At 45.6% G+C, this 63,633-nt stretch overlaps 4 protein-coding genes across 7 annotated transcripts; 2 read left to right on the plus strand and 2 right to left on the minus strand.

Annotated features, from left to right (window-relative positions):
- Window positions 1-888: 888 nt before the first annotated feature.
- PTTG1 (PTTG1 regulator of sister chromatid separation, securin) lies at window positions 889-5,547 on the minus strand. Of its 2 annotated transcripts, none has more exons than XM_071443151.1 (6): window positions 5,373-5,547; window positions 4,530-4,633; window positions 4,053-4,231; window positions 3,280-3,358; window positions 2,694-2,843; window positions 889-1,743 (listed from the first exon to the last, which is right to left on the minus strand). In XM_071443151.1, exons 2-6 carry the CDS (start codon window positions 4,609-4,611, stop codon window positions 1,664-1,666), a joined length of 570 nt encoding a protein of 189 aa, XP_071299252.1. In that variant the 5' UTR covers window positions 4,612-4,633; window positions 5,373-5,547; the 3' UTR covers window positions 889-1,663. The 2 variants fall into 2 exon arrangements, with proteins under 2 accessions (XP_071299252.1, XP_071299253.1); XM_071443152.1 differs by having other exon boundaries at window positions 5,355-5,547.
- A 23-nt stretch (window positions 5,548-5,570) lies between these two features.
- SLU7 (SLU7 homolog, splicing factor) lies at window positions 5,571-16,394 on the plus strand. 3 transcript variants are annotated; one of them, XM_071443148.1, is made up of 16 exons: window positions 5,571-5,653; window positions 6,051-6,227; window positions 6,832-6,985; window positions 7,199-7,279; window positions 8,027-8,191; window positions 8,334-8,399; window positions 9,740-9,787; window positions 10,288-10,419; window positions 10,694-10,791; window positions 12,193-12,260; window positions 12,453-12,592; window positions 13,358-13,519; window positions 13,931-14,035; window positions 14,211-14,285; window positions 14,520-14,624; window positions 15,540-16,394. In XM_071443148.1, the coding sequence occupies exons 2-16, from the start codon at window positions 6,064-6,066 to the stop codon at window positions 15,717-15,719; spliced, it is 1,743 nt and encodes a 580-aa protein (XP_071299249.1). In that variant the 5' UTR covers window positions 5,571-5,653; window positions 6,051-6,063; the 3' UTR covers window positions 15,720-16,394. The 3 variants fall into 3 exon arrangements, with proteins under 3 accessions (XP_071299249.1, XP_071299251.1, XP_071299250.1); XM_071443149.1 differs by lacking the exon at window positions 5,571-5,653 and adding an exon at window positions 5,676-5,864; XM_071443150.1 differs by lacking the exon at window positions 9,740-9,787.
- Window positions 16,395-26,031: 9,637 nt separating this feature from the next.
- Window positions 26,032-43,942, plus strand: LOC139597639 (protein Shroom1-like). Its single transcript, XM_071443153.1, has 7 exons — window positions 26,032-26,164; window positions 35,631-38,411; window positions 39,154-39,224; window positions 39,918-40,499; window positions 40,894-41,044; window positions 42,150-42,422; window positions 43,348-43,942. The coding sequence occupies exons 2-7, from the start codon at window positions 35,736-35,738 to the stop codon at window positions 43,600-43,602; spliced, it is 4,008 nt and encodes a 1,335-aa protein (XP_071299254.1). The 5' UTR covers window positions 26,032-26,164; window positions 35,631-35,735; the 3' UTR covers window positions 43,603-43,942.
- Window positions 43,943-51,427: 7,485 nt separating this feature from the next.
- On the minus strand, window positions 51,428-54,976 carry SOWAHA (sosondowah ankyrin repeat domain family member A). Its single transcript, XM_071443154.1, has one exon. It carries the CDS (start codon window positions 54,959-54,961, stop codon window positions 53,213-53,215), a length of 1,749 nt encoding a protein of 582 aa, XP_071299255.1. The 5' UTR covers window positions 54,962-54,976; the 3' UTR covers window positions 51,428-53,212.
- Between the last annotated feature and the right edge of the window lie 8,657 nt (window positions 54,977-63,633).

Below are 63,633 nucleotides of genomic sequence, written 5' to 3' on the forward strand. Positions count from 1 at the left end.
AGCAGTTTTTAGTAAGATCACTGTTGTGGAACTAAGTACTCAAACAACATTTTGAGCTCAAGTTGCTCAAGTCAGTACTCCTGATAAAATCCCAAGAGAAAATATAACTTAGTAAGTATGAAGAGCTATGTGGGTCATAGCAACATTATAGCAGTTAAAGAAGTTGATTGTTTTTAGCCACCAGTAGAAGTCAGTGTTAACACCTACCTGAAGCAATACAAAATTCCCAGTGCTCCTGTGCCAGCACTTCATGGGCTGACACCCAGCAGGCTTGCAGCTCTGAGGCCATGAGCTTACATTTTCCAAAGAGAAGACAGTACCTTGTGACTGATGGGAACCTTGGAGTCACCAAGAGCAGGAAACTCCACCCACAGATGGAGTCTCACCACAGCTTTGTCCCAGGAATGTGCATTTCCCTTTAATCTCAGTCAGAGTTGAAAAGTAAATGAGGAAAATAAAAGCCAGCTGAAACAAGTGGAACTTTCCAATGAATGTTCATAAAATTAGGCTTTGTAAAAGCAAAAGCTTCAACCTGCATTAGTCAGAAATCCTAATGAGAGCAAAAAGCCCGAGATGAGTTTCACTGTAGCAAACAATTTACTTAATCCTACCACTACCATCTTCTTTTCTACACCACATCCCTATGCAGACAGACCACCAACATTCCCAAGCCTGACTCACCCCATCTTTCTGCAAACCCACTCCACCAGCCCCACAAATAAGTATTTTAGCTCCAAGATTAAAGTCTATCAGTACCAAGAGGCCTGTGAATCTGAAATGATTTAATCATTACCTTTGTAAACATTACGCAAATACTTGTTCAGTTCACTATGAAATTCTGCAAGCATGTTTTAAATTTTTTAATGTGCATGTGTACACACACATGTGGACATGGTACAAAAGGCTTATTTATTTGATTGTACAAAAAGATCTAGGTTCTTGATCATAGTGAGTATTTCAAAGTAACAAAAAAATCTCATTTCACCCCGATAAACTTCCATAACATAAACGAAGTACTAGTGCCACTCTCCCAGTGTGGTGTCTATACATACAAACAGTTACTACCTAAATTCATATAATAATACCTAAAGTCATAGCCATACTGTGACTCATACCTCTGCTCCCTGGGGCCTCACACACCAATGTTTTTACCTGTGTGCTGCCTACCAACAGGCCATGTGATGGCCCTGTGTAACCACATTCAGTGCCTCAGTTACAGGCACTTTCCTGCAATAAGTATCTACAGCTGCATAAGAACCCAACACACACCACCTCAGCTGCTGTGAAGGGCAAACAGGTTGAAAGTGAAAACATCAGAAGAATAACAGCTCTAGTGCTTGCTTTACACTAGATACACAAATTGGTTCAAACCATTGCATGTTTGATGGATCAAGAAGGACTTCAACCTGTCACACACACTCCAACCTGCAGGTACCAGCTCCTAGATGAGGTGACAACAGTGCTTCAGAGCCTTGCTTAGGAGTTATCCAGGCTCTGCTTTACCTGCTTGTCAGAATCTCCTCCTCAAAGCTCTATTTTGCTACCTACATGTTGGGCTCACTGTAGGAAAAGGAAAAGTACAATAGTATATAGGTTAAACTAGACTTTATTTAAATACAGAACTATATGAAATTGGACCTCAAAAGAAATTTCAGAGCACACATTAATCATCATACAGTGGAGGTGGCATGTCAATGATCTCATCCAGGGTAGCAAGGAAGTCAGCAGTTGATTGTAGCAAGTCTGAAATTTAGAAATAAATCAAATCAGTTTCTCAAACTCAGAATGCACTCAAACTCAGAATGCACAAACAAACAAGCTCCCAGCAGCTCTGCATAAACCTGTTGAATAAGCAAGGGAAATATTGCTTCATTGTATAAGTCAGTGCCACCAAACTGATCAGTTTGCAATGCACCACAAAAGATTGCTCAGTGCTTTTCACTGGGTAGAGTTAATTTTCCTCACAGCCACTGGTATGGGCTGTGTTTTGCATTTGTGCTGGAAGCAGTGTTGATAACTCAGGGATGGTTTAGTTGTGTGAGCACTGCTCAGCAACAGTCAAGGCATTTTCTGCTCCCCACCCCACCAGCGAGGAGGAGGCTGGGAGTGCTCAAGCACCTGGAAGGGAGCACAGCCAGAACAGCTGATCCCAAGGGGCCCAGGGGATATCCCAGACCATATGGTGCCATGCTCAGCAGACAAAGCTGGGGGGAGAAGAAAGGAGAGACATTTGGAGTTAGGGCACTTGTCTTCCCAAGCCACCATTGCATGAGATGAAGCCTTGCTGTTGTGAGGATGTTGAAGGGAACTGAATGAATTCCTTGTCTTGCTTTTCTTAAATGCATGGCTTTTGCTTTAATTATCAAAACTACTTTTATCTCAAAGCATGAGGTTTTCTCACATTCTCTCTTCTGATTTCTTCCCCATCCCACAGCAGGGGAGCAAGTTGTGTGGTGCTTGGCTGCAGCTGGGTTAAGCCACAAGTCAGTGACACCACTCTGAGACAATTGCCTGACCTGGCAGCCTTGGCCAGGTACACTGAGCTTGGCTACACAGCAGAAGCTGTTTGACACTGGTGCACTGCTCTGGTGGCTCAGCCAGCAGCAGCAATTCACTGCTGCAGCCAGCTGGCTTTTTGCTCTAACCACTGATGAGCATTGTGTGTACTGGAAGTCTGCAAAGTTTCCACTTACTGGATTCCCATGAAATCTCTTCAGTCTTCACTGGGGAAGAAGCCATGTTCACACATCTGTCATATGTCCTCTCAAATACCATGAGGGGAACACCACACAGGTTGATATTGCTGAGTTTGTATTCTTCAGGAAGATCAAAACTCTCAAAGTCTGTTTAAGAAAGACTGTTAAGTGTGCAGTAGCCTGGGAAGCTGCAAACTCTTCTAGACTACATTAAATAGGAGCCAATCTAAAACACCACAACAGTCTCCTCTTATGGAGTATTTACTTGCAGTTACACCTTTCAGTTGTCCATGAAACCCCATACACCAACCCTGATGGAAACACTAGGCTGCCTAATGGAACTGCTAATGTACAGCAGTTAGTAACTTCAGCAAGCAAAGCAAAGCATCAACACAGCAGTCTTTGGCACAGCAGTTTGCACACATGAAGAGGAAAGTTAAGGACACACTTTGAAGGACTGAAAATGAAATGGGCTGGCCTAAGAACAACTTTAGAAGTTTCATCTTCAACTCTTATATCCTAGAGCAGTAGGAATCATTAAAGCCTTATTACTAATTTTAATGATTACATCAATAGTTCTTACCTTGAGGATCCAAAGGAAACATATTTTCTATTTCTGGCCAATCTTCTTCAGCCACTGTATGGCAGCTTTCTAATCCAGTCTTGTTGTTAGGCATAAAAAGAGGAAGTAACATTATTTGAGCTGCTGTAGAATATCTGTAGTGGCTTTCTTGTGCTGTTCAGGTCTACAGACAAGCATACCTGTCATACTTTTCTCACTCAGGCCTAAATTCTGATGCCTTCCACACAAATAAGATGAAGATGGGCAAATGTTTCAGCTGAGTTTATGCAGTGCAGTACTCTATGTGACTGCACTAGAACAGGTAACTCTTAAGATGTAATTAAGACAAACTCAGACTATTTTCTCTAGAACCATCTACATAGGTGCCCTGCTTTTAGGCAGGATAGAGTTCTTTTTCTTCCTAGCAATTCTTATGAGCCCATGTTTTGGATTCATGATGAAATGTATATAATAGCTCTTTCAGCTATTGCCAAGCAGTGTTTGCACAGTCCAGGCCTTCTCTGCTCCTCACAACCCCAGCAGTGAGGAGGCTGGGGGGGCACAGCCAGAACAGCTGACCCAGCTGGGATAGCCCATATTGAGCATCCATGGCATCTCAGCAAGGAAAATTGGTGGGAAAGCAGGGCTACCACTGCTCTGGGACTGGCAAGGCATTAGTCAACTGCTGGCAAGGAATTGGTTTTGTTTTTCTTTTAGATTTTTCATTATCAGCAAATCACAGCAGGTAAATTATGGATTTCCCCTCCTCCCCAGCATAAGTGTGTTGTACTCACTTTGTTCACAGTGCAGGGCTGATTCTTCTGTTTTAGCTTATCCATCTTGCTCATGACTCCTTCAGTTTTATTCACATTTCCAAGAGCCTTTCTGACAGAGCAAGTTGTGACTGGAGAAGTACTGATTGCTTTTTTAGGAAGTGGAGTGTTAACTTGTTTTCTTTCAGCTAAGACTTTTGCTGGAATGGGGGGGAAGAAAAAAAGCAATCAGCAACCCTAAAGTTTGCCTAAGTAAGTGGACATGCTGGCAAAGTAGCTATCATGGAAATTACTTTTCACTATCTATAACTCATAAGCCACATTTATGACAAAAGCACAGAGTTATCTTCAATTTTATACCAACTGATGAGCTTGGAAGAATGGGTTGGGTAAGTGGATTTATGAATAGAAAACTATTACCATTAAAAGCACTGAAAAAAATATGTGATTTATGCCCTTCACTTGATCCCTTACTGGCTCAGGGCAGCAAATACGCACAAGATCCTGAAGGGAGCTTCAGCTGACTCTTGGGAGCATGAAGTTCACTGTTCTCCTGATCAACAAAGATCAGAGTTGCCATCTTCAGATGGATGAGGGCTACCCTGTAGAGTCCAGAGAGGAAAAAGGGAAAGAAAACACTTTTTATCATTTGTCTCATCACAACACACTTTTTAAGCAAGCCCCATTAAAAATAACAGAGCTGTCACATACTGGTCTCTGGACAAGGGAACAAACCCCTACTTCCCACCATTATACAGCAGGTCAGGTAAAACCCCTCAGGTTTGAAGGCACTTTTAGTGCTCGTTGCTGCCATTACGCAGGTGAACATGCAATTCCTCATTACAGAGGAGTGCAGGAAAATTCAGAATCACAGTTAGTGAGGCTGGAACAGATCTCTAAATAATCGAGTCCAACCTAAACACCACCATAGCACCAAGTGCCGCATCCAGCCTTTCTTTAAAGGCCTCCAGGGACAGTGACTCCACCACCCCCCGGGCAGCCCTTTCTAATGTGTAACCACCCTTTCTGTCTGGAATTCTTCCTAATGGCCAGCTTAAATCCCCCCAGCACAGCTTGATGCCATTTCCTTTTGTCCGGCTGCTGGTTGTCTGAGAGAAAACACCAATCTCCCCCTGGCTGAACGTGCTTTCAGGTGATTATAACGAGCGATAAAGCCCCCCTGAGCCTCCTCTTCTCCAGGCTGAGCACGGCCCCGGCCCGTCCTCATCACAGCTGCGCCCCAAACCCTTCCCAGCCTTACTGCTTTTCTCTGTACAGCCTGAAGCACAAAGCCAGATACAAAGTCCCAGTCTCCGGCCCTACCCCGAACCCTCAGCTCACCCAGAAAGCGACAGCACAGGAAAGCCCAGAGCTACAAAAGCTGAGCGGCTCTCAAACACCTCAGTGCACCCTGACAGCCAACGGCGCCGATTTTTAAACCGGCCCCGAGCCGCCCATTGGCCGCTTCGACCCACGCGCGGCAGCCGATTGGCTGAGCCCGCGGCCGCACACGAGCTCCGGGCGGGGCGGGCAGGGCAGGGCAGGGCACGGCACGGGAGGCGGCTCCGCCCCGGAAGTGTGCGTGCCGCGGGGCATTGTGGGACGGCGCTACGGCCTGGCAGGTAAACAGGGAGGGGGAGCGGGCCGGGATCCGGAAGTGGGACCGGGATCTGGGATTTGGCTTCGGCACCGGCTTCGGCACCGGCTTCGGCTTCTGGCAGGGTGGTTTCTGTAGGCTCCGAGCAAGTGCTGGCCTAGCGCTGCTTCCCCGCGGTCGTTCTCTCGCGTCTCTTCCGCGGTAGGCGCAGGCCCAGCTGCCCGGTTAGCAGTGAGGTAATTCTGTGCTTTCGGTGCTGGGGCTTGTTTGTCAGGACAGCGGTATGTCGGGAACGCGTAATCCGGAGTTAGCTCGTTTCACTGGGTGACACACAGTCACGTTGAAGAGCTGTGATGTCAGAGAGTATTGATCTGTAAGGCTTTTCTTTTGCTTTCTAATTTTTTTTTTTTTTTTTTGCTAAGGAAAAAAGCCAAAATGGCCTCAGGTGCGGTAGCGAACGCCCCTCCTGCCGGAGGGGCAACTGATGTGAGCCTGGAGGAACCAAAAAAAATGACGAGGGAAGATTGGAGGAAAAAGAAAGAATTAGAAGAACAGAGAAAACTGGGGAATGCACCTGCTGAAGTGGATGAAGAAGGAAAGTAAGTTTTAGTAAAGCTGTGGAGGTTCTAAAGCTGCTGAGGAAAAATGTCTTTTTGTGTTGTGGTTACAGAGCAATTGTGAGGGTAACTCATGGTTCCAGTGTGAGTTACTATAGAAGTAAATAGCTAAACTTTGTGTTTTATTATTCCAGTCATGAGATACTTTCTGGAAAAATGTAGGTTCGGTGTTTATTTTCTGTCAGCTGCTGACGGATCTGCTGAAAAGTCTAAGCCATGAAGCTAATAACACATGGTATTTTAAAAGTGAGCAAAACACAGTACAGGGATCTTTTACAGCGTACCTCATCTCTTGCCTCTACCTTGCTTTCACAGGGCTTGTTGCTTCTAAGAAATGTTGCTGTTTTTTTTGCTCAGTAACATTACACAGAATAAGCCATTTGGTTTGGAGTCAAGTTTAGGTGAATTAGGTGACAACAGAGTCTGTGTTTATCAAACTGAGAATTTATTTTGTAGTGTGTTGTTCCAACTTCATTGATTATCATCACTCCTAAAGCATTTGAACTTTAATGTGTGGGTTGTTTGTTAGACTCAGTTGTTTTGGGTTTTTCCTTGCCACATGTTCATTGCACAACATCTTTTACAGAGATATCAACCCTCATATTCCTCAGTACATCTCCTCAGTGCCATGGTACATAGATCCTTCTAAGAGACCCACACTAAAGCATCAGAGACCTCAGCCAGAGAAGCAGAAGCAGTACAACTCCTCTGGAGATTGGTACAAACGAGGAGTTCAGGAGGTATGCAGGGTGCTTTTCCCTGAAATAAGGGTTTGGGCTGATTACACGGGGAGATGTCTGGCTGTGTGCTTTTGAGGGGGGCAGGAATTTTTATCCAGCAGGCAGAACCTGTTTGGGCTTTGGGGGAGGCTCACACTCCTGAGTGGTGTTGCAAGCATGAAGTTGTTGTGGGAGCTGTCCCAGGGCTGACACTGACGTTGTGTTTGCCCCCAGCACGCCGTGGCCACGCGGTACCGCAAGGGAGCCTGCGAGAACTGCGGGGCCCTGACACACAAGAAGAAGGATTGCATGGAGGTGAGGGCTGCATGGGGGTAAGGGCAGGGCTGCAGGGGGTGGGGGCTGCATGGGGGTAAGGGCAGGGCTGCAGGGAGGTGGGGGCTGCATGGGGGTAAGGGCAGGGCTGCAGGGAGGTGAGGGCTGCATGGGGGTAAGGGCAGGGCTGCGTGGAGGTAATGGCTGCATGGAGGTAAAGGCTGCACGAAGGTAACCCCCCTTTTGGCCCTGCCTTAATGGCCTTGAATGCCACAGGAGTTTCATCTCTGTGAAAAACAGCTGGCTGTAGATGAAATACTGGGCTTGGAAAAGCTGTTTTGGAAAATGTTACAAGTAATGAGAGACAGCCTAGAAATTTCTAAAGAAATTATTAATGAACAGGGAAAGTGATAGAATTCAGTGTGTCATCCATCAATTCTGCTTGTCATGAGATCTGTGCTCTAATAATAGGTGAAAATGTTATTTTCTTGCTAATTGCATTAACTCAGGTGCTGCTGTGTCTGTCTTCCTGCTTCATCTCAAGTAGAAGCCACCCCCAGAAACTGTTTTAATTGCTTCCTTAATTGTAGAAAATAGGAATTTATGGAGTTTGAAGTCAGTTGTGCTACATAAAAGAGCAGAACTACTTGCATTTATTTACAACCCACAGCCTTACAGTGCTGAATTTAACTTGCTTTAGAGGAGCTTAATTGATAGCATTTTTTAAAGGATATGTGAGTGAGTAACCTGATGGACTGATCTAACCATCTTTTTTTTTTTTTCTTTCAGAGACCCAGGAAAGTTGGAGCAAAATACACAGGCATGAACATTGCCCCAGATGAGCATGTGCAGCCCCAGCTGATGTTTGACTACGATGGGAAGCGAGACAGATGGAATGGGTATAACCCAGAGGAGCACATGAAAATTGTGGAGGAGTACTCCAAGGTTGATTTGGTACGTGGGGGCTGTGGTTTATTGGGGACAGAGTTATGTTTGGTGTGGCTGGGCTGGGAGGAGGGACACTTGTAGTGTGCTCTGCTGATATTAGAGCTGGTGCTAAGAAATATTTAAACAAATGCATTTTTGTGCTGCACAGGCCAAACGTACCCTGAAAGCCCAGAAGCTTCAGGAGGAGTTGGCATCAGGGAAGCTGGAGCAAGTGGTAAGTAAACTTAGCTAATCTATTTTTGCTTAGGCTGAATGAATACAAAACAGATTATTTCTGCTTTCTAACTCTTTCACTCTCTACACAAGGTCTGCTATTGGGTTTTATGCCCTTCAGTAATTTAAAGGTTTTCCTAGCACCACCATGTTCTGTGTCACACTCGAGAACTTGAAGCATCTTCTTTCAAATGAAAATTGCTTTGTGTTCCCCTTACAGACAGAAATTCTGTGTGACTGTTATTGTTGCTGAAATTATTTACATGGAATTTTGGAGCAGAAGAGCTTGTTTTCCATGCAGTAACTTTTTTTCCTATACCAAAATGCTTTTCTCCTATTTAAAGATTGGTATGGTCTGACTAGTGCTGAGGTGATGACTGTGCATTGATTTAGTAATGTTTAAATAAATTGGGATAGGAAGGTGTTTCCCGAAGAAGAAGCAAATTGGTTTAAGTTAAAAATCACTGCACAGTGACTTATGAAATGGGCAAAAAACCAGAGACTGCTACTGGTCAAGTCCTGACCTAAAGCCTCCTTGCAGAGGCTCCCCCGTGGGTTGTCACTAGATGGCATAGTGAGCTCCATCTGCCGCCCAGCCCAGACTACGGTGCTTTTTACAGACCTCCCCAACAGAGGAGATTCTTTCTCTTTTCATGCCCATTCTATGAAGCAAACACTGTTGGCTTCTGTGTATTTACTGCTTGTAAGTGGCACTGTAAGAAGCAAAGTGTGTTTAAATTTAAGAACCATCTCTGAGGGAGAGGACTGAGACTGGTTTGCATAGTCAGTGCTGCTCTGTGTTCCAGGGCTCACAGCTGTTCCCAGCTTCACTGCTGCAAGTATTCTTCAGTTAAAGACTAAGCAGGTTAAAAAAATAAAACCTGGCTGTGTTTGTTGAACTTAAATTCTGCCTAAGCGCTTAGTATTCCTGTAAATCCTGACTAAATTCTTGAATACATATCTCCTGAGTTCCTTTTTAAGCTTTCAGAGTTGCAACTTGGTTGTATTTACGTGATATGAAACGTTACAATCTAAATCCTCAGTGTTCAAAGGTGTAACAAGCTCTAAATAACAGCAACAGTTTTAGAATTTGCTGTTCTTGCTAAGAATTGGAAATTTTCTTGGGGATACTGTGAAAAGTTCTCCAAGATGTGTCTATCACAGAGACAGCTAAGAGCATTCTACTAGAATGTTATGTAGCAGTGTTTCTGTTTGGGGCCAATGTAAATTGTATTTTGTATCCAGCATGAAGCTCTGCTTTGATTGCCCTTTGTATCCCTGCTGCCTTGCTTTTTTCTACTATCTTGTCTTCTCTGCTGATGTGCTCTTTGTTTGCTGCAGAACTCCCCAAGACACCAGTGGGGAGAAGAGGAATCAAATTCACAGACAGTAAGATGATTACCCACTGCATCACACCATGGGCAAGGAAAGAGCCTGTAGCTAGTGGAGCAGTAAAACAAGGGTGGCACAAGGGTTTGAATGTTGTGTCCATGCCACTGCCTACCTCTTCTTTTGGGGAGAAGTTGCTGGATTTCATAAAGAGGCTTTTTGTTTTAATTCCTATGTGTTGTCAAACCTTAGGGATGCAAGCACATAACTACATTTTAACACAGAGTATATTTTGACCAAAATAACTGTTTTCTTAATATCATCATAGTTTATATTTTGATAATTATTTTCATAGAAGGAAGTAAAAATTCTTTAAGAAGAGTGTTTCTGAAGTGTTGAATGCTAGATTAGCCTGAGAGCACACTTAAGCCCAGGTCAACTGTGCCACCTTGTAACTACAGGGATTGCAGAGTTTTAAGGAAACCACTAAAATCAGATTGTTGTACATGTCTCCACAGTGAAGGAACTCTTCTAATTAGAAATTCTCCATTTTTTCTCAGGAAAGAGATCATAACAGTGAAGATGAAGATGAAGACAAATATGCAGATGACATTGATATGCCTGGGCAGAACTTTGACTCAAAAAGACGCATCACGGTCCGAAATCTGCGCATTCGGGAGGACATTGCCAAAGTGAGTAAAGAGCTCTGTGCAGATCTTCTTCTGTGTTCCTGGGAGCTAATTTCATCAAATGACACATTCAGTTATTAATGACTTTGTTTATGGGTCTAGGGGTTTGGAAGTTAAGGTCTATTCTCAGTTCTGTTCCTGCCCATGTTATGACTTCATCAAGGTCATCCTTTTGCATAGATAGAACTTCTTAAAGCATCTAAACTGGAGGGTGCAAGAGTAACCTCAGTTCTTTCAAAATCATTAAGTATCTTTTATGTTGTTTTTTTTCCCCTAGTACTTGAGGAATCTAGATCCAAACTCTGCTTATTATGATCCCAAAACAAGAGCAATGAGGGAGAACCCTTATGCCAACACAGGCAAGAATCCAGATGAGTAAGTTAAAATGAGGTCATGCCTCATTTTGTTGTATATCCAACAAAACTCTTAAATTTATATTAATAATTTTATATTTTCTTTTACCTGTATGTCCTTTAGTTAATGAATCTGTAGTCAGTTACATGTACACATATTAGTTAACCTAGGAAAAAAACTCTTATTTAGAAACGCATTTTGGTTTAGAATATAAAAGTGGTATTTTTGTAATACTGACTGATCCTTAATCTTCAGGGACATGTGGACCATGGTTTAGTGTAATTATCTGTACAAGGGCTAGGACACTGCTGCATCTAGAGGTGATGCCTGTAAACAATAATTATATTTATGTAAAATATTTCAGTAACCAAATCTTAAACTTTATCCCTTGTTTCTTGGTTCTGGAGACTAGCATGGTGTGTTTGTGGTACCTAACAAAATATTTTTATTAGGAATAAGATCTCCTCCTGTATTAATGGATTCTGCATAGAAAATGCAGCTTTGGCATTGTCTAGATAGCTTAGTGAAAGCTGCCATGGGCTGGCTTTTGGCTGCACACTTGGCTGTGTCCCTTAACCCCCAAGTCAGACACCTGACCTGTGTTGTGCTGTGAATGTACAGAGCCAACAGGCTGTGAGTAAAACGTGTTCAGAGAGCAGTAATTGGGTTAGCTCACTGCCTAAAATAGAATGGCAGTGCCTAAATGATAGCAAATATTGCTCTTTCCACCTCTCCTTGCCCCCAGCTACAGTAATGCCAGTCAATTGGTTTTTTTAGATGCAGATGCTTTTGCTTCTCTGTCAGGTCATAATTTGACCTATGTTGAATCTAAATTTCTGCCACAGCTTTTCAGACTGTAAATTTTCAGAGTGGCCTTAGGAAGATGGAGTGGGGAATTGGATTGGTAGCATTTTTTGATCCTCAGTATGTGTTTCATGTGCTGACTGTGCATCTCTTCAAGGGCCATTGATAAGTGTCTCACTTTACTGAGAGCAGTAAAGGTATCCCAGGCTTTCTTAAACTCAGCCAGATATGCTGGGTCTGGACTGAAGAGTCAGAAATCCAGAAGTGAGAATCACTGTGCTGGAATATCACAGACTGTTTTTGCATATTTATTGTGTAACTAGGTCCAAGTTTAACTTGTAGTGCTTGGCATCTCAGACAGAACTCCAGGGCTGTGTCATGTGTCCCTTGAACACAGACATCACAGTTTTTGAGTGGCTGCCTAATGCCAAATGGCTTTGCAGGGAGCATTTTTGCTTCCTGTTCCAGGTTTTTGTTTCATATATGGAGTTGGATGTACCTTCTCCTTCTGTTAACTCCTAGTGCACAAGAGAATTTTTACTTGCCTGTTGCACTTCTGTGTTTGTGTTTGAGAGGAAATCATGTTACAAATGCTAAGAATTGTGTTCTTTTCTGCAGAGTTGGTTATGCAGGTGACAACTTCGTTCGCTACACAGGCGATACCATTTCCATGGCACAGACCCAGCGTAAGTGGGCTTTGGGCTTGGGGTTTCTGAAGGAATTGCATTTAAAATACTTAACAATGCTGCTTTCTTGCAAAAGAGAAATAAATAAATCTTTATAAATTGAGCCTTATTTGAAATTGCTTCAGAGTTAAAGGCTGTATTTTGAATGTGTGTCAGTTTTAAAGTACTGAGTGGAACCTCTTGTGTACACAGTGTTTGCCTGGGAGGCTTATGACAAAGGCTCTGAAGTTCATCTTCAAGCAGACCCTACAAAATTAGAGCTCCTCTATAAATCTTTCAAAGTGAAGAAAGAAGATTTCAAGGCACAGCAGAAAGAAAGCATCCTAGAGAAGGTAATAGGCATTTTGGTTTATTTAATAGGAATTCTGTTTGAAGTCTGGGTCTTGGGGAACAAGTAAGATTACTGATCCTATGTGAGAGGGCATCAGCTGTTCTCAGCAGCTTAGACTTAAAATACTTTTATATTTATACACACAATCTCATCAGTTGATGAATTTTATATAGTTTAGGGACCTTTGAAGGTCTGCTGGTATTGATATTATTGGGAGCTCTTCCCTAAACTGTCAGAATTTCTCCACTGAAGAAATCTGAATTTCTTTCTGACTCAAATTTTGGGTACAGTGTTTTAGATAAATACTTATTCTATTTTGCAACTTGTCTTGGACAGCTGAAAAAGAACTAAATAATCCATTTGGATTCTAACTATGTCAACATTCAAGTTTGGAGGGGGGCAGGAAGTATTGCTCTGCTTCTACCCAAGCTGGTCTTTGGCTTAGTCTCTAAAGATTTTCTGCTTTGAGTGAGGAATATCACTATTGTCATTCTCCAAGCATAAAACAAAACAAAAACAAACAACACAACAAAAAACCACATGCACACCAAAACCCCCACAAAACTAAACACCAAAAGACACCACAGTGGCCATAGGAGATGATGTATTTCTGTCTTAACTCTTCACTAAAGATTAAACTGTCTCTGTCCACTTTTGTGCCTTCTTGACAAGGTACCAAAGGTGCTGTTTCTGAAATGTTTGCTTTACTATATAAAAGGTGGGTTTTTTCCAAAACTACTATATGTCATTTCTATTTGCATTTTAGTATGGAGGACAAGAACATTTAGATGCCCCCCCAGCTGAACTTCTGTTGGCTCAAACAGAAGATTATGTGGAGTATTCTAGGCATGGAACAGTCATCAAAGGACAGGAGAAAGCTATTGCTTGTTCTAAGTATGAAGAGGATGTGAAGATCAACAACCATACAGTAAGTCCTAGGTTGTGTTTAAAATTTTTTTTAATTAAATACCATCCCATTGGATGCAGTACAATATAATTAATACACCAAATACATTTCTCCTGTCTCAATGTGACACTCTCCCTTTTCTGTTAAGGAGAAACTTCAAATTGTCATAGTTGTGATGTGAATTTAAGGAGTTGCCATGGCAATCTTAAGGAGAAGTTACTCTGTTCACCTTCCACTTTGAATATAAGTTGACCACATCCTGTTGTGATTCTCTTTTTTGACAGTGTACCTGTAAGGTTCATGTAAAATAGCAAAATTATTTCTCTTAGCTTCCTTTTGGATGTTGGAGTAATTTGCTTACCAGGATATCAGCTCAGGAGGAAATTGCAGCCTGCCTCTTACAGGAGTAACTGTGTGTGTGTTCTCCTGCAGTGCATTTGGGGTTCATACTGGAAAGAAGGCAAGTGGGGTTACAAGTGCTGCCACTCCTTTGTCAAGTACTCCTACTGTACAGGAGAAGCTGGGAAGGAAATTGCTGTAAGTATTCTCTTGTTTATTCATATAGAAAGAGCTAAAGAGCATTCATATCCCTTACTTAAGGTTTTTGCTTTTTGAGGGAAGTTGGTTTTTTAGGGATTTGTGGGATTTTTTTGTCCTTCTCCTTTCAGATGTGGTCAGTAACAGGGTATCCTTGTTTTTGTCTGTTGTACAGAATACAGAGGCAAGTTTAATGGAGGAGCAGCCTGAGGATGAAGAACACATGACAAAACCCAAAACACTGATGGAGGTAGGATGTTTCCCTTTCTCAGGAAGACAGATACTTCTCCTCAACATTTTATGTACAAAATTCTGTAGAGTCATAATAAGCCTGAAAATTACTAGACTGCATTATTAGAGCATTAACATCTCCATTGAAAACTAGGCTTTCCAATAGCATTAATAGAAGTTTGGATTTAATGGTTTGGGCATTATTAATGTTGGCAAGCTCAATCTTAACAGTAACTTGTTTCCCACCTTACAGATCCACCAAGAGAAACAGAAAGAGAAGAAAAAGAAGAAGCACAAGAAGAGCTCAAACTCAGACAGTGAGGGTGAAGAGAAAAAGAAGCAAGAAAAACTAAAAAAGGTGCACTATAATCTTCAGTGGCTTTGTGGCAAAAGGAACATGACATATTTTACAGTATCAGTTTTATGAAGCCTATAATGTAGTTCTGGTGATCTACCGTGGGGTAGTTTGATGCTAATTTTGAGCTAAATTAAATTTAAAATGCTGTTAGATGTTCTAAAGTCCATCCCCTATTCCTCAGGCAAACCTTCAATAAATGTTTAGTTTTGAAGATGTAATTTAGATGACTTGGACCATTTCATGTCTAGGCACCTATTACACCTGTAGGTCTAAACAGACATTGCAGAACACAATGATCTGTGTATTGAAGAAAGATGGAGAGATCAAAGCAGTGTTAAATCTGAACTTAGCACTTTGTATCCCAGGCTTGGCCCAGTCTCAGCTGATGTAACAAATCCATGGCCCAGGCCATCACTGAGCAGCAGTGTGCTCCTGTGGCCACAGCAGCCTGCTCTGGGCTGCTCTCAGAGGAAACCTGTTCAAACTCTGCCTAATTAAAGCAGAGTACAAATGCAACTTCTTTTCCAGTAGCAACAGTAGTAGTGTGGGGAATGAGACAGCACACAGCATTTAAAAATTAAAACCCCAAACACAGAACAAAAAATAACAAACAATTCATTTGTACTTGCTAGATCACGATTATATTTTAGGTAGATCCTGGGAGTTTCTACTTGATTCTGACATTTGGAAAGAGATTATAGTGTCTTGTTTACTCAATAGCATTTTACTATCATTTTATGTTAAACACTAAAAAATAAGCATTATGTGAAATGTGCTGTGGGTTAGCCAGCCAGATGTGCATTGCTTATCCCACCCTTGCCCATCATACAAGAATTTAGGACAAACCTTCATTGTTGGGTTTTTTAATCTTAAGTTTCACTGTAGAATTTTTGATTCCCTTTGCTCCCATTTCAGGCTCTAAATGCTGAAGAGGCTCGACTTCTCCACATCAAAGAAATCATGCAGTTGGATGAGAGGAAGAGACCATACAACAGCCAGTATGAAACCAGGGAGCCAACAGAAGAGGAGATGGAGGCTTACAGAATGAAAAGGCAGAGACCTGATGACCCCATGGCATCCTTCCTTGGGCAGTAGCCACAGGAGGCCCCATTCCAGTACCTGAGACTTTTCCAGTTGTTTACAGCTCTCTCTAGACACTCGATTCCCTTGCACCTGTCTAAAATGGCAGAAACCTTTCTGTGCTCTGAAGAAATTTGTGAAAGCTTCTTTCAGCAGACATGAGCAGTACTGGAGTTCTGTAAATGTGTGTGTATGTATACAAATACAGGCATATATACACACACATATGTCATATATGTATAGATTAAATAAATACACCCACTCTGTAAGATCTTGAAGGAGATCTGACTGAAATCCTAGGTTTATTTGGCCAACTGTATGTATATATTTATATATTTGGCTAACTAATGCATAGAGTTGTGATACAGTAAAACTGACTAGTTAGAAGAAATGGTCAGCAGGTGTCAATATAGAACAAAAACTGTTGACAAAATTTGGCACAACTACTACTAGAGGTTCTTACTTGTAAATCCTGTATCATGACTGTAAAAGAATACATAATTTCTTGATCATTTTGCAGTAAGTACTTTGGAAATGTAAAAGTTAATTGCTTTGTTTTGGTTAAATCAATATAAAGGTCTTAAGTGCTGTCTAGCCTTTTAAATGAAAGGGTTGGTAGAAGCTGACTGTAGAGTTTTTAAATTCCAGTTGTTTCTTCAGATGTATTTCCACAGAAATTTCAGTTGTAAAGATCTGTGCTCTTGGGTTTTCTTTTGATGACAGTGTCCTCTTACATGGTGTGACACCAAGTGTCAGGCTCTAATCCCATGTGAGAATGTGAAGCAGCATCTGCTTTGGTTTGGCAATGTTAGTCCTTAAACTGGGAGTTTTCCCCTTTTAACTGATTAAAGGTTGCACTTGGGGCAATAGTTGATCCTTGCCCCATCTTTAGTCTGGACTGTAAAGGAAGAGAGCTCCTTTAAAGGGTTGTCAGGTTATTTATTTTAACCTTGAGAGGACAGTGTGTTATCCTGAGACTTGTTCTTACACAGCTGCAACACTTATCTGATGATTTAAAAAACCTCATGCGTGCATTTCCAGCTAGAATCCTCCAGTCAGATGGATAAACATTTGTCAGAATAAATGGCAGGAAATGTGAAGCAATGCTGATACACTCAGAACCTTCCAGGAATAAACAGACCTGTCTGGTTTTCATCAGGAATATGAAAGGGCCTTTCTCCTCTTTGGGGGTTCATTCTGGGTGCAGCATTTCATGCTGGTTTGAGAACTATGTAAGATTATTTCTTAGATCATGAGCTTTTTTGTACTTGCCCCACTTACTTTACAGGCTTCTCCAAGAACAGGAGATGAGTATGGTCAGAATTTAAAAATACCATTTTGCTCTTCACCTGCCCAGAACTAAATATGCATTGGGCTGTCCACTGAACCTATTAAAATACCAGTCCTGCTTGGAAGCAAGTGTTTCATGCTAATAATTTTTATGATAATCAATATAAATTAGCAAGGAGTTTTTATATGGAAAAAAGTTACTAACATAAAATGATAAATACTTACTTTTAGATTGTCAACAGCCTTTCCATGGGTTGAGAAACAAATTGTTTAGATAGTAAAAGACTTTTTTGTGGTGAGTGTTGTGACAATCTGAGAGCCAGTAAAACGTTAAGGTTTGACTCAAGGGGTTATCAGACTTCTGTGACTAATTCTCATGAAGTTAATTGCTGGGGTCTGCTCTTCTGCCTTTGTAATGGTCACACCAGGCTGTACATTTATTGCTACACTTGAATTTTCTGGTATATAAAAATATCACAGGCCATTTTTACAGGCCCATTTTTAGAAGACTCAAGAATTACTTACTTTTCACCATCCATTGCAGAAACCCAAGCATTTGCAATTTTAAGTTACTGACACTGCCAAAACTGTCCTGAGGAATGAGCAGTGCCAGTTCTCCAAGCTGCCCTGCTGAGCTCTCCAGCCCAGAATCATTTGATTTCTGGTAGGATTCCTTGCCTTGTGCCAGGAATGCTGCTTGACCCAGGCTGGGCTTACTCCCCACGATGGCCATGGCCCCCACTGCTGAGGGATTCATCCATTCTGGTCCTTCCAGCTCAAGATCAGACCCACAATTCATATTTCTGTCTAAGGCCAGGCCTAGTGTGGTCGTTCTTGTGGCAGGGGTGCAGTTTGCTCCTCTCTCTGCCTCCCTGTTCCTGTTCCTTCACCTCTCCCTGCTGCTGCAGGCCATTTGTAGATGCTCCAAGATGATTTAATTGTAAGATCAGAGGGGGAAGAGTTCTGTGCTCGTGATGTTTGCTGCTTTAGCAGCCTCCAGTGCTGGTGGGAGGCCTCAGCAGGAGTTAACCACCTAAAAAAGTGTCCCCCTTTCAGGAGTGTGGGCAGCCCTTGCCAAGTTACTGCCCGCTGGTTACCCTGCGTCCCATGTACACTTTGGTCATTCTTTGATGGTTTTGAATAACTTGGGGGGGAAAGGGGTTAATTTGGGGGGGAATTGGCACAAAAACAAAATCCTGTACTTTCAAGGTTTTTTTGTAGATAAGCTGAAAAAGTGATTTCTGATATGGTTTGAAGCAATTCTTGCTTAACTGATTCATTTGTCAAACTGAGGATGTGTGTGATGGGACAATGCCAGAAAGCAGTTCCAGGCAGATCTTGGCTGACAAGGTTCATGTCTCTCATGCTTCTACTTGTGCAAAATTTTGAGTTTCCAGTTCCAATCTTAGGAGAATTCCCTACAACCCCTTGACTGCAATAAGTTGATTTACTGGAGACTCTGACTCCCTGTAAGCAGCATCTGTTCCTTGGGAAGCTCAGTTAATATTTCTGCCACGTGGCATTTCCCAGCAAGGGCTGAGCAGCCCCACAGATCCAAGAGAGGCAGGAACAGAGCTAAGCTCAGAAGTGCATGGATGTGAGTGACTCTGGGATGTCCCAGTCCCTCCCTGCCCTTCCTCTGGCCCCAGCTGCTCTCCTTTCCCCAGGCAGATCCAGCACAGAGGAGACACCTCCATCCCTGGTAAGCAGCATGGGCTGTGGAATTGCTTTGGAATTGCCTCAGGGGGGTTTGGGGGGCTCACCAATGGAATTTGAGCTTATTCCTGCTCTGCTCAGGTCTCTTGGGATTAATCTGTGACCATAACCTGAGGTGACCCTGGCAGTGCCCACAAAGCTGCCTGGGGCACACACAGTTATCTAACATGGGAACTCTGCTCTGGTCAGTGAGCAGGGAACTGGAAATAAACAACTTGCTCCCTTTTGCCCTTAACTTACTGCATGAAAGTGGGTAAACAGCAGTGGAGCCCCAAATATGGCCCCTGAGGAGCTTTCCTCAGCTCTGTGTCTGAGAAGCATTGAGGTCAAAGCATCTTTATTTATATAAATATATATATATATTGCAAGTAATTTTGCCTAAATTATATAAAACAGAATGGGAAAAGGAATTTCCACATATTAAATAAAAAGGAAAGCTCCTCCAGGTTTGTAAGTCAATTGTCATCATTAGATGAAACTAATAGAATTTCACATGGTCTATCTAGGAAAATTGCTTCTTCTAATGTATTGAAAATCAAATTTGAAAAGCAGAGATCAAGTGTAGCATCTTGTATATGCCCTCATAGGACTTTTAGAACTGACACCTTGTGTGCTTCCTGTTTTCTGTTAATAACTTCTTGCAACTTTACCACATGAAAAGCATCTTGAAATTTGTTCCTGTGTTTTTGCTATAGTGAAAAGTCTTGCAAAAGTTGTTTGGAAATTTCCATTGTGCATGGCTTGCAGGATAAGGTTCTTATTAGCAGGAATGTTTCATAGAAAAGAAAATATGTGCTTCATAAAATATTAGGTGTAAAATGGCTCTGATATCATTCTGTCATCCCAATGCCTTCTGAACTTCAGGGAAACTCCAGTATTTAAATGATTAACTGGCATTTCCAGACTTCTGGCCAAACTAACTCTTATCACATCTGAATGTTCTGTTATTAATGAGGCAGGTTTGCTTGGAGCCCTCGGAGACCCTTTTTACTGTTTGATTACTAGAATAATATTGCTTTTACTTGTGAAAATATGTGCTCAAGTTGCACTGGGAGACAGCCTGATTTATTTTTTGAAAAGCTACATTGGTAGAATCACAGGATGGTTTGGGTTGGAAGGGACCTTAACGATGCCCAGCTTGAGCCAGCCTGCCCTGAGCAGGGACCCCTCCCACTGGACCAGGTTGCTCCCAGGTCTGTCCAACCTTGGCCTTGAGCACTTCCAGGAAGGAGGAGTCCATCCCCAGAGCCCACATGGCAGAGACACAGATCAGATCCTGCTGGGTCTGCACATTTAAAAGCTCCACTGCAGAAAACAAAAGCACATGAGAAAGCAATTCCTGTAGTCAGTCATTATTCTAAACGAGTCTCTTGTCAAAAGCCAGACCTTCATGTTCTGTATCTCTGCTGTCCCCAGGTAATTTTTGCTTTAAGCCCTCCCCACTGCTGGGTTGTGGTTTCACTGCTGTACCTTTGTTTGTTGGGACCATGGCAGAGCTGCCCTGCTCTGGATCTGGCACTTCATCGTGTAATGCTCCTTTTTCTTTGACATCCAATGACCAGGATTTATTCAGCCTCTGTAACAAAGCCCCCTTGTGCTGGAGTGTCGTGAGGGAAAGCAAAGAACCAGCGGCTGCCTTGCTCTGTGACTGCAGTGCCGCCCTGCCAGGAGCCCCTGGGAATCTATTTCAGAGGAGAGCAGCAGGCACATGGTGGCAAAAGCAGGCACAGCTGGCACTGCTGCTCTTCAGCTGGACCCTTGCCCCAGGGGAAGCATCGTGTCCCTCTCTTCTTGCTTCTCTGGCGTTTTAAAGTGTTTAAGGAAACAAAGAGATCACCCTTCCTGTGGGAGCTGCTTATTTGCACATTGTGCTGCTCTTTTAATACCTGTCTGCAAGTGAAATTCCAGAATACATTCTTTTTAATGTAGTGACAAGTGGTGTTTAAATTCTGATTTTATAAATACCTGGGAAAATGAGAGCATCCAGCTTCTGATGAATGACACATTCCCTGAGCAAAATGCCCTGATTCTTTTTTGAAGGCTATTTCTTTTAAAGAAAAGAGTTTTGCTATTAATTTGTGTGGAATCATTACCAGACTGAGTGCAGATTTCTGGTGAATCTCTGTTTGATGGTGGAGTGCTGGATACACATCTGTGTTCCAGGTACACACCTGGAAGGAGCTCAGGGATCCCAGGCAGGAGGGACAGGCCCTGATGCTTTTCATGTTTCATGCCCACACTCCTTTTCATCCTGAAGGAAGCTCAGCAGCATTCTCCTCTCTCTTCTCTCTCCTTTCTCCTGACATTGACTCAGAATTCACCCACTTCCTCTGATAACTCTTTCAGCTCAATAAACCACCAGGAAACTAAATAAAAGCCCTGATCAGCTTCTGCCAGATCAGCAAACTGAAGCAGCTCAGCAGAGCTCAAGTTCTAGAGCTGCAGCAGGGCTGCTGTGGAGGGAGGGGAGAGAAGGGGTCAGGGCAATCTCCCTCCTTCCAGCAGCACCTTGGGCTCATTTCCATTGACATGGCTTGAGCAAATTCTGCTCTGAGGCCCAGGGATCACTGGTGATCTGTAAACCATACAAAATGAAGTTCAGCTGCTTTGAGGAAAAAAAATAAAACTGTGAAATTAATTAAAACCACTTATCCAGGCTGGTACAGCCCCTTGAATCAGAAAGGGAAATGTCCCAGTGCTGTGTGTTAGGATATCCTCTGAAGGTTTTCCTATGGGTTCAAAGAACCCAGACACTGCTGGTGTAGTACTGAAATGTGCTCACAACATGGCTTCACATGGAAAAACAAAATTGGGTTGGCTAAATATTTGTTTACTTTTCTAATGAGGCTTCCAGATATTATTTATTGTTCCCACCTAAAAATCTACCCTTATATATTTCACCAGGGACAAATCATGTAACCTTGCTCAGTCCAAACTCCTAGTGAAGATTTACATGACTAAAAGAAGCCATATCAATTTAAGGTAGTTTTTCCAAGTGTGCTTTCCCCAGCACACAGCTGCTTCCTCCTGCTCCATGTTGCAGCCAAAATCCTGTTCCATGCAACTGCTTGTAGTGCTGAGAATTGGGAAACCAGCCTTGGAAGAAGCATGAGGAGAAGAAACTCCCCTAAACTGCTTTGGCTACAGAACATTTTGTATTAAACCAGGGACTGAAGAAACACAGGGACCTGTCTTTGATCCATGGAACATCAGGATGACTTAGAACAATAGTAGTGACTTTGTCAACCTTTCTTCTATAAACTATTACAAATTAACTTGATAATAGGCATGTAAAAAATAGAAGTTGGTTATGTACTATTATAAGGCCATGCAGAAGGATTAACTCCTGTAGGAATTATTGGATTGTAGTGAAAAAATAATGAATTTGTGTTGGAAATGACACTGCCTTAGTCCTCTGTCCTGGTGTGGTCACTAGGTAGGGCAGCCCCATCTGTGAAGAGTGGGGTTGATGAGATCTCTCAGGAATAATATTCTGTCCTTTGGGTTGCTGTTACTTGGATGGTTTTGGTGGCTAAACCCCAGGGTTTTTATTTTTCCTTGATATCAGTGCTGACCTAGTTCTGCAGTGAGTAACTGCACAGCCATCTGTATCCCAGCTGATGCCAAGGAATGCAAATATCCCTGAAAGGCAACAGCCCCTGCCTGAGGGGAGCTTTAGGGGCAGCATTTGCTGTTTGTGTTGCTTCCCCTTTGGCCTGCACTTTCCAGCACCTGGGAAAAAGGCTGGGGAGGCAGAAGGAAGTGCTGGGAGCAGCCCCCAGGGCTCAGGGGGTTTGGCCAGCCCTGCCCACAGCTCCTCACTGGGGTTTCCTTTATCCTGCCTTCTGGGTTCCACCAGTCATGGTTTGGTGTATTTGGGACCCTTTGAGAGAAGAGTCAGTCACAGCCATGAGGAATTATTCTGATGTTGAGTTTCTCTGCTGTCCCTGCTGCCTGAACACATTTCTGTGGTGTTGGCACTGCCCACTGGCAGTAAAGGGACAGTGGCAGAACGTGGGATGCCAGTGAAGGGGAAGCATCAGCCCTGCTTGTGTTGAGCATTGATGGCTGCAGGTTTTATCCAGAATTGTAAATTCCTGCTTTCAGGAGCTGCATATGAGTGCAGGACACATCCCAGCACAGTGCAGATTAGGCAGCAAACCTGTAAATAGCATTAAGATGCAAACTTTGGCCTATAATCCTAATTATTGCTTTTCTACTCTCAAGCACTTTTGTGCAGTGACCATGGCAGTGCTCAGAAATGAAAGTTGTGCCAAAGGCAAACCCTGACATGGTTATCATGAGATTTTATGCCTCTCTGAAAGCACCAGCTGTAAAAATTCAAGGTTTTCCTGAAATCTTAGCTTTCAGTTAAGAAATCCACCATGTACATCAATATTTTGGGGTGTGAAGAAAAGTTTGAAACCATGTCAATGTGCTTGAAAAGTTTAGGTACTAAAGGACAAGGAAAATGAACGTCAGCTCTGTTGCTTTTATAAAATCCCTTGTTTATTTTAACTCTTGGCCCTGTTTATTATGGTAACTGTAAGTTTGTCCATTGCAAACCTAAGCAAACTTTGTTATTTGTAAATATGCTGAGAATACTTTGGTTATTCCCCAGTGGTGATGCATGGGTGGTGGAGCACTCGAGGCTGGTACAGGGGTGAGGTTTCTGCCTTGCTTCTGCCACCTTCTCTGACATTAATGTGTTCCAGTGTTTTAATTGCCAAGAGCAGCTGTAGATTCTCTCTTTGGGGATGTCCCCATCACATCTCATTCAGTCATTATTAGTCATTAAACACCTTACCCTGTGATGGAATCCAAGGACAGAGCAAAGGGCAATTATTCAGCCCAAATCTACAGGACTTCATGTGAAGGCAGTGGGAAGGTTTAGTTGCTGCACTTGTGACACATGGATTTCCTGTGACACTGGGGCCCTAAAGGAGCTCCAGCTGCTCCTGTTAGCTCTGCTCAGTGTTCCACGTGTGAGTGGGACTGCAGAGCCCTCCTGGGATCCAGCCTGGGAACAATCTGCCTCTGTGAGATGCACACCACTAGAGCTGCAGAGCAGATGAAACATTTAATAACTTCTTTACAGGGCAACTGGTTAATAAGTGAGGAGGAGCATTTGGAACATGTAATTTATAGCTGGGAATATTTTCTAATTGGTGAATGCTATTATCACACTCACAGTGGTGTGAATTAGTGAGAGTTTCTGGTGACATTTCCTCTGGTTTAGAGCTCAGGTTGGGTGGCTCTGTGGTGACAGGGCTGTTTTCACAAGGCTTTGCAGTTCTGCAGAGTTTCAGGTGCTCTGCTGACACTCTGCACCTTGCAGAGGCTCTCAGCACCCTCGGGTTATGCAGGGACTGTGTTTGTTTTCAAGATTCCCACAGTTTTTAATGGGTTTATCCTGACTACAGTGTGGTAAGGAGAGTGTTGTTCATCCCCAATTAACATACAAGAGACACTTCCTTGAAGGACCCTTGAACTTGGATGCCTGCACAGCTGTGTCACAGAGACAGAAGTTGGGCACTGTGCTGTGTCTGGAACAGTCTGGACAGTCCTGAGGTGTTGAAATGTCTTTTAAAATCTCATTATACATATGAGGGCCAAACCTTACAAAGATGTGTGACAATCCCAGAGCCAAACCAAACTGCCCAGAGTGAAACACTGCTGCAGGGCTCAGCTGTTGGAGTCCTGGGAGAGGCAGGAGCTGCTGAATTAACTCTGGGGTGCAGGGAGGAATGATGGCTTTGAGTTCCTCCATTTTCTCATGTGGTAGGCTGGAACCTGGATTATTCCTGTAGGACTGAGGCCAGGCTTGTCTGCAGCACTGTCCCACACCGGGCATTCTGTGAAAGGCCTGCACAAAGGTTTCACTGGCAAAAGGAATGCACAAAAGCTCCTGTGCAGAGGAGGCACCAGTGGAGCTGCCAGATCTGCCCCCAGAGCAGAGCTCTGCTCATCACTGGCAGGAGAAGTGCTCAGCTTTGCCTTTTCCCCAGTGCAGGATTTTCTTCCTTCTCATTTCTCAGACTGCTGGAAATGTCCCCTCTCCTCCTACACTTGATCAGATACCAGCCACTGCTGTGTGAAAATGCCATTAAATGCAATGACTAAACCCTCAGTTAGTTACTGAGTAACTTGCCAGGAGCCTTTCTCCATACTTGGGGACTTACTGGACACATGTGCTGGTGAAAAAAACTGATCTGTGGGATGGCCTGTCTGTTTGTACACAGGACTTGGAAGGGGAGCCTGGGTGGTTGCTCACAGAAAAACCTGAAATATTAATTAAATGAATAATCAGTGAATAGTCCAGAGGCTCTTCCTGCTCAGGAGAAGTGGATTGAGAGAACCAACAAAGGATCCCTGTCCTGTCCAGCAAAGCCAGCTCCAAGCTCTCTGGGATGGTTTTGGCACAGCCTTTGGAGAGCAGGGTGGGGCCGGGCACAGCCCAAAGGCTCAGCCTGGGTCCCCCTTCTGTCCTTCCCAATGTGTAAAACCAACACACCCACAGGTCAGCAGCTAATACTTGTGGGAAATGTGGAAGGAATGCCCACTGCTCCTTGGAGAGACAGTACATAACAAATCATAGAGCTCTGGCCTGCATGGCATTATCCAGCTTAGTTTGAGAGAAAAAATAGTGGCACAAAATCAGCTTATTTTTTAAGCCCATCTGGAAACTAGTGGGAATTCATCTCACTGAATAAGGCCATTATAAATTATATCAGGCTTCATCACATACATTTGGAGGCAGAAAGAACTTATTGCAGAGGCTTGAGTTGATTCAGAGTCACACAACACAGATGAAAGCCTTTGTGCTTTCTGTGCACTTTTATGAAGAAAATATTTAGAAATAATTTTAAAGCCCCACAAAACAAAAACTGTGGCATATAGAAATCACAGCTTCAGAGTTGCCTTGAGCTGCATTAACTTTTACTGTACAGCCCTTTTTCTCTCCCTCTAAGAAAACAGTACATAATCTCAAGCTGCTTTGTTGGATTATATCTAACTCCTTTCAGTTGGATTTATTTCATTTTTGTCCAGCAGTGCTTCTCAACTGCCCAGAGCAAGGGCTCTTGGCAGGGTGCAGTGACCTCAGGCTGGGGACAGCACGGGATGCTCCTGGAGTGGGATCCTGGTGGGATGCACAGGAGTGTTTTGGGTTGGAAAGGCCTCACCTGGCCCCTCCTCTGTGGCCTTGGCAGCATTTTCATGGAATTTTTCAGCGGTGCCCACGTGGGAGTGGTGGCAGCCGGCCAAGAGCTGGGGCAGGAACAGCCCTGTGGTTAATGATTGACTGGTGAGATAAACCCAGCCCATGCGTGCTGCCTTCCTGGTGCCCTGCTCTGCTCCCTGCTCTGCTCCCTGAGCACACAGAGAGGGCACTGCCAGCCTGGCACTGCCACCCTGCAGCCAGCATGGCCACAATGGCACAGCCCGGGGCACAGGTGAGACAGGGAATGACACCTGGGAGCATGGAGAGCTGTCAGAGGGGACAGGTGGGACAGGGAATGGCCTCTGACACCTGGGAGCATGGAGAGCTGTCAGAGGGGACAGGTGGGACAGGGAATGACACCTGGGAGCATGGAGAGCTGTCAGAGGGGACAGGTGGGACAGGGAATGACACCTGGGAGCATGGAGAGCTGTCAGAGGGGACAGGTGGGACAGGGAATGACACCTGGGAGCATGGAGAGCTGTCAGAGGGGACAGGTGAGACAGGGAATGGCACCTGGGAGCATGGAGAGCTGTCAGAGGGGACAGGTGGGACAGGGAATGACACCTGGGAGCATGGAGAGCTGTCAGAGGGGACAGGTGGGACAGGGAATGACACCTGGGAGCATGGAGAGCTGTCAGGCTGTGACCTGCACAGGCTCTGCTTCACTGACTGTCAGATCTTCTCAGCTGGGATGTGGGAGCAGAGCATTGGCTTCTGTTTCATAGAGAGAATTTTGGAGGTGGAAAATGGGCAGTGTCTGAGCTCATTGGGACCATGCCTGCAGAGTCTGGAGCTAACAGGAACCTGACCTGCTGTGTGCAAGGTGTCCCTGCCCATGGCAGCGAGGGGGGAGCTGGATGAGCTTTCAGGTACTTTCTAACCCAAAGCATTTTGTACTTCTGTGATTCTAACAAAACCAAACAACATCTCTGTGTGTGTTTATGTATTGTGTATGTGTGTGTGTGTTTTAGATGTCTGTACCTGGTACATATTGCCTTCAGCAGTTGCTGTGCTGTCTGCTTGTGTATTTGCTTTCTGCAAGAAAAGAATCAAAAGAACATTCTGGTTACTCTGGTGTTTCTATTGTGTTTGCTGTAAGTCTGGAGAAGATGATTCTGCTGATCCATGGTCTGAGGAGCTGCTCCTTAGCCTGTGGGTCAGTGCCTGTGTTTGGGGAGGGATTCAGGGAGATCCCAGCTGCAGAGCTTTGAGGGCCACAGTGCATGGTGGATGAGCTCACTCGTCTCTCCTGACAAGAAGGTTTTCCTGTATCTCAGCAGGTCCCTTGAGCAGCTGGGGGACACCACAGTGTCCTTGGCCCTCAGAGGGCTTGGTGCAGTTTGTGTGATCCCTGGTTTGGGGTTTGCCAGCTGCTGGTGGCCTTGTGGCGCAGGTGCCAGGCTGGGTGCCAGGCCGGGGGCCCATGGCATTGTGGCAGCCACCCAAGGGGTCTGGGGGGCTCAGCAAGAGAGGAGGTGCAGAGTGTGCCATCCCAGCTGGGCAGCCAGAGGCCCCACAGGGGAGGGATGCCTTGAACCTGGTGCATCAGCCCCTCCAGGGCCAGGCAGGAGCTGGAGGATGTGGGGAGAGCAGAAATGCTGGGCAAGCAGGTGCTGTGCTCTCTGTCAGTCCTTTCTCCCCTCAGCTCTCAGCTGCATCTGCTGCCCAAGTCCAGGTACTCCCACCTGAGCACCCTCTGAGACAGCCAGCCTGGAAACAGAGGAAGGGGCAGGATGTGTGTTGGAAAATATTAAAACCACATTTTGAAATGTTTAACTTGGGGCTGGAAGCTGTTTTAGGCACACGTGGTTGCACCAGACCACCTGAACCTTCAGGGCTTGTCCTCAGGATCTCTGACTGGGAAAGGTGGCATTGTCATAAGGAAATTTGTCAATGTAACCAAACAATTGAGGACAGAATTGACTTTGTAACAGAAAAAAATACCTTTAAAATGTTAAAATTAGCAGTGTGTTGTAGTGTGTAAGGGACCAATTGCACTCCTGCTGTGGGCAGTCTGGAGTGTCACCTGAGTCTGATACAGTCACAGGAGCTCTGCTCTAACCTTGAGTGTACAGGTTGTGTGTGGTTTTTTTAAATAAATAAAATCTAGGTCTGTGTTAACTAGGTCAGGTAAAGGGTCTGGCAGGTAGACATTTTCACACAGAAATGAGTACCTTGGTACAAAATGTACTTAATGATTCTCCAGCACAGGCAATGTTTGAGGCTAATGGTGAAATGCAGATTATAGAGGATTTATTTGGGAGCTCAGGGGGAAATTTCTGTAGAATGGGTTAAATATAGAAAGGTGGATCTGCAGAAACTCACAGTTTTCTGTTTGGATGGGGACTAGCTGCTATGAAGTGCTCCTGACAGGAAATTCCTTGGTCCCTTGCTGGTATGTCCCCAGCAGACCCTGTCACTGAACCTGCCACTGCTCTGAGTTACTCACCTGTTACCAGAGGTGAGCACCTGTCCTGCAATCACCTGCCTGGGGAAAGTCTCACAAAGCTCTGAGTGCTGCCTTTTCCCAGAATTGAATTAATTTATGCTCCCCCAGCATTTTTCCTCTGCCATTTCCTGCCAGTCTTGCAGCATGTCTGGAGGGAGGCTGAAGGAGGGTGGGTTCAGTTTGGATTCTGAGCAGAAATTCTCCCCTGTGAGGGTGGGCAGGCCCTGGCACAGGCTGCCCAGATTACTGGGGCTGTCCCTGGATCCCTGGAGGTGTCCAGGACCAGGATGGGCAGGGCTGGGAGCACCCTGGGCCAGTGGAAGCTGTCCCTGTCCCTGGCAGGGGTGGAACTGGGTGATCCTTAAGGACCCTTCCCACCCAAACCATTCTGTGATTCTGTGATGCTCTTGGCAGACCAAGGGTTTGATTTCTGCCCCTAATCCCACCACTAAACCTGCTCTCATGTAACTATTGGATATTTCCAGATTATTTTTAACTACTAATCCAGGTTTTCATTTTTTGTTGTGGAGACCAGAGATATGTTTAGTGAGATTAAGCATAAACACTAATGAATCCTGCCCAAACAATAGCTATGGGAAAATACTGGAATGCAATATTTGCCAAAGGAACAGAGCAGTCTAATATATTATTTCTTGTGTATATTTGGTGGTTTCCTCTTGTTCCAGTGGAATGTTCTGTTGTAACTGGATATTGCATTACTGTCTGCCCCAGCCCAAAGGCAGGCTTAATTATATTTAACATCTGGATGAATTAGACTGAAAACAGACATCCTCTGGAAAGGAATAGTTTCTGTCTCCTATGTTAAAATAAGAAGGACTTTTTTTAAATTCCACATTAATTGGCATGACTTCATAATCCTTGATTTATATTCAAGAAAATGGAAGTGCTAATATTGTTTGCCAGTTATATTTTACACTGCTTTTATGAAAGACTGGAAAAGTTACACGATTTCCTGAGGGTAGTAAGGTACTGAAAAAATTAATTTGTAGTTAGGAGGAGTGCTGAGAAGATTCTGCTCCTGCTGTGGGACTCCAGTGATTTCATGGTAAGGCAGGGTCCTACTGGTGTGGCAGACCAGAATTGAAGTTTGTAAGATGCACTCTGAGGTCCAGGGATATTGCTTTGTTGGATGCAGCCCCACTTCCACCCCTGTGCTCACTTTCTCTCTGATTCCCTCATGGCTCCAATCTCCTCCTCACCTGTGGTCAGTGTTGGGAAGTTTTCCAGCTGTGCTCTCCTGTTCTCAGGGATAATCTAGGCGAGCCAGCTTGACCACAGCACCCTCTGCTCTGGGAAGGTCTGGTGGGATTCTCTGTCCCATATTTTAACTGGGATTCCCTAGATGGAAATGACTTTGGGAATGCAGTGAAGAGAGTGCGTTTCTGTATCTTCATGAAGTTCATAGAACACAGCCTAGAGCTTGCAAAGTTCAGCAAAAAGCTTCTTTGTACATTAAGGGAGCAGAGAATGAACTTTTCGATCCATCTGAAGCCATAATTTAAATTATATAAACATAAATTTTATATATATATATATATATATATATATATATATATAATCCCACTTCATTAAGGTGAACTGGACACTGCTCCTTCCCCAGTCAGTGCCTCTGGATCCATCCTTGCCTAAAACTGGAGCTGCAGCAGGAATGTTTGTTCTCATTGCAGGTTTGTCTATGGAAAACATAGCAGCATGTAAAAGTTGGAATCTGCAGTGCTGCTCTGGCAAGGGGTCTAGGACTGCAATTACAGAGCCATCCATAAAGCTTCTGAGAATAGTTTTATATGAGAATAAAGCATATGTAGGTGCCAGAAAACCACAATTCTTCAAAGATAAGATGACATCATGACACTTCCCAGCCAGCCAACCCTCACTAGTGAGTTTGAGTGAGCGTCAGCTCTCCCAGAGCTCTGATAAAGCTGGAAAAGGCAAATTCTGATCCAGCAGTGCTGGGATACACTGGGTTTGGGATGTGTGGCTGCTGGTGAAACTGCCTGAATAAGCACTTGGGTTTTTCTAATTATAGGCAATTAATAATGAACCTGTTTTTAAAGTGTGCTTGCACAGATTGCTAACCAACTACCAACTCATAGGATTCGGGGCTAAAACCATGTCAGTGGAAGCAGATGTGGAATGGATTACCCCTATTTAAAGGTCAGTTTCTTCTCTTGTGAGCTTGACTTGCTGCCTAAGCTGTGGGAAGCTCAGTGCAGCCAGGGACAGGTCAGAGGGACTATGAGAATTTTATTTTTCCCTGATATTTCTTGGACAGCCTTGCTGGGAAGCAGTCAACATGGCAGAAATAAGTAAACATCTTTATTATAGATATTAATTAAATTCTATTCTATTAATTAGTTAATTTAATAATATATATAGTAATTCTAAAGACATATGTTTAAAACTAAATAGTGTCATTAGATTTTTTTTTCTTTTTGATTTTTAGTACTTTAGAGTCTGTAATTTTTAATTCTCTTGGTGGTGTTTTTGTAGCCTGTAAAAACAGTATGGGGCAAAGTTTATAGCATCAAATGAACTTGATTAGATTTAAAAAAGAAATAAGGAAAATATGATGACATTAAAAGGGATGAAATGGAATTGGTTAGGAAGAAATGCATACATTAGGGATGAAACCCTGATTTCTGGCAAAATCATTTTCTGAGAAGCACTTCCAGAGTTAGAAGAAACAGCAAGTGTTTGGTGTTTAATAGAATAGAGACTGATGCTGATGGAAACCAAGAGAAATTTTTGAGGCTGAATAAGGAAGTGAGGGAATTCAAGGACAATGGAGAGGTATGCAGTGGGTGACTGCTCTAATTGAAAGGTCAGACTGTGTTGGGTGCTCAGAAAAGGTCTCTCTCAGGGCTGTGAAGAATTGCCAAACCTGATCTTCTCATTAATTCCTTGGCCAGAGTCTGGGCCACAGCTCTCACCTCCACAAGCAGTTTATTTGGGCCACAGCTTTCCTCAGCCCATAGGCATGTTGGGCACATGCCAAATGCTCCAGTGCATCAGTGGGATGTCATCCCTTGGGAGTGACACCAGGAAGGTGGAGGATGGACCCACCCTGGTACTGTGGCTCCAGCAAAGCTCCCTTGCTGCTCACCAGGGATCTGTTCCTCCTTAGAGAGCCTGGCCTAGCAGGGTGAGGAAGGTTTGTCTGTGCCCCTACACAAAGAAGGGGATATTCAGATGGATTTTTTTTATTATTATTATTATTATTATTACTTTCATCCTTCTCTTAATTTCTCATGGCACTTAGATAGCTCCAGAAGGCCTCAAGTGTGTATCCGTGGGTCTTACTGGAAATGTTTACATTCCTCAAACTATGGTGAAATTTATTTCTGTGTACACAAGGCATAGACCTCCTCTAAATCCCACTTGGGCTCTCTTTTGGGACTGTGTGACACTTTGACTTCCCTGGCTCCCAGTAGCAGGGTTGATTATAGGCTAGAAAATTGTTGATTATAGGCTAGAAACAAATAATAACAAAGGGAAAGTATCTGTTAAAAAGAAAAGGCAGAAAAAGAGAGAAATAGTGATTTTCAGAGATGCTGAGCACACAGACAGTGCCAGCCACACATCCCTGAATGCAGTGTCCTTCCACTTCTCTCACCCTTTCAACACTCATGTCAAAGGGATGGGATCTGAAGACTTCAGACATTTGTCTGGAATTTCTGGATATTTCAGAGTCTGGTCAAAGAAGCAGCTCTGATTTCCAGACATCTCATATCTCAGAGGTGGAGCCACTGAGAATGCATCCATGTTGTGCAAGGGCATGAGTTTCTGTCCAGGAAGACCTGAATGGAGACCTGTGCTAGATCACCAAGTGATGAGCTGCTGAAGGTCTCTGGGATGCCACAGACTGCACCTGACTTCCCCAGGATCCTGCACCTGACTTCCCCAGGGATTTCTGCCCTGGGAAGGCCAGGAGGATTACCTGCTAAAGCAAGAATCCCTCAGGTGATCTCTGGGTAGCAATGAAATCTCAGGGTCTGGGGAGCAGATGGGTCAGGTGCTGCAGCCTGTGCAACAGACTGGAATCTGAAGAATTTCAGTTAATATTTACATCCAGTGTTTACCCTTTGATAAGGAACAGGTCATTCACTAATGTGGACATGACATATTACTGGGAGGTTGTCAAGGTGTTTGCTTTGTGTTTTGCACACTTGTTCTCCTCTGGAGAACACTTGTGTAATGTAGTTTGATCCAGATCAACAGCTGTGGGTTTCCCCTTTATTTTCATGGAGCCATCTATATAAAAAGGGCAATTACACAACAAGAGGGCTAAGAAGGTTTGAACTCTGCTTGTGTTTATTAAGGAAAATTCTCATTCTTGTTTCTATGATGCAAAGATTGTGTTGGTCACTTCAAGGGAGCTCCACAAGTGCAGAAATTGTTGCAGACTGTGTTATATGCCAGGGGTCATTTTTCCTGGGTTGTTGAGGGCAAATCAGAGATAGAGAGAGTACCTGTGTTTCTGATGGGTGATGATTTGTTTGGGCAAGCATGGTATATCAGTGCAGGTGAGTTACAGATCAATTATGGCACCTGGCAAACTCTAAATGAGGTCAAACAAGACCAAACTATAATTATAATAAATCTTATAAGACAGGTGAGTTGTTCACTGACGGTGGTCTGGAGTCACTAGGTTTTCTCTGTACAGAGTTAATTTGCCAGACATGAGGCTTTGGCATACTGAGTTGGTTGCAAAGAATTCAAGATTGTGCAATGCAAATCACCTTTCCCTAGAACAGAACAGGTTGATGTGGATGGAAGTAAAGTTAGCCTCTGTTTTTAACAACAAAAAACAACAAGGAAACAACTTTGGAACGTAATAAATTCATAGTGACTTCATTTCTTCCTTGGGCAGTGGAGTGGACATGTTTCCCTGCATTCTTACACTGTTAATACACTTCCCTTAATCTTTCAGTGGTTTTGGTTCTGATATACTTTAATTTAACATTTTTCTTCTTGCTTCCAGTGGTTTACAATGCAAGCAAGTGGGTCTGGACTGGCACATTGTATTCCAGCCTTGCCAGAATGTGTCTGAGAGCCAGAGGCAGCCCAGTCCCTGAGGGAGCTCTGCCACCTCCCCTCTGAGAGCAATAATGTCATCACTCATGTCAGCTGAGTTTTAAGGGCATGCATGATTTTCTCTTACATGGGAAAGAGAGGGCAGTTTCCACATAGTTCTTTGAACACATTGAGATAAACAATTCTGCTGCCAGGGTTTAGGAAATATCCTCTTCAAAAGAAACAAGACAAGTTTTTCCTAAGGTGTGTTTCAGTATCAGTAAGAGCTTCTTACCTCAGTTTTCTAAGATACTGAAATGATATTTCCTATTATTTCTGGTGTTATCATCAAATCCTGAGTCAAAAATTCTTCTCTGTATTGCCAACTTCACTGAAAATCCAATGAGGAGCTTGAAACAATGGGGGAAAAGAGATCTTGGGAATGACTGGTATAGGAAACCAGGAGAGCACTTCCATTGATAGACATGAACTAAATCACAGCAGTTACTTGGGTTCTAGACATTGCTGTGAAAAGTTAGAGCCAAATTCTCCCTGTAAATCAGGGTGGCTCCATGAGCTCCCATGGAACTGCACCAGCACATCCCAGCCAAGGACTTGGCTCTGTCTGTTTACAGCACCAACAGCAAGAGCTGCTTGGAGAGGTTCCACTGGGAGAAAAATTTAATTAAAACAAGGGAGATAAGAATGACAGAGCAATCTGTCTTCTGGATCTCCTGTGGAATGTGGCTCCTGTGGGGTTTGATCCTGTGCACCCACAGCACCTCCAGGTCCTGCTGAGCTCTCCCAGGGGTCACGGCCATGGGCCAGAGCTCCAGGTCACTCTGGGAAATGTAACTGGAGACACCATGGGACTCTCCCATCTGCACTGAGTGTCACTGCAGTCATTCAATGCTTTTTTTCCTCAGCAGTTCCAAAAAATCCAATGTTTTCCTTTCACTGAGTATCTTAGGTTTTTATTTCTTTAAATTCCTCATGGTGAAAAGGATGGGGAATGGCATCACCAGCCACCGATGTTTCCTATTTCCTTTGTGACCCTGTTATTCACAGACAGACAATTAAATTTCACAGCTTTGTTTTAAATCATCTAAAGACAGAGAGAACTCCAGACATCCTTGAATTAGTTTCTTACTAAAATGTTAAAAAACAAGGCAAGCACCCAGAAAAAAAAAACCAAAAAACCAGAAGGCAAATTACCACTTTGTGGTGTTAGGCTGTTTTCATTTCCCAGAAACTAGTTAATTTATTTAGTGTGCCCCACCAGTCCAAGTTTCATTTATAGATTAACTTGTGTATTTTGGCTCCTATCCATCTCTTCCTTTGGCTCAAAATGAATGATACCAGGACTGTCTTTGAAACAAGGCAGGAATGTGATTTTTTTTTTTTTATTAAAGAGAAACATCACCCTGAAACCTCTCTTTCTGCCAGCTTTTTGAGGTCCCACCACAGAAATATGATATTGGGAATGGCAGATTAGTGTCTGGTGAGTTCCACCTTTATGAATAAATCAGACATGTAATATTCTGGAGGGATCTGGACACAGTTTGTGTCTCCTCAGAAGGCCTTTTACAGCAGCTTGTTGATGAAGCTTTTCATTATTGTTTGTTTGCTTTCTTTTAATAACTAATTGGTTCTAGAGCTGGTTTAAATGAGAATTGCTAACCAAGGTTGCTGGTTAGCACCACTCTGGTTCCAGGTTCAGTCTTTTATTTGGGTGCCTCCTGCCTGGGAGCAGGTCAGGGGGTTTGCAGCTGGCAGAGGGGCTGAGAGGGTCAGGCTGTTGGTGTGAGAATCTCCTCCTTGTCTTCTCTTGGCCTGTTGAGCTGCTGCTTGTGGAAATCCATTTGTTAAACTGAACCTCTGGGCATCATGCACAGCAATCAGAGAGCAACTGTCAGGTGCTGCTGATAAACACAGGCTCTTTTCCAGACTGCAAAATCTGTATTTGTTGTACATGAACTCTATGCTGGTGCTTTCTCCTACTCCATTTGGGGGTTTGCAGGGGAGTTCTGAGCTGCAGCCATAAATATCTGGCCACCTTTTAAAATCTGTGACTCGGGACTGACAGCAGAATGTCTCATCAAGATGCTCTGTCAGTCTCAAGCACCTTTTTCTAGGACTCTGGGAAAGGTTTGCCAAGATGTGCCAGGAGAATCCTCCCACTGAGTCTTTTTCACACATTTCTCTTTCTTTTTAGCTTCCTCTAGATATTATTGGAATGTAACTGTAGAGAAAAATGTTCATTTCTAACAACTCGGTTGGGAGCTTTTAATCAGACTTGGACTTCTGGAAATACTACAACATGACTTCAGCAGGGAATGAGATAGAAAGATGGACTCACAGGCAAGGTGGCAGAGCTGGGAAGCTGGTGGAGCCTGTGGCCTCTCCTGAAAATGATCATCTTTTGTCAGTGAAGTCAGTCAGCAGCATGGACCATCTCTCGCACCTCCCTGGAAGGGCAGACTCTGCTTACAGCTCTTTCTCAGGAGGATCAAACATCCCAGAGAACCCCACACCACTGTGCCAAGGTGAATATTTGTGTGTGCCTCCAGAGCAGGCCCCATACATGGACTCAGAATATGTGACAGGAATTTATAACCTCAGTGCTGCCCACTCTGCCCTCAGATCCCCCCAGGCATCCAAGGCACCAGAGCTGAGCACCCACAGCAGCTCCCAGGGCTGTGCAGTTACTCCTGCCCAAAGGACTCCAAATCAGGGCCCTGCAGCCCTGGCAGCAGCTCTGCTGTCCCCTCCCAGGTGCCTCGAGAGCTGTACCATCACCACCAGGCCCTTGGACACACCCAGAGAGAGAAAAGGCTCTGCAGGGCACACTGAGGGCAGCGTGCAGCCAGCACACAGGGAGGGACCATGGAGTCAGCACTGGGATGCAGTCACAGAGCAAGGTGTAGGGCCTCTTAGGGAAAAGCCTCTGGAAAATAAGGGCTTTCCTTCTGATTTTACAAAGGTATCAAAAGTTCAGCCATTAAAGACAGAGGAAAATGGAGAGTGGAGCCCATCACAACAACCTACAAAGAGAAGCAAACACGTTTTCAGGAGACCTTCTTCGTTCATTTTTCAAGAATACTTAAAGACAGACTCTGTGGTGAATGTCCCCAAAATACTTTCTGCATATAATTCAGGTCATGGTAACAAAATTCCCAAAGAGATGAACTCCAAATCCTCTCACCAAGCACATTCCAAGCCCAGTGCTGTTAATGATACACAGGAAGTCAAACAGTGTCCCAGGGGTGTGTGTAAGCCAGGTGCCAGAGGAGCAGCTCTGCCAAGCACTGTGCCAGGGCCCAGCCAGAGGAAAGAGTCCTTGCCCTGTGCTCAGGGCCCACTCCACACTGAGTGGCATTCAGACATGGATCAGGATGTGTTTGAGGATAGCTCGGAACTAAAATATATGGAGAATGCTCTTCTAAATAAAAATGCTCCCAGGAAGCTGAACTGTTATGCAGACAAAAATCAGTGCTGTGATTCTGAAGGACAAATTATGAGCAATATTAGGGAACCAGTCCCAAACCAGCAAAACAAAGTGCAGAGATCACCACTGTCCTGCAGCTGCAATGCTGTGGAAGTGGAGCAGCCTCAGCGTGAGGAGCTGGGTCAGGGAAGGAAGCAGAGCTGTGATGGCACAAGCCAAGTGGCTTTTTTCAGACCAAAGGAAGAGTCCACATCCCAGTCATTATGTGAAGCCCAGAAAGGAAAGCAGGGTAACAACAGCAGTCCTGACCTCAGCACATGTCTGGAGCAAGAGGAAGCTCCTGCTCAGAAACTCCAGCCTGTATTTCAAACAGAGCTCTCAAGACAGCTTCGGGAGGACCATGCTGGGGAGCAAATAACCAGGCAGGCAACTCCCATGCTTTACTATCTGTCTGCAGGGAAAACCACCAGTTTCCTGCACCCCAGCAAGGACTCAAGGAGCTCACCAAAGGAAATTCCATCAAGCAGCTATGCTCCCTCAGCACAGTGTGTAGAGATACAAAGAGAAGGCCATCAGCCCCAGAGGAGCAGCCACCACCATCAGCGCAGTGCCGATGATCTCCAGCTTCAGAACAAAGATCTCATTTTGAGGAGTCCTGCCTCATTCACAGAAGAGAGTTTCCAGAATGACTACATAGAGAAACTTAAAGTGGCTCAGAAAAAAGTTCTCAAAGAAACCTCCTTTAAAAGAAAAGACTTACAGATGAGTTTGCCTGTCAGACTGAGACAGAAATCCTCTAAAAGGCCATCGGTTGAACACCTTCGGTCTTTCTCGTTATCCAGTGCAAGTGAGGATGCCAAACCTGTTCCTTGCTCCCCCTCCCATCTAGAATCCTTGGAAAGTTTCAATAGAAATGAAGAAATAAGGAGGCCACAAAAAGGTCAAGCAGGGGGAAGGAAAAGGGTAACCCAAGAGCAAAAGAAACTGTGCTACTCTGAGCCTGAGAAGCTCAATCACCTAATGGATAAGGAGGTATCATGGAGTCAAGTTAGGGATGAAACCACTGAGCAAGGTACAGTGGCATCCAGGAGAAGGGATCTGGAGAACAGAGGAAAGGCATTTTCCAGCTCAAGTGTCTCCAGGACAGAGCTGAAACAAATCCAGCACAGTGCACTGATCAGATACATGGAACGAAAGATCAGTCAAAGACCAGGGGGGTCACAACACCTCCCACTGCATAAACCACCCCTGCAGGAGAGGCTGTCAAATCCCAAAGGTTCTCCTGGCCAGATTTCCAACCCAAATGGAAGCAGGAAGATGCAAAATGATGATGTTTTCTGCCAACCTCTCTCTGAACAGAAATCACCAGATGTTTTTCCTCCTTTGCCTTTTGCTCCCCCACTGAACGTAAGCAGCAGGTATGATCCCAGCCAAGGGGACAGGAGCTGTACCAGCAAGTGTCCATCTGCTGAAAGTCTCCCACAGGCAGGGGGTTCTGCATCAGGGAGAGCTCCTGAGAGACCAAAATCCACTCCTTCTTCCACACAGGTAAGACACCAGTACCTGAAGGGGGCATAAAGAAACTCAAGAGGGACTCTGGCACTTGAAGATGCCTTTGCAGAGAGCGTGTGCTGTATGCTGGATGAGGCTGTTTGTGCTCCAGTAGTCTTTATTGTTAATGACAGCAACAAAATCAGAGCCCTATCCCAAAAAAAGGTCATTACAGGGAGAATTATAAATGACCAACATTTTTCGGCTTCTGAATTTGAAAGACAGTAGCTGTCAATATTGTTGAGGAGAATAAAGAAAATAAAGGCCAAAAAATAAATAATTAATAATAATTATCCTAAAATTTACTAATACTAAAATTATCCTACTGAAGAGACAGACAAACTTCCACCAATGCTGAATTTCTGAATTGTTATGACAGTAGAGGTATCTTGCTGACAGCTGTATTTTGGTTTTCTCAGGGAAAAAAAATTGATGCTACCTAGGAAGAGCGTTATAGCAATTTAATTAATAAAAAAGACGTAGACAAAAATACCCCCAAAGATTAAGAAAAAAAAGGGAACAAAACCCAAACCTTTCCTCCTCGGGGAAAAAAAAACCAACCAAACAAAAAAACACCCCAAAAACCAAACGAAGCAAATGAAAAAGCACAAACCTCAGTGAGTGTACTTGGAGCTCTACCATCAGCTCCCCTTTGTGGGAATAACAACCATGGGAGCAAAATGAAGCAGCTGCCTCGCCTGAAGCGCTGGCTGCCCCAGTGTGCTGTTTTCCCTTCCAGGACCCGTGCAGATGTGCCAGATGTGCAGCAGCCCCGCGCCGGCGCCGTGGGAGCTGCCCCGGCACCTCCAGGTGAGGCTGCGCTGGGCACAGCCATGGCCCAAGGGTGGGACCCAGCGCTGCTCCCCCTTCTCTCTCGGGACCCTGCGTTGTCCATAAGGGAATATTCCCCCCGCTGCTCTCTGGGTCAGCCTTTAAAATCGTTTCCACCGCGGAAAGTGCCAGCCTGGAGCAGCTGTCCCTGCTCCATCAGATCTCTGGGATCACAGCTCCCTCCTCCGAGCCTGGAGAAAACAGCATTTCCAACGGAGATGCCCAGTCCTGGAGAATCTGTGTGATCAGGACTGCTGCAATAGGGGATTCTGGTGTGTTTTGTCAAAGGAAAAAAAATCTGTGCCATTTACACATCACTAATTAGGAAGGTTGTGGTTTAACACTGCATATTTTCTTTGCTAGTTTGAGGAGCATCGAGGGAGATAAACATCTGAACTCTGTCTCAGCAAGGCAGTGATGTTGACTCTTTTGTAGTAAAAAAAATTCCGCTCTTTCAAAAGTATTCCAGTGGTTTCTGGAGACTTGAATGGCTTATGGAAAAAAAGAAATTGAATTTTTTCTTAAATTTCATAGTTTAGCATAAAAGTAACTGAAAGTTCCAGACAGAACCATACCATCAGAAACATCTGATCATAGCTCTTAAACAGTCTGCAAAAAATCCGTTACAAGAGGGAATGTCTCAAATAAAAGGAACTGTCTTCTTCCTTACAGTGTCCACGATTCTGAGAAAGATGCACCCAAGAATCATGAACATAAGGACATAACTGGACATGGGTGTGGTCAGGACAAAAAGGAGCAGACTCCTGAAACCCCCGTTCCTGTCCCAAGAGGTGGAAGCAAGGAGAGTGCTGGAGTGGAGGAGGAATGCAGAACTCAGTCTCTGGGTGGGAATGCTGCACTCAAGCAGCAGCAGCAGCAGCAGCAGCCTGCAACTTCTCCAGAGCAGGGAATGCATCAGCACACAGCATCAGCTCAGCCTCACCAAGGACACAAACATCCAGCCAAAGGTCTCCTTGGCCAGGAAACACCCATGCACAGCAACCACAATGATGGTGCCCTGGAGAGGGACACACACCGGCCCCAAAGGAGGCTGCTGCCTCCCCAGGACCAGCGGTACCAGGAGCTTGCTCTGGAGATCATTGCCAAAGACAGGTCTCTGGTGGACATTCTCATGCCTCATCCTCTTAGAAAAACTGCCTTGGACCTGATGGAGGGCTTGTTTCCTGTTAACATTGCCATGCTGGATAAATCCCGCAGGAAAAGGGGAAAGGCACAGCATGTGCAGGAGAACGAGTAAGTAGACAAAGCCAATTATCCAGCACTTTGGTCTATTTTAATGTACAGATACTATCCATACTAGTATGAGAGTAGTAAGATGAACTTGAGCACATTGTTTCATTTTTGTTTAGTTAGAAAAACATATTGCTTTCTGATTTACAACCAAGAAATGTCTGAGGCTAAGGGTATATAATGGAAGAAAAGAGGTTCAGTGGTTCCTTATTAAAGGGACTCTGACAGACCTAGGCTGCAAATCTTTTGCTCTATATCTTCTAAAAACTTGGAAGACCTCCTGTGGTGAGAAGAGAGGAGAGTGATCCTGAAGTCAAGATGGATATAACCATTAATTCAGTGTTAGTGAAGAAAAGTGTAAGTGTTTGCTTTGGGTATTTATTTTCTGTTCCAATAGCAGGAAAAGTCATGGAGATGGACCAGAAGAATGTCCAAAATCTGAACATGAAACCAAGCAAAGGAGCAAATATCCTGCCTCTATGAGAAACCAAGTCCTGAAGAGGAACAGAGACAGCACAAATGAGCTAGATGACATCACATCTAAGAAAGTATGTAAATGACCTTCACAGGAACCACTGTATTTCCATCATGACAAAGAAATTCTTATTAATGTCATTATTGCTATGGATATTTTTATCCCAATAACATTTCACAGGTAACTTTGAATCAATTTTTGCCAGTAGGTGAAGTCCTGGCATATTGATCATAGTTGGTGGTCTTTAAATCCTGCCTGATTTGACTCAGATCTCTCATCTATCATCATTAAAGGTTTCCTTGCACAGCCAGCTCCAGTGCAGCAGCAGCAAACTCCCAATTTAACACTCAATTCTAATCTCAAAATCTGTAAGATAAATTAGAACCGGCAGCCTAAATAAGAAATATTCTTTACTCTGAGAGCTGACAGCAGTTTCTGCACATTCCAGTGTTTGATTAGTTCCATACATGCCGAGAAGGGGGGGCACAGCTGGACAGTGACAGAAGTCTGGAGCTTGAAAGGGTGATTATGTAGCTTTGCACAGTTAGGTGGGCTTTTCCCCAGCCATGCCCCATCTCAGGTAATGACAATCTGCCTTCCTGAGGCTCCTCCTGCTGCTGCTGTTCATGGTGGCACTGTCCAACTTCTAAAGAACTGATGGCATGCTCCCACTCAAGTCTTGAGGCCTTTTTCCATATAATTTCCCTATGAAACAGCCTCCTGTGATTACTTTTCTACCCAGGCACCATGGCCTGCTTGACTTGCCCATGGAGCTGACTTTTTTTGTGCATATGATAAGTGAAATTCCAATCAATTCTTCCAAAGCTTGGTACAGAGCTGGGACTTCATGCTCATGTCCTAGAACAAATCTGTGTAATCATGGTGTAATCTTTATTGCAGTTCCCTTCTGACTGATTGGAAGCTCTCTGAGCCAGAGAATATATCGGCAGCTAGGGTGATTACCAGTAATTTGCTTTCCAGACTTTGAGAATTAAGTACAGGTTAGAAAACACTGCTGCTTTTTTTTTTCCCCCCTTTTTTCTTTCCTGTAGCTTAAAATTATTTTAAAAGCCAAAAATTTGGCCAAGACAATGTGAAGAAAATCCATTCTCTAGAACTGATACAGATTCTCGTTGGCAGTAACAGTTCCTGTGATTTTTTATTTTTTCTCTTTGCAGCTGGAACTCATGGCCAGTCTCCAATCCAGGCTGCAGGCGCTGTGGGAAGAGCAGGAGCTGGTTCTCCTGGAAGTCAGGGAATGTGCCAAGTGGGGCGAGGAGCTGGAGGTGCTGGTGAGGGACCTGTGCAAGCCCCAGGAGTTTGAGCGCTACATGATGTTCATTGGGGACCTGGAGAAGGTGCTGAGCCTCCTGCTCTGCCTGTCCAGCCGCCTGGCCCGGGTGCAGAATGCCCTCAGCAGGATGGATGGAAACATGGAGCCTGAGGAGAAGGTGAGAGACAGCAGAGCTGCTGGATTTGTTCACTTCACTTATTTCCAGGTGTAACTGAGGCAACTCCGGTGTTTTGGGGTCTCCCCAACCCCAGTGGGTGCCCAAGACAGAGAAGTCCAATTAAGCACGACCTGTCCAGGCCCCTTGTCATCTTATTGCAATGCTCCCATACCTTCTTGGTGATTTCTTATGAGCAGCTCCTCACAGTACTCACCTTCTTTATAGCACAGCCAACAAACTCCAGCTCCTCACCCAGCTAACACACACTCTTATAGCACTCATCTTTATTGGACACCGCTGTGGCCTGTTAAGGGCAGGCCTGTTCCTAATCTTTGTTAATTAGTACAGCTGCAACTCCTCAGGGGTGAGATTACCTTCTGTAATATCTTTATTTTCTTAGATTCTATCCCCCCCAGAATACCAGGACTATGCTAAATTATCAGATTTAAGGAATTACAAGTATGCATGCTAAGAGTACTGAGGATATATAAAAGATATATAAAAGAAAAGGCAAAAAATCATCTTGGCATCAACGCAGACCTTTTAATAGAAGCCACTCTACCTTTTTAATATGATAGTGGCATTCAGGCCAACTGCAACACACAAAACACAAAGATACATACCTTAAAGAGCTTCTAATTGACTGAAGATTGTTACAGGATACTTTCAAAGGACCAGAATGTTAAGTATATTGATTTTTTTCATGAGGGCAGCATAGGAGAAGTGAGCTTTGATGGCATTTACTGCGTCTTTACCTTACAAGCCACAAGAATGAGTAACTGAATTGAGAAAAAACTCAGGTGGAACACAAAGCCCACAAGAGGAAGTAATTAAATTAAACCGACTGTGGCTTCCAAATGAAGAAGCAGAGCCTGCCAGGAATGCTGGGTTCTCATGGTTGCTGCTTTGTTTTTTATTCCATTAGCAATCGCTGAATGAACGGCACAAGCTCTTGTCTCGCCAGCGGGAAGATGCAAAGGACCTGAAGGAGAATCTGGACAGGAGAGAACGTGTGGTCTCTGGAATCCTTGCCAAATACCTGACAGAGCAGCAGCTCCAGGACTATCAGCACTTTGTTCAAGTCAAGACCTCCTTGCTGATTGAACAGAAGGACCTCGAGGAGCAGATTAAATTTTTTGAAGAACAATTAGAAAATCTCAAGCAAAGCATCCCCATCTAACACCCACCACCAGGCCAGACATTTTTATATGTTATATGTGATGTTTCTCTGGAAATCCACAGGTACTCTCATCACAAGGCTCAGTTTGGTGGATTCTTCTGTTTGTGCCACAGCATTGACAAGTGTTCAGATGCTCTGGGATGCTCCAGGCACACTCTGGACATGCCCTCCACTTGGACAGGCCAGCTGACAGCACCTCACAGTGTGTAACAAGCTGCCTTGTGGACATGGCTGATAGGATTCACTGCTCCTATTAACTGAATATGTATTTCCCCTTCCTCTTGTCTGTCCATCTGTTTCCAGATTGATATCATCTCAATAAAAAAACCATACAAATATTTGCCTCTTGTGGGTGGGCTGAGTGTTTGAGATGAAAAATTATGTGGGTGTTCAGATTTGAATTGGTGATTGCACAAAGCCATAGGAAATGTTATGGACCATTTCAGTGAAACTCCTGCACTCATTTCTACTGTTTATATGTGTGACACAGTAAAAATACACTGTAATGAAAGAAAATTATTGCTTCCTTTCTTGGCAGTTGTCACCCATGAGTCTTTCCTGGCTCTGTGTAATCCTAGTAGGCTGCTCAGAGGAGGTCAGAAAAAGGGTGATCTTCACTGACATCAAAGAGCCAATCAGTGATGTAGACAGTTTAAATGAACAGTTTGTGAATCATAAACTCTGGTCTTATTCCTGCACAGTCATTTGCAAAGTCCTTGCTGTGCTTTTGAAGAATTTATTTTTCAAGCAGCACCTTCAGGGCATTGTTTTTAGGTAGTTTTCAATTGTCAGCATGCACAAAAAGCCTGAACATGTGGGGAAAAGCTCTGCTGCAGACTGGGCCAGGAGGAATCACCAGAAGAGATTATTCAGTTTCAGTGAGACTTTATATAAATCCCTTGGCAAAACTGTTTTAAGCCAATGTTTGCATTGAGTCAAACCAGTGATGTTGCTGTATTTAAAATCTCACTGTGTTTTGTTTGCAAGAATTCAGTGAGAACAATATTCAGCCTAAACTACATACCTAGACCATGAATAAGGCAGCCAGTAATTAAACTCAGATTTCTTCCACAGCCAAAACAGATGTTCATTGTGCCATGATGCTGGGCTTTACCAAGATGTGTTTTACTAGTGCTGTGTGTCCTGGCTACAGAAGTATCCCCACCCCTGAGAGAAGCTGTCCTGCTCCTGAGGAATCTTTTCTGGAATTGTATGTCACTGGGCACAAGAACTCTGGGAGCACAGTGACCAAGCTGCCAAGTGGGTTTGTCTGAATACCTGAGGGAAAATGGCCAGACACTGTAGAGCCTGTGAGTAATCTGCACAGTGGTTCTCAGAAGGCCATAAACACAGGCTTTTAATACATAAATCAGAAAGCTGCCTTTTGAAAATGGTCTTTAAAATAACAGAAGCGATGTTAATGGAGTCAGTGGAGAATTTATAAAATACAAGCAATGTTAAATGAGCTGTTTACATGATTTGAGAAGCCTGACTTGAAGGTGCACTTTATTCTTATTATTCCTAGTTGAGGGAAAAACACCTGATTGCAAATAAGTGTTTTGTAATTGAAGCTAATGCTTGCTTTTAAGGGGAAAAATGGGTCTGCCCTGTTTAGCTTATCTTTTTAGGGCATTGTGCTATGGGGAGGGCAATTCCTACCCATTCCACGACTGGCACTCACATGTATGCTTCAAAGAGCAATAATTAAAAATAACTTTGACTCAGTTAAAAAAAAAAAAAAGGGCTCCTTGGTACAGTGTTGGACTTTAAATTCCAGGCAAAGTGAAAAATGGACACAGTGACAGCATCAGAACCTCTCTGCAGGCAAGCAGAGACCCACTTTCAAAGCACCAGCAGGTCTGGATTGTCAGGTGGGTCTCAGTTTTGATACTGATCATTTGTTAGAAATTTATTAGGAAGGTAATGGTGAAAGTTCATCTGGACCTCAGCCACGTGCAGCATTCCTGGCACACTAGCATACTCAGTTATGGTAAGTGCCCCTTTCTGCTCCGGTCAACTGTGGCCTCTGAAAGTACAGACTGAAGCCAAGAGCACATGCTCTTGAATCCTATTGCCTTTTGCTGAAAGTTTGGTATTTAGAGCACTAGTTACATCCCCATACCAACACATGGTATGAAGTTTGGTATTTAGAGCATTAGTTACATCCCCATACCAACCCCATGGCAACTTTTTCCCCACCTCAACTCATGCAGTAGAAGGCAAGATGGCCAGAAACGCAGAGCAGCAGAGCATCTTCATTTTACAGCACTGTGACCCCACACTGCTCCACACAGTTTTTTTTCTGACCCTTTACCATCAGAAGACAAAATCAAGACTTGAACTCTCAATAGCAGTAACTGGAGGTTTTGGGGGAAGATCTACAGGGATTATGGAAATAAAGCCCTGTGCAGTGCTTGTATGTAATTACTGCTCATCCATTACTCACTGTGACCTCTGCAGCAAGGGCACTGAGTTACCTCTGACCGGAGCCCTGGAAAGTCTCAGCTGCAAGAAACTTCTGCACCTTGGCAACGCCTCCGTGCCGGGAGACTTCTTATGTAAACGACGGCAGGTTGTGTGAGTGGGGGGAATGCAAAGAATGAAGAAGTTCCCTGGTACCTGACCTCCAGGAGAGCAGGCAGGAAATCCCCGCCACCGCCCAGCCTTGGGAGTCTCCTGCTGCTGCCTGCCAGCCTGATCCTTTCCCAGGTAACGCATAATGTGAGCCCAGCTCCATGGAGAATTGTAATCGGAGCCCTGCGGGGAGCTGTCTCCATGAATTAATGACAGCTGCAGCCAGGAGAGTGCGGAACAGCGGGGCTGAGGAGAAGGAAGAGCTGAAAGAGGCAAAACGCAAGCGCCCGGATCTCCCCGGGGTGTGCGGCGTGGGAGGCTGTGGGATTCCAGGAGCGATCTCTGCATCTCGCTTGGCCACCCACACACGAGTGCCGTGGGGGAGACTCTGCAACAGCTCCTGTCGTGCTGGGCAAAGCAGGTGGGCCGGATTTTGGGCTAAGAAGATGGCTGGTACTGCCCGAGGCACAGCATGAGCCGGTGGGGCCGCTGCGGGAGCGGGCACAGGCAGCAGCAGTGCATCCTGCCCGGCTGACAGCAGCAGCAGTGCATCCTGCCCGGCTGGGAGCAGCAGCAGTGCATCCTGCCCAGGTGACAGCAGCAGCAGTGCATCCTGCCCGGCTGACAGCAGCAGCAGTGCATCCTGCCCAGGTGACAGCAGCAGTGCACCCTACCCAGCTGACAGCAGCAGCAGTGCATCCTGCCCAGGTGACAGCACCAGTGCACCCTGCCCAGCTGACAGCAGCAACAGTGCATCCTGCCCAGGTGACAGCACCAGTGCACCCTGCCCAGCTGACAGCAGCAGCAGTGCAACCTGCCCAGGTGACAGCAGCAGCAGTGCATCCTGCCCGGCTGACAGCAGCAGCAGTGCAACCTGCCCAGGTGACAGCAGCAGCAGCAGTGCATCCTGCCCGGCTGGGAGCAGCAGCAGCAGTGCATCCTGCCTGACTGACAGCAGCAGCAGTGCATCCTGCCCGGCTGACAGCAGCAGCAGCAGTGCATCCTGCCTGACTGACAGCAGCAGCAGTGCATCCTGCCCGGCTGACAGCAGCAGCAGTGCATCCTGCCCGGCTGACAGCAGCAGTGCATCCTGCCCGGCTGGGAGCAGCAGCACCAGTGCATCCTGCCCAGGTGACAGCAGCAATGCATCCTGCCCAGCTGACAGCAGCAGTGCATCCTGCCCGGGTGACAGCAGCAGCAGTGCATCCTGCCTGGCTGACAGCAGCAGCAGTGCATCCTGCCCGGCTGGGAGCAGTGACTGAGACATGTTAGACACAGTCGCTCCTTTAGAACTGCATTTAACATCCACTGCAATGTGTGGGAGTCACTGCTGGACCAGAAGCTGCTGTTTCAGCCTTTTGGGCACTAAATGGAAGGATTTTCATTATATTGTTCTAAATCCCAGCCTTATTTTCTTCACTGGAGCATTTTGCATATAGAACTAATTAAAGAACAGAGAACTGCAGGAGTTCTCTGTTAGATAGATGTACTCTGCAAAAAGATCTGGTTTGTGCTTGTGAGAGCTGTATTTAATAAGTAGAAGGATGTTCTCTCTGCTTTGAGAATTCATGGCAACCATCTGAATAAATTTTTTAAAATAAACTCAGAGCAGCATTGCAAAGCTAATGTTCTGTGCCTGGAGGGAGCCCACATAGACATTAAAGAATAATCAGCCTGTAGGAATCATGCAACCTCTGGGGTTCACAAAAGGCTCTCAAGAAGCAGCACTTGAATTTCACTGCTAAATGAGAGAGGCATTAAAGGTTATCAGAGACTCTAAAATACCACATGAGCCTCAAAGCTGAGTCATCTCATAGATAAATCCACAGAGAGACAATGTGGGCTGCACTGATAGTCTTTATTTAGAGAATAAGAGACATTTCTAAAAATGTGAATAAAGACCCAGAGGTCTTTCTAATGGGCTCAGCCCATGGTGGAAGAGTAAGAACATCCCAAACTACCTCAAAAGGGAACCACTTGTGAAACAATCTCTCCAGAGACCCCTGCCCTGTGACAGCTCCTGATGGCATGGCTGGACCCCCATTGGGGTTTCAGCTGCTCCCTGCTGAGCCCAGGGTCATTGTCACCTGATGTCACAGTGGCTGTTGGAGAGGTCTGGTCTGGAGCTGATCCCAGCCTGGAGTGAAGTTGCAGCTCTTTGTTGCAAAGGGGAAAGTTACCATGGGAGAGTGGTGGAAGAAAAAGCAACACAAAAATCATGGTGAGAAAGCCTGTCTGTACCACTGCAGTTTGTTATTGTCACCATATTGGTGAATCTTAGTGGTGTGAATGTCTGCCTCATGCAGGAGCCTGTGGGTGAGGACACCAGGGAAGGCCTGGCACCCCAATACCTCCCACCAAGGGCTTTTGTGTTTGGGTATCAGGTTCTGCTCAGTGGAAATGAACATTATTTGGTTTGTGTCGGCTGTGACTCCACAATGCTTGCTGTGCTTCTCAGCTGGAGTCTCTCTCCTTGTCTGGAGGGTCTCAAGGGATGGGGATGGATGATTTTCCTCTTGGGAAATGGTGGTTTGTGTTTGGCTAAGAACTCGTGCTTTCAGGTGAACAAAAGTAATCCCCTACCTGGGACAAACACAGAGCAGAAGTTCTACCAAGAAAGTGAAAGCTGAACTCTGCCAGTATAATTTTTATTGTGCACATCTCTATTTTCTCTTCACAGAAAGGGAAGATGTACTAAAGCTGTGCCAATATTAACAATATGGATCTATTTTGCGTGGTTCCAAGTTACACACACAGTATAAAGGCTCAATGTGCTTAATGACTTGCTTTGTCTTATAAATTACTGAAATAAACCTTGAAGCTGGAATAGAAATATTCTTCATTAGGATACAGAGTTTTTGATCTGTCTGTCCTGCTCTGCCCCTGCTGTCCCCCTTCAGCAAACAAACACCACACTGTTTGTGCCCGTGCTACATGCTGGCCAAGTCCTGTTAACAACCTCTTAATTTGGGGAGTCCCACAATAGTACAAACAACTGGAAAGGGCAAAAACTGCCATGCTGCTATTTTATTCAGATTAATATGCAAATCAGGAGGCAAGTACATCCAAGGAATGTAGGTCATGGTGGAAACATGAAGAGAGGGAGCAAGAGATGAGCAATGGGCAATCAGGGGACTGTCTAGAAATGCTTCCTCACTTCCAGCCGGTGGCTGCAGCTCCCATTGGTCTTTTGGAATTACTGTGACTCTTCCACTGGACCGTGGGTTTGTGATGAAGCTGAAATCTCATTAAGACTCCTCTGCAGTGCAGGAACGGGGTCTCCTGGATTTTTATAGTCCACGTTTCTGTGCAGCACTCACAAGAGAATGGAGACAGCCAAAAATCTCTGTGAGCCTGACCACAAGCACACTGTCTCACACTGCTCAAACAGCCACAGCCAGGAGGACAAAGTCTGTCCCTTTGTGCAGAATTGTGGTTTGGGGTTTGTTTGCAGAGCTCTTCAGAGCAGGTTTTTGAGCTGATACTCCTCAGAACAAAATGTGCCAAGGAACAGACAAACCAAGTTATCCTGAGCAGGCAGAGTGAGCCAGGGTCAGGCAAACAGTAGCTTTCCTGATCCCTAGTGCTGCTGAACTAAAATCAGAGCTAGTTTTCATTTGTGTAGGCGCTCCACTGTATGCACATTCACAGGGTGGGGGAATGACACTGCTCATGCTGCCCACAGGCCTAAAAACATTATCTTGATTTCAATTTGCATATCAGTACTGACTGTTTACTTTAAAGAAGTGACCAAGGTGATTATCTACATTTTACAGCAGGAAAACTGAGGCATGCTGAGAGGGCAGGCTAATAACCAAGCCAAAATACCACCAAGCTGCTGAGTCCTGCCCCTGTGCCTGATCTGTGCCTTCCACCTCCAGCCTTCCCCACCACTCAGCCCTCTCCAGGGGGCAGGAGCAGAGCCAGGGGGGCCTCAGGTTTTTTGTTTTTTATCTTTCCTGCTTTTAGCTTTGATGGTGCCTTGGGCAGCTCAGGGCTGGACTGGGGATTCAAAGGCTGCATGCCCAGCCTGTGGCACAGCCCCCGTCCCAGTGTGCTGAGGGAACCCAGTTCTCCTCTCAGCTGTTCCTGTGAAAACATCCTGCATAAACTTCACAGCTGTCATTTGTTCAGGTGAAAATCCCTCTGCCTTCAGTCAGACAGATTTGGGCTTGAAAATGAGAATTAGGGAGAATCAGTCAAGATTCATAGAACAGTCCTGCCTTTTGCAGGAAAACACTCTCATGATCACTCATCACCCTACAGTGTCCCTTCCCACGGTTTAAAGGGTGATGTTGGAACCCAAAACACAGCCAGGCTGATGGACTGGTTTTACTTCAAACTGAAGGCACTACACATACGTGTGAGATGACACAGTGTGTTCTCAATACCTCTCAGTACTCATCTGCACCTGAAGCTGTACTGCACTTCATGTACTCATCCCAGCCTCCCTAAATACCATCTTTGCCTTCATCAGCTCAACAAGGAGGAGGAATGAGCTGAGTCACTGCACAAACTTGCTGGCAGAGGCTGGCCCAGCCTACCCCACCCACAGCACCTGGCCTTGTGAGCAGCTCTGTGACATCAGCCTCCTGCCAAGCCTCCAGCACTCCCTGGGGAATGCTGTTAGAGGGCTCTTGCTGCTGGCCATTTTCTATCACAACAGCTCATGGCTTCCATGCCTCTGAGGAAGGAGTAATGCAGAATTTTCTTGGTGATATGTATTGTGTTGCAATAAAGTCTTATCTCAAGTGTGACTTTGATAAAACAATAGAGAAGCAATGAAACCTTCTCCCTACTTTCCCAGGGGTGAAATCACAACCATGCTCTCCAGATTAGTCAGGTGGGGTTTTTAAACACAAAACACTCCATCCTTGAACCCCGCCTCTGGCTCATGCAGGCTTGACTCCGAATGAGCACTAAAGTTCAGCAATGTTGTCTGAACGGGTATCAAGCCTATACTCATAACTATTGAACAAACTTCTCAATAATGCCAAGCCAAACTTGAGTGTTTGCAATTCCCACAGAAACAGAACGTGTTCACCAGGCAGTGTCAGTGCCTCAGAGGTAACTTGAATGTATACACACACTTCTGTGGCTTCAGGGGAGAAAAAGAAAAATGTTCTGTGTCTGTACACTTGGAAAGACTCTTTAGAACAGAGCCCTGTTTTTCCCAGAACTCTGCAAGCTGGCAGAGTGCAGCACAAATCACAGCTTCAAAGGACCACGCTGGTCAATGGTTACCAACAGCTAGAGAGCAAATTGGATTTTATTTTTTTAAACCCTATTCCAGATATAGAAGTCATGAGGTGCTTGATCATTAACCTCTGCTTAACAACTTAATTAGTTCAATCCAGAAGCAGACCGGTGCAGAATAATCCAGTCTCTTCCTAGAACAGGTGCATCAGAGCTGCTGCAACCTCTGATCACACTCCCAACGAATGTCACCAACTCCAGGAACTTCAGGGAGGGTGTTCTGAAGGAAAGAGGGCAGTGCCTCCATCTTCAGTCCTGCAGCATTCCTTGTGAGTGTTTAGGACAAGCCAATTAGAACCAATTACAAGTACTGGGTTTAATGCAAGGCAGAAAAAAAACAAAACATTCCTGAAGTCACTGACCTGGAAGGAAAGGAAAGCATGCAAACTAGTGTTTCAGTGCAGAAACCCAAAGAGAGCCAGTGCAGCACTGCTCTCACCTTCAGCACCTCTCAATGATACAGGTTTCTATCACAGTTTTAGAGAAAACATGCTGGTTTTGCAGACTTGCTCCAGAAGTCAGACAGATTCTGTTCACAGCTCTGCCTCTTTGCGTTAACTTTAACCAAGCAGTAATTAAAATAATAATAATCTTACTGCAAACCTAACATGCACTTAGCACGCTTTTTGAGCTATGTGTAGTTCTATATATAGAACAATTATGTTTATCATTTAAAAGAAGAAGAAGAGTTCATTTTAGGTCAATGATTCTGTTGAGATAAACACTGCTTCAAGAGGTCATGCAGAGGTTCTATCATGAAACACCTAACATTACATATAGCCCCATGTTTATAAATATTTATTGTAAATAGGTCAAAATGGGCCAAGTTTTAAACAAAAATAATCAGACATACAAGCCTTTGTTTCCAGCTGGCTACTCAGAAACTCTGACAGATGCAATTCAATTTTTCAGTTCAATTTCAAACTATCAATAAAGCTCTTTATTCAGCTAAAGTCAATTGAACAACAGTGAAGTTTAAATGTTCACAGTATCATCAAGACATGTGGTAAGTACCACCTGGTCTTTCAGGAGAGTCTTTCAAGACGAGAGAAAATCTTCAACCACTAGCCAAGCTTTCAAACTGAGGTAGACAAGTCATGGTGACATGAGTGCTGAAGGTCAGGGTCTATTTTTTAAGTAATTTATCTAATAAAATGCATCAGGCAACAATCGAGATTGTTATGTTAGTATTTCTGATATGAAATACTGAGTGAGAAGCTCTCAAAGTGAGAAACTTTGTTTTGAAAAAGTATACAATTTTTGTAAATAGAAATATCCTTCTTCTGCTACCAAAATAATCAGAAACATCATAGAAAACTATGCATCTTTCCTCTGATAATTTAATCCCATTAGATAACAAGCCTTGTTAAAGTAGCCAGCTACCAGCTTGCTGTTCACAGTGTAAAATATGCAATCCTTCATCTTGCTTCTGCTCTTCAGCTGAAGAACACAGATCAAGAAGGCTGTACCTCAGGCATTTTGACCTGTCCACACACACATAAACTGTTTCAGTTTTTCAACCATTAAGTATAAAGTTTGTGGTCTCCACCAACAGATCAGCACGATGGTACAAACAGCATGGATAGCACTTCCTGTCAGCTCCTTTCCACAGGCACCTGGGCTGGGTTTCATGCTGTGGGCTTTGGATGCAGACCCTATCACTGATTCATTTAAAAATCCAAAAAGACAGACAGAGAGAAAAAATCCAAACTGCTTCTGCAAGAGAAAGCTGAGACAGCAGCTGTGCTATTAAACCATTCTGATCACAGTAAGGCAGAGGCTAGTGGCCAAAGAACAGCTCAGAAACAGGTCTGCGTTTCACAACCACCTCTTCCTCCTCCTCCGCTACCTCAGAGAGGGAGGAATATGAAGGGAAGCCCCCTCTGATCTTTGGCTTCCTCCTCGGGCCCGTAGTGGCAGTCAGAAGCTTGTTTAAAGTTGAGGGCTTCCTTAAACCTTTGGTGAGATCATAGAAAGCCATGTCATCGGATATGACTCCCAGGAAAGTGCTAGTGGAGCTCAAGATTGAAGCCGCAAGCTTTGTAGATTTCTTGATGGGCGCGGAGTGTTCCATGTTTTGGGAAAGGCTGGGGTCCCCCAGCAAACGCCTAATTGTAAGGGATGTCCCTTCCTTTAAGTACTGGTGCGGCTTCTTCCCGCTGTAGTCCCTCAGGTCAATCTTGGCATGGTAGCTGTAGACGAGCATGTTGATGATCTTCTCCTGGCCGTGAATCGCAGCCAGGTGCAGCGCCGTGTAGCCACCATGAGACCTGGCATCCACGTTGACACGGGAGCCGCCCTTCTCGGCCGCTCGGATGATGTTGGTCACCATGTCGCAGTTGCCGTTCTTGGCAGCCCAGTGCAGGGCGGTGAAGCCGGAGATGAAGTCCCTGCGAGCCGCCAGGCTGGCGTCGCCCAGCAGCAGCCCGTGGAGCTGCTGCGTCCACTGCCCGTCGGCCGCCAGCACCAGCCACTGGTGCTCCGCCTGCTCCAGGGGCACCACGGTCTCCTCGCTGGCCCGGTGGTTCTTGGGCCCCCTCCGCAGCCCGGGCGAGCGGGACCCGGCCTCCTCGTCCAGCGGCGGCGGGGACAGCGGGCTGGCCGCCGGCTCGGGCGGGCCCGGGGCGGCGGGGGCCGCCACGCAGCGCACGGGCAGCATGCAGGGCTTGGGCGGCGGCTCCCGCCGGGCCCCCGCCGCGCCCCCGGGCAGGGGCACCCCGCCGCCGCCGCCCTGGAACAGGCCCCGCAGCTCGGCCACGGCCCGCGGCCCCGGCGGCTCCTCGGGGGACGTCCCGGCGGGGTCCGGGTCAGGGACGGGAACCGGGTCGGGGCCGGCAACGGGAACAGGGGGGCCGGCATCGCCCCCCGCCGGCGGGGCAGCGCGGAGCTGCCGCTTCAGCACCACGAACTTGACACCGTCGATCTCCTTCACCGTGGCCACGGCGTTCACCGCCGCCTTGAAACGCTCCCGCCGCGCCGCCCGCCCCTCCACCTCCCCGGCCCCGGCCCCGGCGGCCTCCAGCAGCGGCCGGAAGGCGCTCACCAGCTCGGTGTTGCGCACCCGCCCGCCGCGCTCCCTCAGGAAGCCCATCACTGCCTCCGCGCTGATGTCGAGCTCCGCCATCCCGCCGCCACAGGTGGTGGTGGCGGAGCCGCCTCCGCTCCCGCCGCCTCCGCGCGGTTCGGATGCCGGGAGCCCGCGGGGGTGGCCGGACTGGCGGGCCGGCGGCACCTGCTGCGGGCAGCGCGTCCCGCGGCCGCTCCCACGGAGGTGCTCCGGCTCCCGCCCCGCCCCGCACACGGAGCGCAGCGGCCCCGGGCCCGGGCCCGCCCCGCCCGCGGGGCGGCGCTGCCGGGAGGGCCCGGCCGGGCGGGCGGTGGGAGCGGCGGCACCGCGGGGGGGCACGGGCGGGCGGCGGCGGCGGCGACCCCGACCCCGACCCCGACCCCAGCCCCGGCCCCAACCCGAGAGTGGGTGCGGGCACGAGGGTAACGGAGACTCCTCGGGCGGGACCGAACGCTTCATCATTTACTCGTCTTCTAGCTTCCTAAAACGATTTTTTTGGTTGGTTGGTTGGTTTGGTTTTGGGGTTTTTTTCGGTAGCAAATAGGTGGAGCAGCATTGGTTAGAAATCACTCTGCAGAGTTTGGTCTCCATTCCTAGAAAAGCCTCAGGTGTTCTGTTGGGACCTGTGATCCTGCTGGGCAAGAGGCTGATGCCTCAAAATTAGCCAGAAGATGGGTGGATGGGTCAGTCTTTGGAAATATACTCACCTCTATGTGGTACTATATATTATCATATATACATACATAATCATATATTATTATCTGTGTCTTTTACCTATATTGCATCTACAATGTGGATGGATGCATGTGTCTTTTTAAACAATGAAATATTTACAGCATTTACTGCATCTGTTCATGTCCACCAGGAGAAGAGAGAGCTTCTCTTTTTATAGAGAAGCTGCCTCGGCTGTCTTATCAATTACTTGTGCCTAAGCATTTAACATTACTGTTCTCTGCTCTACAGGAGAAAATAAATCCCAGAAAATGCTTTTCTCCAGGCAAAGTAGGAGGACTGAGGACCTCTTGGAGAGATGTTCAGCCTGCAAACTTGTTTTCTCCTCTGAATGCTGCAGTTAAGATCACTAAATCAATGCCTGAACAGTTTGTTTGAGAGAAGAGCAGGAGAAACTGAGAACAGAAAGAACAGTCAGTGTGGTTTGAAGTAAAAGTAACTGTATGAGGATGGGTAAGAAAATGCAAATAGATCTGGAGTTGTTTTTAGTCTGAGAACTTAAGAAAATTACTTAATAAAATGACCAAATGTAAATGTCCTTTTATGACCAAGTGACTGCCTAGTAGGGAAGTCTCTGCATCTAGTCTCCCTGGACTTCAGCAAAGCCTTCAATACTGCCTCCCACAGCATTCTCCTGGAGATGCTGGCAGCCTATGGCTTGGTGCCCACTCTTCTCTAAAGGGTTAAAAACGGCCAGCATGGCTGAGCCCAGAGAGTGGTGGTGAGTGGTGCCACATTAAGTTGGTGACTGGTCACTAGTGGGGCTCCCCAGGGCTCAGTATTGCGCTCAGTCCTGTTTAATATCTTTATTAATCATCTGGACGAGGGGCTGGAGAGCACCCTCAGAAAACTCACAGGTGACACCAAGCTGGGTGGGGGTGTTGATGTGCTGGAGGGCACAAAGGCTCTGCAGAGGGATCTGGACAGGCTGGATCAGTGGGCTGAGGCAGTGTGAGGGTCAGCAAGGTGAAATGCCAGATCCTACACTTCAGCCCTGCAGAGCTACAGGCTGGGGCAGAGTGGCTGGAAAGCCTCCCAGTGGAAGAGAACCTGGAGGTGCTGGCTGACAGTGGCTGAGCATGACACCAGATGGGCAGGAGGGCCAATGGTGTCCTGTCTGTGTCAGCAATAGTGTGGCCAGCAGGACCAGGGCAGGTCTGGTACCCTGGCACCAGGGCAGGTGCCCAGCACTGGTGAGGCCACACCTCGAGTGCTGTTCTGGGCCCCTCGATTCAGGAAGGACATTGAGCTGCTGGAGGTTTTTATCCTGGGGAGACCTTATCACTCTACAAGTACCTGAAATGAGGCTGTACAAAGGCGGGGTTTGGCCTTTTCCCCCAGGCAACCAGTGACAGGACAAGAGGAAATGGCCTCAAGCTGCAGCAGGGGAGGGTCAGGTTGGGCATCAGAAGGAATTTCTTTACAGTAAAGATTTCAAACTCTGGAATGGTCTCCCCAGGGAGGTGGTGGGGTGTCCATCCCTGAAGTGTTCAAGGAATGACTGGACATAGCACTTAGTGCTATGCTTTAGTAGATAAGGTGGTGTTTAGTCAAAGACTGGACTTGATGGTCTTGGAGGTCTTTTCCAACTTTAATGATTCTCTGATCAGTTTGTGTCAAAGTCTCCATTTTGAAGGCAATGTGAGGTGTGTCCTTCTTGCTGATGCTGACTTCCCTTCTGGCTCTTTCTTACCTTTACTGAGGGTAAAGAGCCTTTTCCCACAGATTGCATTTGGCATTCTTTCCCCTTCCCTCTCCATCATCTTTGTGCAAATGTCTATAAAACTATTTCATGTTTTGCTAACGACCTGGCACTGAACCAGTTCCTCAAAATAATTTTGCTGCTCTAATGCTCTTTCACATAATAATAGTGTGCAATCTTGTATTAGTTCTGTATTTCTATGTGAATTGCACACCTCCTATTACTGCCTTTCACATGGCCTGAACAGCAGCCTTGCCCTTGCTGAGGCAGCCACTTGAGCAGTGCTCTGCAATGCTCTATAGCTCATGGCATTGCCTGCCCTATGTAGAGAGCTAAAAATGACCCTGCATCCAAATACTAATTGCTGTGCCTTGTTTTCACTGTTTAGATCCTTACCAGAATCCCTTGCAGGCGTAAGAAAATCTCAGCAGTCTGTGATTTTTGCATTGCAAACTTTCAGCTGTACCCTGGGATTATAGTTCATATCTGCAAATGAGAGCGAGGAGGAGGGAAAATGATTCAGAAGAACAGGCTCTTATAAAAAACATTTTATGTTACAAATGTTAAAGGGAGAAGTTGCTCCAGTTGCTGAATTGGTTCAAGCACGGGGGTGGGGGAGAGAGGAGAATCTCAAGCTCACTGCAGTCTGTCTCTGTGTGCACAGCATCACACCCCTGCCCCCCTGTATCCTTTGAGACCCACGAGGCTGCTGTGACATCCCCCCTGTGTTATCCCCAGCCCAGCACCATTCCTGTAGAGGGATCTCCCTGCACCAGGCTCCCAGGACACCTCACTGCTCCACACCCACACAGCCAAGCCTCTCTGAGCACTTGCAATGGGTCAAGGTCCAAAAAAAGGGGAGTTACTGAGGCTGTTCCCCTCTGCAGATCCGGGCATTCCCCATTGCTGCAGAGCAGAAGAACACATAGCCAGGAGGTCACAGAAGAGGAGACAGGATGTTTACACATGCACCTCGTGCCAAGCAAGTCTGAACTGGTTGCTCTGGTTTAACACAACGACCTCTTTGCCCAGGTAATGCCTCCAGCCACCTGTTCCACACACAGTCTCTTCATGGGCAACCCATGGAATGTGGTTGTGCTCCTTTTCACAATCTCTCCGTGGGTTTTAGTAACCTAGCACATTAACACATTTTTAGTAACCTAACACATTCATGTGGTTGTGCTCCTTTTCACAATTTGTCAGTGGGTTTTAGTAACCTAACACATTAACCTCCTATATTATTTGTAATAAAGAAGAAAATAACACTTCTGGCTAATCACCCATACCAGTTCAGACCACACACATCCTGTTTGCCAGTCTTTCCCTTTATCTATTGATGCCTTTTGGTTGCCCACCATTCAGGATGAGTGCTGAGGACCAGGGCACCAGCTCCCAGTGAGCCCCCTTTAATCTGCTGAGTGCTGGTCACACTGATCAGATTGTGGAGCAGAAATTAAACCCTTTGAATGAATTTTATTAATATAGATAATAAAATCCTGGAATATTATGGGTGTTATATTCATCAGTCATCCAAAATTTCCAGCCTTAAAAAAACATGAGAAGTTTTGCCTCTTTCTGTGTCACCAAAAACCTACAAAGCAAGTATTTCTTGTTGGGCTATTTACAGAATACTGTGGGCTGCTTCGTAGGAGATCTCAAGCCAACTGTCTTGATATTTTTCATTTATTGGCTGAGACAAAAACAATATACATAAGCCCATGATTAGATTAATTTACTACTACTTTTTTAAACACAAATATTGCAGTTTGTTATTCCTGCATCATAGCTTCTAGAGAGCTGGCCTCTCTAACCACTTTACTGATGAGAGTTAGTTACCTTTCCTGGAAGAAGTCTCCTAAACTCTATTATTATTATTATTATTATTATTATTATTATTATTATTATTATTATTATTATTACAGTGAAGTAAACTGCACAGTGAACCTGGGAGCTTTTCCCAGCCCCTCAGAGGAGGAAGGTGAAGGTTGTATGACTGCAATTATCCACACCACATAAACCAGGAAATAAAGTGGGAGATCAAGCACAGTATCTAGTCAAAGCAAAGAAGTTTCTACTGCCCAAAACTGAAGGAAATGGTACCCTAGGTCTTGCTCTTTGATATTCTCAGAGCCACAGGGAAAATGAGATGCCAGGCTGGGAGCAAAAGGTGAAGAAAAGGGAATGTGAAGGATAGTCCCAGTCAGACAGGATGCTGCTGCTTTGTAGAAAGGCAAAGCTTAGCTGCTAATGACTACAGATGGGACTTTTACCTCAAGGAAAACTTATTTTCCTCCAAAATGAAATCAGGGTTCCCAGAATAAATAGGATGACAAAGCCAATGATTTTCTACTTTTCTTGTTAATATATTCATGTGAAACAAAGAGGGCACATTGTGAGGGAAAATAGCTCTTTCTTTGTTCCATGGAGAAATGCAGTAACCTTCCACAGATAAACAATTGAGCAAAAGTCTGTGAAGGGGGGGGGGGGAAGATGGAAGGGGGGGAAGGGGAGAGGAGATTATTTACAGATAAAAGGGATTTTCTCATAAATGAGAAGGATTCAGCTCTAACTCAAGGACCTCAGGAACCAGTTCAGAAGATGTTTCTTAACAGCAGCCATTCAAACAGAGTTTTCTGTTTATCTCAGACTCTGTATTTATTAAACACTGCTTGTTCACACAGATGGGGCAAGGATTCATCCCAAGCATCCTCTGGTTTTCAGATGATGCCTGTGAACTTGATGGGATTTTAGCAGGATAATGCAAACCTGGTGTGAGGTTCAGTGTGGTGAAAGAATCATCAGCTCACAGAATGCTTTGGGTTGGAAGGGACCTTAAGGCTCCCAGCCTCCCTGTCATGGGCAGGGACACCTTCCACTATCCCAGGTTGTTCCAAGGCCCATCCAACCTGGCCTTGAACACTTCCAGGGACGGGGCAGCCACAGTTTCTGTGGACAGCCTGTGCCAGGGCCTCTCCACCCTAATGGGGAGGAGTTTTCTTCTAACAGCTAATCTAAATCTGCCCTCTGCTGCACTTTAGCATTAGGCAGCAGGGAAATTTGGGGTCTCTTTCTGTACAGAAATGGACCTACAGCTCCTATTGATGTCCAGCTTAGAAAGACAGCACTTCTGTAGAAATGCCTTATAAGCTCCATATATTGTCAGTATAACCAATGAAAGTTCAATAAAGTGCTTGGTGGTGTTGAGGCTAAAAGAGCAGCTATAAACCATTTGATTTCTAGTAATCCCCAGGACACATAGTGAAAAATGTACAGTTATCCAAAAGCTGCTTTGTCTGGCCTGTGTTGAAGACCCTGAAGGAGATCTGTTTATCTGCACCACCTGGATTTAAAAATCAAGGATTTTATTTGGCCCTGAAAAGTTGGAGCCATCCTCAAAAGGCCTTGGTCTTGTTTCTGTACTCATGTGGCAGGTGGGATGATCTCTTGCTCTCTGTGTCTGCCTAGGAAGTCAAAGGGGCTGTGTGATAGTATTTATTTCCACTTTTATTGCCTCTACCTGTGCTCACAATGTGAAGAAGTAAAGCACCTCCCGCTGATCTCCCCAGCCATCAGAACTGTGCTGCTGCAATGCTCACCCATGCAGAGAGGGGCTTTTCCCCTGCTCTCCCCAGGACAAAGAGATTCCAGGGACACATTTGTGCCTCTCCAGTCCTTCGTGCTCTCTGCCCCAGGTCTTCACCTGTAAAAAACCCACAGCTCATCTTAAATTCGCTGTGGTTTTAGCAGGTACTAATATTCCATGAAATTTAAAGTCCTTGCAGGAGCATCCAGCAGTATAATATAAATTTAATTACGGAGCTATAAGGAATAATTTGCATAATAATTAGCAATTAAAGTAGTCACCAAATCTAAGTCACTTCTCTTGAAGCAGTTTTAATGCAACTGAACCTTTTGAAAACAGCAGGGTTTCTCTTGATGTGCCATTAGAAACAGTGTGCTTTTTGAAATAACAAGGTGACTAAAAATAACTGTAAGCTTTTGTACAGTGCTCTGCTGTCACAGAGACCTGCCCCATGCAGGTGGCAGCGCTGCTGGACAGAGGGACAGAGGACTCCAGCTCCAGGAGGTCTGAGCAGCACAGCTCAGAGCCAGGAGGCAGCAGCACTGCTCTTGATCTGTTCCAATGTCTCACGATTTCCTTTGTGCTGGGAATCTTTGCAGCTGACCTGCAGCTCACAGAAACCAGCAGCTGTTTGGGAATGAAAGGAACGAGAAGGGGGTGTCTTAACAAACAAACTGTGGGCCTGATGGGACATAAGGCCAGATACAGAGAGGTAAAAGAAGCGATGGGAGAACCTTAAATTCCGTAGGAATTCCACTAATTGACACAGACTGTTACTCACTCAAGACTGTGCTACATCTCTGGATTTAGAGAAAAAGAACAGAGATAGGAGGAAAAAGAAAAATGGGGGATATACATTAGAAGGGGGTATCAGGCATTTTGGGAAGTTTGTACCTCTCAGTACAAACTGTACCTCAGCCAATGGAGAAAGAGAGAGGGAAATGTAGCTGGGAAATTAGGATAAAAAGGAGGCTGTGTCCTCTAAAAATTTTGAGAGATCCCAGGGGAAATGCCCCATGGCCTCTCCTTTTTTCAAATAAAGTTACAGGACTCTGTCTCCTTTTTGACATAAACTTTTGGTGTTTGTAGATTAATTTTCCTGACAGGAATCAGCTTTTGTTACCCTTGTCTTGTTACACTGTGCACTTTATTGTAACAGAATAGAGCTCTTAATGAATCAAAACCAAGTGCTTATCCAAAAGTACCTGGCATTGTGGCATTCAGGTGTGTGTTAAGCAAGAGTTTTACATTGTCTTAAATAAGGACTCACAAAGCTGATTGTAAAGTAAAACAAACAAACAAACAAACAAAGTTTGTGCCTTCAAGACTGGCTCTGAAGAGTGAAAGGTTTGTTTTGGTTTTGCTATCAGCCGCTCCCCCACGGCTGGCGGGACACACAGACGGGGCAGTACATGGGTGCTGCTTTTGCTTTTTGCTGGGCTTTTCATTTTGCTCTTGCTCTTGCTTCTGCTTTGCTCTTGCTTTTTGCTTCTGCTCATTAGTTAGTAGCTAAGCAGTCCAAATTTTTCCTGGACTGTTTCTCCTTTCCCTTTTTTTGCACCTACTTGAACCTGCTCCGGACTGGGACCTGGGAAACACCGAGAGTTTGCACCTTGTGGCTGCAGCAGCTGCCCCAGCACCGGAGGGACTGATAACAGAGTGACCACCCCCAAGAGAGACTTTCTGAATTTGTCATCTTTTTCAGAGCGGTGACAGAGTAGTGTCACCCAGTATTGTTCATTTTGTGTGCTGGGGGGTGCTGTGCCTGTTAAATAAACAGGTTCTTTCCACTTCTCTCCGAGGAATCCTTCCCGACCTTGTTGTGGGGAGGGGCCGTGTGGGTTTGCTTTCTGGAGGGGCCTCCTTTCGGAAGTTTTCTCCCAGATTTGCCCTAAACCAGAACAACTGTTTGACTTGCATCTGTACACCAGAAATACCAGAATTTAGCTTCCACTTTTTTGCTGAGAGAGCCAGGGAGCTGCCCGGGCACAGCCCCCAGCCCAGCCCGCAGCCCGAGCCCACCCGTACCGAACCGCGACCCCACCGGCCTCTGCCATAGCACCGGCCCGCAGGGACCGACCGGTCACCGCCGCCCGCGCCCCTGCCCCGCGAACCTGCAGGCGTTCGGGAGTGTGCCCGTGGCCAGGGCAGCCCGTTCCCCGCCCATGGAGGGACACGCAGCCTGCCGCTGCTCGGGAGTGTGCCCGTGGCCGGGGCAGCCCGTTCCCCGCCCATGGAGGGACACGCAGCCTGCCGCTGCTCGGGAGTGTGCCCGTGGCCCCGGCAGCCCGTTCCCCGCCCATGGAGGGACACGCAGCCTGCCGCTGCTCGGGAGTGTGCCCGTGGCCCCGGCAGCCCGTTCCCCGCCCATGGAGGGACACGCAGCCTGCCGCTGCTCGGGAGTGTGCCCGTGGCCCCGGCAGCCCGTTCCCCGCCCATGGAGGGACACGCAGCCTGCCGCTGCTCGGGAGTGTGCCCGTGGCCGGGGCAGCCCGTTCCCCGCCCATGGAGGGACACGCAGCCTGCCGCTGCTCGGGAGTGCGCCCGTGGCCAGGGCAGCCCGTTCCCCGCCTGCTGCTCGGGAATCGCGCCCAGCCCGCCGCGGGAGCCACGCACACGCCCCGCGGCTGCAGGATGCACCTTCCACCTGCCGGGTTGATGCTGACAGACGATCCGGGGTTCTTGTGGTAACGTTGTCCCTGCCTTCTGTTTCCTTCTCCTCTCTTTTTCCCCTCTCTGCTCCTTTTCCTATCCCCCTTTAGTAAAAACACCCTTTTTAATCAATAAACGGTTCTCAGATATAATATTGCTGGGTTTGCGCTTTATTTTCGTTCGAGAAATCTATCAAAAGAATCCTCCCCGAGTCCCCCTTTTATAGTGGAACGGGACAAGTGGTAGAAGGAATTATTTTCTTGGGGGGTTAAAAATGATCCTCGTGAGTCCCTTCGTCGCAAAAAGCATTGTAGGCAGAAGTATTTGGTCTCTTTGACCGAATTCAGCTCTCCAAATGTACAGAGTGGACTGCTTCAAGAGAGAGGGTGAGGAGGACAGGTGAGGACATAAGCAGGGACAGAGGGGAAAGCCTCAGACGAAACCAGGGCAACAGAGAGATGAGCG

The sequence above is a fragment of the Agelaius tricolor genome, unplaced genomic scaffold (assembly GCF_023055355.1).
Source record: "Agelaius tricolor isolate 1412-34295 unplaced genomic scaffold, bAgeTri1.0.p SCAF_18, whole genome shotgun sequence".
In the NCBI taxonomy this organism is placed as follows: domain Eukaryota; kingdom Metazoa; phylum Chordata; class Aves; order Passeriformes; family Icteridae; genus Agelaius; species Agelaius tricolor.

Bases quoted from the DNA above. Each gene is read 5' to 3' on its own strand.
- LOC139597639 (XM_071443153.1), top strand. From the start codon at position 35,736: ATGACTTCAGCAGGGAATGAGATAGAAAGATGGACTCACAGGCAAGGT. The intron at 40,500-40,893 runs GTAAGTAGACAA...CTGTTCCAATAG, and splicing joins CAGCATGTGCAGGAGAACGA to CAGGAAAAGTCATGGAGATG. The intron at 41,045-42,149 runs GTATGTAAATGA...TTCTCTTTGCAG, and splicing joins ATGACATCACATCTAAGAAA to CTGGAACTCATGGCCAGTCT.
- SOWAHA (XM_071443154.1), bottom strand. From the start codon at position 54,961: ATGATGAAGCGTTCGGTCCCGCCCGAGGAGTCTCCGTTACCCTCGTGC.
- SLU7 (XM_071443148.1), top strand. From the start codon at position 6,064: ATGGCCTCAGGTGCGGTAGCGAACGCCCCTCCTGCCGGAGGGGCAACT. The intron at 10,792-12,192 runs GTAAGTTAAAAT...TCTTTTCTGCAG, and splicing joins ACAGGCAAGAATCCAGATGA to AGTTGGTTATGCAGGTGACA. The intron at 12,261-12,452 runs GTAAGTGGGCTT...TTGTGTACACAG, and splicing joins TTCCATGGCACAGACCCAGC to TGTTTGCCTGGGAGGCTTAT.
- PTTG1 (XM_071443151.1), bottom strand. From the start codon at position 4,611: ATGGCAACTCTGATCTTTGTTGATCAGGAGAACAGTGAACTTCATGCT. The intron at 4,232-4,529 runs GTGCGTATTTGC...CCCCCATTCCAG, and splicing joins GAAGCTCCCTTCAGGATCTT to CAAAAGTCTTAGCTGAAAGA. The intron at 2,844-3,279 runs GTAAGAACTATT...TTTCTTAAACAG, and splicing joins GTTTCCTTTGGATCCTCAAG to ACTTTGAGAGTTTTGATCTT.